The sequence below is a fragment of the Curcuma longa genome, chromosome 5, assembly GCF_044706935.1.
Source record: "Curcuma longa cultivar G26 ecotype Majalengka, Jawa Barat chromosome 5, ITB_CL_G26_1.1, whole genome shotgun sequence".
NCBI lineage: Eukaryota > Viridiplantae > Streptophyta > Magnoliopsida > Zingiberales > Zingiberaceae > Curcuma > Curcuma longa.
This window is the reverse complement of record NC_133865.1, coordinates 894,543-945,905: the sequence shown is the minus strand read 5'-3', so window position 1 is coordinate 945,905 and position 51,363 is coordinate 894,543. Positions and strand designations below refer to the sequence as shown.

Genomic DNA, 51,363 nt, shown 5'->3' with positions numbered 1-51,363 from the left:
GCTCAGTTTTCTCTCCACCTTTTTGTGCTAGATCTAGTAAGTAATTCCACGATCCCTGTGGATCGATATTTTTATTACTTGACGACAACCCGTATACTTGCGGGGAGCGCATCACATTCCGTATACTTGCGGAACACGCATCAATATATAACCATTTCTTACACTTTATTTGCACATCTTTATGCTTTTCATGCTGTATTTTATGTATGTTACACCCTTATCTGTGTATTTGGCGTTGTATTCTTTATTTCCTAGGTCGGAGGACTGCTTGTGTGTTTGTGTGTTTCAGGACAGAAAACGAAGCTAAAAAGGCGATATGGAGCATACATTGAAGATAAGGCAAGACAGGGCCGTGCCTCATAGGCACGGCCGTGTCTATCACCTCATAGAGGGGCGTGCCTTCAACAAGCCTCGGCCGTGTGACGGGGGCGTGCCTGGCCGAATTTCAGGGCATTTCTTGAGGGCCTATAAATAGACCCCCTTAAGAGCCCTAGAAAGGGGGGAGATCTTGGAGAGCCACCGGAGCGTGCTAGAGCCACCGACGCCTCATTCCGGAGCCAGATTTGACGATCCGTTCATCCGCTTGGACACTCCATCGCATCTACATCCACCTTCGCGGAGATTGCAGTCCGGAGAAGAAGAACTTCATTGATAAGTCTTATTTCCTGATTTATCTAGATTTCTTGGAATAGGATGTATTGTTTTCACTCTACTTTGCATTGTAACCTCCCCGATATGTAGTAGTCCTCCAGATTCTAGGATGTAGGAAGAATCGCGGTTATTGGATGATTGTAAACTTGGGATTTGTTAATCTACCATGTTCTATGATATTATTGTGCAATTGCTTTGTGAATTTATGCTCTATGCTTGTTTGATGATATGCTTGTGAATAGTATGAATCCATGAGGGTAGAGATTATTCAGAGTTTGAGGAATTCTTAGGATCGTATACCCGGGATGCCTCGTGACAGGAGGAGAGTCTTAACCGGACCTTCCGAGGGATTGCTTAAGCTATGGATAATGTTTATGAGGGATAACTAACGGTTGTTTAGTGTTGGGGAGAGGTCTCTAAAAGGGATACCCTGTGACAGGGGGTAGGAATCTAGTAGTATTCTGGGACGCCTACGTGACACAGGAGAGTCTTGAACCAGGCTATCTAGAATCATCTCAACCCAACCTAAGTAATATTAGAACACCATTGATTTATTCCGAGGAAGCCTGACGAGGTCTAATTGGATAATTTGGTTAGAATCCCTACAATTGTGTAATGATTGAGGAATGACAGAGGATCCAAGTCAATCAATCAATACCCTGAGGAATCCGAAGTCCTAGAGTCGTTTTCCACACATTGTCACAGTCGAACTCTATCTTCGAATTAAGGTTTAGGAACTCTAGAACACTCCTTCTCCCCTACACCAAATCAATTCCAATGAACTCTCCACTCTTATTGTGCTAGGATAGTAATTAATTCCACGGTCCCTGTGGATTCGATATCTTTTATTACTTGACGACATTCCGTATACTTGCGGAACACGCATCAAGTTTTTGGCGCCGTTGCCGAGGTACGATATACTACCATATATAACTCATGATTTATTCATAATTAATAATTAATTATGAATAACCAACATAACTAAAAACTATTGGGTCACACTCACTACGAGTATATCTTAAAGACTTAAAAATAAGTTAGAGAATAAGATTCTCAAATAAAGAGAGATTAAGTCTGATTGAATCAGATAAATGACAAATATGAAAAGTATTTACTGCACTGGAAGCACTTATGTGTCACGCCTCATGCATGCAAGTTGGGCCTATTCATGCGACTTAGGCTTGGGTTTTTGTTCACGTCTCTTGTAGGTAAGTCAGGCCTACATATGTGATATAGGCTTGGGCTTGTCCCTGAAGCTTTAATGAAAAAGTATATAAATACCTCTCCATGGAACAAAAAAAAGATTTTTATTTTTCTCCTCTTGCTTTTGTTGCCACCACCCATCAAGAGGGTCTTCCCCCTCTTATGTCGCCTACAAGCCTTTCTCCCTCTTCTCTTCTTCCTCACTTGAATCGTCCTCGAAAGGAAGAACTCCTAGAGCTGTCGATTTTCCTCCTTGGAGTTGTCAACCTCTTTCTTCTTCGTGTTGTCTCCTTGATTTGGCTAGTACCAAACGGAGAGGTAACTTGTGGCTTGCAAAGTTATCTTGAAGATATCTCGACATGGATACTAATAGAGGCAAGTCTTATGAGGCTTGCTAGGTGATTTTTTTTCATCTAACATCATCGGAAAGGTATGACTTTTAAATAACTCTTTTTTTATCTACGTTTATATCTTGCATATGTATGATCTTATTTTTCAAGATGCATAAAATTTTTAAGAAAATTTATTTCACTTCCGCTGAGTGTTTTTCGAAAACATACGTTCGTATCTTGCAAAAAAAAAACCCAACAAGATCTTGGGATTTTAGGGCTAACTTTAGTTATTGAACCAATGCTCGATCGCTAAGTTAGCAACTGAACCAAAGTTCGATCGCTAAGTTAGCAATCGGAACAAAGTTCAGACACTACATATAGTTTGGGTTAAGTGTAGTGATCGAACCAAAGTTCAATCGCTGATTTAGCGACTGACTTATAGTTCAGTCTCTAAACAACAACTGAATCATAGTTCGGTCGCTATATCAGCAGTCGAACTTTGGTTCGATCGCTAAATCAATGACCAAACATTAGTTCGATCGCTAAATTAGCGACTAAACCAAAGTTTGATCGTTGATATAGTGACCAAATTATGGTTCGATCGCTAACTATAGTTTGGTCATCGGACTTTTGGGATTTAGGGTTAAATATAACAACCAAATTATAATTTGACCTCTAAATTAGATATCAATATAATATTTTGATCATTAATTTTGTGATCGAACTATATTATGATTGTTAATTTAGCAATTGAACCATATTTCAATCACTAAATAACGACCGCATTAATGTCCATCGTTATATACCAACCGAAATAATATTTCGATCACTAATTTAACGATTGAACTATGGTCTGTCATTAATTCTGTCACTATTTCAAGATATTCTTGCAGTGAAGGATGAAGAATATATAAAGGGAGCAAAGTGGATGTTTCCATTGTATTCTCCTTAAGCTTCTTCTTAATCTCATTCTCATTGTAGGTTCATATTATAAGAGAGATTTTTTCATATTCGGAAGGTATCCATGAAGGATAAAAATTGTGACTTTTCAAGAATGACTCATAGATGAGTTATAGATCATGGAGTAGAAATGAGAATTGGTATGCAATTCTTTATATATATTTTTATTTCATTGCTAATGATTTGTGTGGCCTTATTATAGTAAGAATAGTATAAATTGATAAATACATGTACAATAATTATTCCACCCCTCTTGATCATCCATCACACTAGCCTCGATGGTAACTAGTTAAAAATGTGGCTAGCCAAGAGGATGACTTTGCCCCATAAATTCTACATTAATCCTAAACTTATCGATATACCATTCATCATTTACTTTAATATAGAGTTCTCGTATTCAACAAAACTATTAGATTAAGATGAATAGAAAACTAACATTTGATAAATAATTACAAACTTAGTTTTAAAAAAATTTAAATAGTATCCTATGATCCTTGCTTACATATAATAATATCTCATATAATCATTGATATTTTGTGACCAACATTAAGGCACCAGTAAAATTTTAAGCACATAACCATTAGAAGTGACCATGAATCCTTGGCTTCATGGGACGAAAGGTTAAACTATATGGAGATTATGGTACATGCGACAATGGTCATATATACATCTCCACAGTGAGACATAATAATAGAACATGGAGTAATGTCACTAGATTTTGGTGTCGTACATTATATCTCCTGTGGATTATGAAGTGTTTCAATTTCTAAGAAGAACATGATAAGTGTGTGATTTATATGCCAATAATGTTGAGGTACTGTACATTCTTTATGTCATAAATCTGTATATATATATTTTGTGGATTATAAAGTGTTTCAATTTCCAAAGAACATGATAGACAGAGATGTTATTCCCCAAAAGCTGAAAGAAAAAAAAAAAAGAAAGAAGAAATTATAGGATAATATGGGCAATCATTTTCAAAGATGAGAAGTTGCATTCTCATACAAGGACATGACGATTCATTGTAGATGCAGACCATTTAAGTGGCCCTTAATTACTGGTCCAGACTGCATGGGACCCTGAAAAGATGAAAAAAAATATAAAATACATTTGCATTTAATCAAACAATTCAATCGAAGCCAATAATTCATCAAAGGACAATAAGAGAAACAACAGCATGTATTTAATAATACTCATGATAAGTAACAAACCACAAATATTTTCACAAAAAAACAAAGAATAAGAAACCATTTTTTGAAAACATCAAGAAACATAAGTTATCTATTCAATCTGAAGATCATATAAAAAAGCAAGCTTACTTAATATTATAAGCATGTTTAAAAGTAAAATGTGTGTCCATAAATAATTTAGATGAGTGATATAAATGTACGGAAGCAAAAAGGTAAATTACACTGTTGGCACAATAGTTTAATGTGGTTGAAAATACTAAGTTCCTACATTTATTTATAGTCTTGTTATAAAATAAAATCACTAAATCATTGCTTAAAATGAAGCAATAAAACAAGGTTCCCCAATCCAAGAATAAGATCTCACAAGGATGAGATCTCAACACAACGATAAGATTTTCACTCTAGGATGAAACCTCAACCAAATTAAACAAACAAAATTTCCAATCAACTCTCTATACAATAAGACAAATAATAGATCTAAAAAGGAAAAAATTACACTTCACAATGTATCCTATGTGAATTAAAATTACGCTACATCTGACTATCTGGGGTCACTTGATTTTTTTTTTATATACTTAGCAGTATTAGAGGAGTATTTTAGATGTTTTCATGGAAGTTCTTATGCCAAAAGCATCACCAAATGTATCCACTAGTTGATTGGCCGATAAAAAACTTTGGTCGCTTATGATTGTTGGAAGCCAATTAGTAAATTCTCGGTTGAATTATAAGGTTTTGGTGGCCTCAGCAAAGTTAGTAGCCTAAGTGTCATAGTTTAGTGATCTTACGTGCTATATTTTACAAGTTCTAGGTGCCACAATTATGATTAGGTGCACTAATTTGAGAGTATTAAGGTTTTCACCATAAAATAGATGTCATAGTTTAGTTATACCAAATGCCATAGTTTAGTATACAAAATGCTATAGTATAATAGCATTAGGTGTCATAGTTTAGTTTCAGTGTTCCACCAAAAGGGTAGTACCTATACATTAATCAATGGTATAAAGGCTTGAGTTAGTTTATCAGGTGTCACAGTATAGTATTAATCCCTGCCTTAGTTTACTTTAGATGCTTTAATTTTGTAGTAATAGATTCTGCAGTTTATAATGAAAGATACTACGCACAATGAAAGATACCATGACTCAGACTTACTGCAAAGTAGTCAAATCAGCATATACAATGCACATCCACAGTGGATTTACCAGTGGTGGGATCCAAGGAAAAAGCAGAGATCGGTTGTGGGTGACTGAGAGGTCAGTTCATCCCACCAGCTGGAATTGTTTGCTTGTGTGAAATGTCACCCACCTTGCAATAAATCAGAGCAGTTTCCGGTGGGTCTCACACTCTTCTCCTTTTATCATTCACTAATGCTTTTCATTTTTAAGGTTCCATCTTTCTCTATAAATGCCACTATCTTCTAAGCTTCAATTCCCTTTTCACCTTCTCCTTGCCTAGCTTCCCTAAGATTCTGCTGTTCTCATTCTTCATTGGCCTTCTTGTTTTTTTTTTTTTTCACTGCTCTAGAGTTCAAAATCTGCAGGGAAACGAAGCTGTTGTATAATTATGTGTTGATTCCATTTTCGGGAGAGATCACATGCAACATTTCTACCTCTTAATGTTTCTGATTCATGCAGCATACCCTAAGTGAAGTCCTTCTGTCCTGGTTTATGATAAAGTTCACCCTTCTGCGTATGAGTCATCTTGCTCAATCCTTCTCTGTAGTCTTTCTATACTGGTTCTATGTTTTTCACGATTTCTTGTGTTGAGAAGTGAGCGCTGGAGCCTTTTCCATCTTCGCAAAGATCTTGGCTTCTTCGTATTTTCGGCAACTAAGTAGCTAAGCTGTAACCTCACCAAATTTTAGTCGACAAACGCAACTTTTTTTTTCTCTCTGCTTGTTCTGATGGCTTCTCCTAGTGGAACTTCTTCCGGATCCAGCCTGCTGCACAACTCTGGTTCAGAAGAGGACTTGCAGGCTTTGCTGGAGCAGAAGAAGCGGAAGAGGATGATATCGAACCGCGAATCGGCGAGGCGATCGAGGATGCGCAAGCAGAAGCAGTTGGATGATCTGATGGCGCAGGTGAGCCAGTTGAGGAAGGAGAGCAGCCATGCGGTGTCCGTGCTGAACCTCATCGCGCAGCGCAGATCTGGCGTGGAGGCTGAGAATTCAGTGCTGAGAGCTCAGGCGATGGAGCTGAGCAACAGACTGCAGGCCCTCAATGAGATTCTTAATAATCTCGATAGCAGCAGCACAGCAGCAGCAGTAGTTTTCATCCACGCCATGGAGTTTTTCAGGCTCAGTTCACTGATAACCCCATCAGTTCATGGAACTTCAGTTGCATGAATCAACTCATCATGGCTTCAGAAGAAATCATGTTCCAGTGATGAAAGACGAAGTCAAATTTCTAGCTTTGGTAGTGCTTCTTGTTCAAGCTTCTATGTAATAATGGCCCCTAATATGTTTAAGCAATCGGGGAAGCTTGTTTGTAAAGGGCGATTAGGCTCCTGTTAATGGTTTGTGACGAGAAAAGATCAGGTTTGCGTGAATGTTTGTTCGCTAATATTTTAAATTAAGAATGAGAGCAGCAATTATTGAGGCGACACGAGCCGACGAGCAAACAGTGCATACAGGCAATTAACAAACTGTTGGTGAATAGTTTGTTCTTGACTGCTGTGTCTGCACAATTTTTTGGCTTGTGGTCTAAAAAAAAAAAAAAAAACCACACATCGGTGGAGTAGCAGAGGCTCCGCGAATGTGTTGGAAATTCTCTGAGTTGGGCATCAGAAGAGGAGCTCGGGGTGATTTTCCAAGAGTGGGCATTTGGACTTGAGAAATAAAATTTCATTGACTTCTACTGCTCGCTCCAGTTTGGTGCTCAAAGACGATCTCAAGTGCTGCACTTCCACGGGTATGCGTGGAGTGAAGTGCAGTTTCAGCAAATATGTGCTCAATTTGAAGGGAGTGAAGTGCCGTTTTTATCATATTTACCTCTCTATGGCTGCACTCTCATCCAAAATAAAAAATATGGAGGGAAAAAAGGATAAGTGGAGCGTAAATAGCTTTTAAAAAAAGACTCAGTCAAGAAGATAACTTATTCAGCAAAATATAAATAATGAACGATAAAGAAAATGCACAAGTAAAAGAGAAGGTAATGTTTACTTGGTTTTTATATAATTTAGCTCCAATTTCAGGTCTTATGATTTTCCAATAAATCACTCTACATTAATTTTTTTTATTCTCGAACGTCTTTCAGCATGGAGAAACTCTTTATAAGTCTTGTTTATAAAGAAAGAAAGGAAAAAAAAAATCTAAAATATAAAAGAGATAGCTTGACTACAGAGATTTTGACAAAGTACAATTATTGTAGATGATAATGAATTTGTACCCAACAAGTTCTATATTTATAATTTCTTCCAAGCCCTCAAAAAATCTCTAATAGCATCCTATTTGTTTTGCATTAGTCAATTGCTCTTTTAGTATCAATGGATTAGTCACTATCGATCAATTGTTTCAATCGTCATTTCAATCAATTGTCTTCGATAGTAACTTTTGGAAATAATCATTATAATAAGCAAACCATTTCGTTATAACCATTTAACCACTTATCAATCGATTACTTTCATTAGTTGATTTAATTTATATCTTCTAGAAAACTTTTACTTAAATAAATTAATGATTTTGTTATAATAAATTAATCATGATATAAATCGACTTATATGAACCCTCTCGTCTTATGTGCTCAGGCATATAGACTTCGAAAGGTGAATCTCATATCTCATGAGAATGAAACCTTTTTTGAATTCTTTCATGCTAAATCGTTTTAGTACTTTATCGATATATGTAAACTGTAAAAGACTAAGCAATTTTCGATATATGTAAACTGTGAAAGACCAAGTAATTTTTTTATCTATCTATAGATCTTAATCCTAATAATATATATTGATTTTGTTGGTGCAGGGAGCATCAGATGATCAAACTTAAGTTTTGATAATTACAAAGGGTTCAAGTTAAGTGTGTGAAATTTATTAATGAGCTGAACTGAGTGTGCAGGTAGCATAGGAAAGTCCTAGTTACGACTAGGCACAAGAAAGCCCTATTGCGACTAGGTGATGGAAATCCTAGCTGGAAGGAGCATCAGATGATCAAACTTAAGTTTTGATAATTGCAAAGGATTCAAGTTAAGTGTGTGAAATTTACTAATGAGCTGAATTGAGTGTGCAGGTAGCACAGGAAAGCCTTAGTTACAACTAGACATAAAAAAGCCCTATTGTGACTAGGTGGTGGAAATCCTAGCTGGAAGCTAGGCAGACTTAATTTGGAGGATTAGGTGGGAAGACTTAGTTTGGAGGAATGGGCAAGGAAGTCCTAGTCAAGAGGACTAGATAGGAAGACTTGGCGAATCAAGTACACCAAGTGGAAGACTAGGCAAGTCTGGAGGACTGGATGTCTAGCGATGACAATCCTGAGGGTCGAGGATCGAGACTAAGTAAAAGTCCAACAAATCTGGAGGACTAGGTTGGCACAAGGTAAATTATCCCAAGTAGAGTGGGTGAGGATGCATCCTTGATAAGAAAAATAGTAGGCATCGGTCTGACCTAGAATTTCACTAAAAATCTGAAGTTAAGAGTAAAATAGTTTGTTAAAATTATTTCTTTCCTGTTACTTTTATGTTTTGCACTAACTTGTAACGCAGGAAAGGAGGGGCCGGAACCTTGTGTTCTGATCACCCTTATCTAGATCTAGGCGATCGGATGGTCCAGGTGTCCGGATTGGTTCCAAAGTCAAGACCTAGGGTTTTTCACTAAAAATCTGAAGTCAAGATAAAAGTAGTTTGTTAAAACTGTTTCTTTCCTGTTACTTTAGTGTTTTGCACTAACTTGTAATGCAGGAAAGGAGGGGTTGGAACCTTATATTCTAGGTGCCCTTATTTGGATTCAGGCGACCAGACCGTCCAAGCGCCCAGATTGGTTCCAAGCAATCGGACATCAGTGGAACGGGGCCAACAAAGCGATGAGGTGGCAAAGTTTTAATGGTCGGGATGTTATATTTGAGAGGTGTCCTAAAGTAATCACCTTACGATTAGACTATTTATTAGATAAATAGAAATTCATTATTTAAGTGTACATTCTTTATGTGTTTGATTAGATCTTAAACTCATTTAACTGAATACCCGTAATACGATTCATAACATGAGAGAATTTGTGATTGGACCACAATTAGTGAGCATCTCTACATGTGCAATTATGAATGTATTGAAATTATTCCTAGTCGAGGAATTGATTAGCACAAACGTCATCTATTCTGTTGAGACTAGTACGTTTTAAACTCTTTAGTTTACTAAGCATCTCGCTAGCTGGAGACATTGAATGTTGAGAGTTAAACTGGATACTAATTAAAGGTAACTAATTCATTGAAATAACCTGCCATAAGATTTCATATGATTTTATACATATGTCAATGAAGATCTCAGTGTAGCTCAAGTACGAGTTTCTTTGAACTTAAAGTATTCAAGTCATCTTGGTGATAGAGGCTTATACTTTGACATCTTAAGCAAAGATCTCCGAAGAGGTGTGGACCTGAGATAATTGGATATAAGTTGAAGTGCACGAAGGTGTTTGAATAGCTCACAGAGGATTTACCGCTCTTTGAAAAGGAGACGTATACCCTGTAGCCGCTTGTTAGGATTGTTACTGAAAGTCTTTGGCCAAACCATTACATATCAAGAGTACATTACTCTTGGACACATGTACAAGTAACTTGAATCCACGAGATAAGAAAGCAAGCTTGGACTAAGTGTGACATAGTTAACCTAGTGGGGGCTGACACATATAGACCGTGTCCTGAATCAAGCAAATATAAGATGGTTAAAGGAATGAGATAAATTTTATTATAGCTACTGAAGGGTTTAGAAATGTTGTGAAATATCAATCGTCGATTTTTTGATCAATTGGGGGATCATAATGTACTACTAGGTGTTACTCATGATCATTCTGTAATTAATGGTTAATTACAAACGACCAACATAACCGGGAACCTATTGGGTCACACGCATTACAAGTTTTCTGAAGGACTTAAAATAAGTTTAAGAATTAGATTCTTAGATCAAGAGAAATAAAGTCTGGTTGGACCGGACAAAGGTAAAATGATGGGTTTCATCTTATGAAGACGAAATAAACAAAATTAGTTTGGTTCAAATCGGAGGTCGTTTGATTATTGAATCAAACGATTCGATTTTGAACTAAATTGAACTAACTTAGTTTGGTTCATGATGGAAGATATTTTAGTAAAATAGAAGAGATAAAGGGCTTTGTCTTATGAAGACGAAGCGAACAAAATTAGTTTGGGTCAAATCGAAGGTTGTTTGGTTATTGAATTAAGCGACTTAGGTCTAAACCAAACTTGAACCCGATTTACTAAGTACGCAGTCTAGTTTGCTACAGAAATGGACCAGTTCGCTATAGTAACGAGAAAACTCAAAACCAATTCGGTCTCCTTTTCTCCTCCGCCCAATCCTGATCGGGCGGTGCCTACATCCTCTGCCCTAATCATGCGCGACTTCTTCCCTGAAATCACGCGTCCGCCGGTAGAGATCTCGAGACGAGGCTTTAAAGGCGACCGAGCAATGAGAGGAAAAACCCTAGCCTAGCCATTGCGTGTCTTTCTTTGCCCGAGCAGCGAGGAGCAGAGCCCTTCCTTCCTGCGAGCGCCACCGGCCGCGTGGGAGAGAAGCATGAGTGTCGACTCCCTTCGATTTCTTCTCGTGGCCAGAACCCTAGCTCGCCGTTGCAATCGACCTCTCTCGTACCCCTACTTCTCCCTGAGTGCAGTAGCCTCCCAATCGCAGGAACCAGACGGTTAGCGCCTCTTCGTGTGGTTGATCGAAGAATCCAAAGGCACGTTGGAACCCTAGCCACCACTGCCCCCTTCTCCCTTGTGTCGTCCGCCTGAGAAGCAACACCCTCCGCATAAAGAGAGTCACCGACACCAAAAAATCCAACGGGAAGCTCAAGTAACTGCCAGATCCAGATTCTGCTGTTGGTTTTGGTGGACACCAACTGTTGGAGCAGTCTTGTGAAGCCACCAGAGCAGCTTGGAAGTTGCCGATTTTAAGGTTGGGGTTTGTTGCCGAAGTGTCGGGTTATTGCTGGAGCTCCGAAGCGTAGGGTTGCTGTCGCAGCACTCTCCATTGTCGAAAACTATTTCTGGCCACCGGAGAGGTCATTAACTGTAGTTGTTAGTCGTTGTTAGAGTCGCTATTGGGATTTGCTGTTGGAAGCTTGTGAAGCTTCTGGAGAATTTTCCATCAATGCTAGAAAGGTTCCGATCATTTATCCTAAATCGGCGGTCAAAGGTTGACCACCGAAAATAACACCGGGAATACAATTGCCGGTGATAGTTAGAAAAATCTCAAAAATCTATCGCGATAAATGTTATTGCATCTTTTGGTTATTAGGGTTTTTCTCTCAATTCAACCGTTGTCGATCGTCGGCTAGTACTGAAAACGGTGATGTGACTCGTGACTTTGGAAGTCATCTAGATGAGAGCTTGGCGTGAATCACCAATAGAGGCGGAACTTCAACAAGAGTAGCTTGATTGATGCCAACACCGCTCTGTAGGATCTGTGGGGCACGTTAGAGGGGGGTGAATAGCGAGTCCGTTTTGTTTTTCGTTCGTTCATTCTATCAAAGACACTTGCAGAGGAATTAGTAAAATATGCAGGGACTCGGGATTTACTTGGTTCTTAGCCCCCTATAGTTAGTACGTCCAAGGTCTATATACGGGAGACGCCTGTCCACTAGTGGTATCTTTTTCAAACCTTATTCGGAGGAGAAAAAAATCTTTCTTACAGTCCAAATAATAATATAAATGAAGTATAATGTAAGATAAAGAAAAGAATAAACCAAATCGTATTGAAGCTGATCTGAAAGTCCTGAGCGTCGTGCACTCCTCTTAGAACTTTTTCGGTTGCACAAGTCTGGTCCCGTTCATGTTCAGCAGCACCACTAGATGAATAGAACGACGTAGAGAAGTTATATCCTTGTGGTGCATGTTCAGCCTCCTTATATAGCCTCTTTCGGGCGCCTGAAAACCTTATTCGGGCGCCTAGATAAGATCTGATATGATCCAATCTTCTTGATCTTATTTGGGCTAATTCTTCTAGATCGTAGCGCCTGGAAGAGATAGGGGCACCTGGACCATCTAGGCGCCTAGAAATCTTTAGGGTTCCTGGATTCAGTTGACTCAGGTTTAACCTGAGTTGACTCCGGACTTGGTTTGGCTGCCTCTGTTTGCTCCACTTATGCTTTCTCCATCTTGCTTCCAGCTCCTGGTTCCTGCAAGATAAGCATACAAACACGCAAGAAACCTAACCCTTACCTTGTATGTCTAACTTTGAATTTCAGTGAAATCTTGAGTTAAACTGACGCCTACTATTTCTACACTAGGAACACACCTTTACCTACTTCACTCAGGAGAATTTATCTGTCAACTTTCGCTTAGCCTCGATCCTCGACCACCAAGATTTGCTGCTAGACAACTGATCCACCTGACCTGCCTAGACTTTCACTCAACATCTGGTCCACCTAATCTATCTGGAGTTTCTGTCATGCATCTAATCTACTTAACCTGTCTGAACTTTCACCTAGTGCACTAGTTCCTGCTAAGACTTCTGCCTAGTTCTCCAGATCAGGACTTTCCTTTGCCTAGACTCCACACTAAGACTTTCCTTTACTTAGACTCCACACTAGGACTTTTATTTGCCTAGACTTTACACTAGGACTTTCATTGCCTAGCCTCAACTAGGACTTCTCCTTGTCTGGTCTAACTGACTAGGACTTCTTGCTAGTCTTCTTGTCAAACTGACCTGACTAAACTTTATTCACATCCAAATATTAGGTCCTGTTTGGATCAATTCTTGATCAAACTGATCAGACCTAGGTGTATTATCAAACATCGAAATTCTAGGGTCAGACCTAGTGCTCCTTGCACCAACACGCTCAATGTCATCTATCAGATATGCATAGAATATTTATTATTCTATAAAATTTTAAATTTTTAGTTATGTCATGTAATTGTTATATCCTGTATTTTTTGAGTGTATTGTAATAATTAGGTGTGATTATTAGTTTATTTTTATTGCGCACATTTATGAAATATCTAAACACATGCAATGCACCAGGATGATCCCAACACAGGGCATCTCAACTTTCAGGAGCCCGAAAAGGTTCTAGGCACCTTGATCTAGATAAGGCGTTACAGAATTATGGTTGATCTGAAACCTCCACGTCAGCATAAAGGCACCCAGAATGTCCGGAAGTGCCGAGTCAGCAACGTCGATAATGAATCGACGGACAATGTGAAGGCGCCTAGAAAGGCTTCCAAGCGCCTAGATTACTCAATAAAAGAGCCTCGAGGAAGAGCCCTTGGAGCATCATTCTACGACCTAACAACGACCATCTGCATGAAGAAAGATTATCCAAAACGTTGTTGTCACACCGAGGAGCTACATCAAAATCTATACATTCTGTCGAGATAACTGTACTTACATTTCAGTTCTTAATTTCTAAGTTGGTATTCGTATTACCAATCTTATTTTTTTTGTAAAGCACCTAATTCTTTTTTTGTAAGAGGGGAGTTACTTAGTGAATTGTCCATCAGAAATGATCTCTTGATTGTGGGCCTTAGAATAACAGTCTGTGACTATGAACCAAGTAAAATCTTTATGTACTTGTGTCTTTTCTACTGCTTTCTCTATTTCATATACGCAAAGTTTTATGAGTTCTACCAATTAGCGACGAATTCAAATTCGTCGCCAATTAGCGACGAATTTGACGATGAAAATCAAATTTCGTCGTAAATTTTTACGACGAACTTAGATTTTTCGTCGCAGAATTTGGTGACGATTTTATTACGACGAAATCAAATTCGTCGCAAACTGTTTTGCGATGAATTTTTTTAAGAAATTCATTGTAAAATTCATCGCAGATGACAGGTTTTTTTTGTAGTGATCATGAATCGCATGTATGAAATGAACTCAATTTAAATGATTCTAAAATTCCACACTTGTGTAATTCGAACATGTATTTCTTATTTATATGGCCAAGGAAACAATGCCACATGTAGGATATTAATTAATTGTCTCTTCAAGCGCATTTGTTGCTCGTTTCGATATTGAATACGTCATTGGATATATCTAATGCGTAGATACTATTGCATAATATTCTAGTTCCATAAAGAACACCATTTAAAGTTATATAACAATAATTATTATTAAAAGTTAAATTAAAGTTTTTTCTTTTTAAACAAGAAATAGAAATAATATTTTTTATTAAAGCAGAAACATAATAACAATATCCAGTTCCAAGACAAGTCCAATAGGGAGTTTCAACAAATAAGTTCCTAGGCTTTGGTTGTAACCTTTGCTCCATTATCAACTTGCAAATTTGAATCTACTTTGATCAGTCTTCTACTATTCCTTAGCTCTTTTATGTCATTACATATATGTGAGTCAACCATAGTATCTAATACCCAAGTGTTAGAGAAAATACTATGACATTCAATAATGAAGATACCTAAAGGAGATGGGGCATTAGATGTCTTCTTCTTCATGAACTCAAGATAAATCTTGCAGTTTCTTCACCAGTGTCCTATCTTGCCACAACGGTGACACGATCCCTTTGGCATCGAATCTTCTTTCTTAGTTTTTTTCTTTTTCATAGCTTGATCTTTTAACTTTCTCTTCTTAGAACCTTTCTTCGAAGTGTCAAACAACATCACAGTTTTCTATTCTTTCTTAAGCATGTTGATCAGTTCTAGAATTATGAATTCTAGATGGTTCATCTAATAGTTCATTACAAACTACGAATAGCTATCAAACAAACTGTGTAGAATTAAGTCAATACTTAATTCATAATCCATTACAAATCCAAATGATCTCAACCGCTCAATGTAGCCATTCATCTTTAGTACATACTGCACTGTAGATGAACCCTCCTACATCTTTGAGCAAAAGAGAAACTTGGTGATCTTGAACTGTTTAGATCTAACTTGCTTATCAAACAGCTCATGAAGTTGATAAACAATCGTATAAGCATTCATATGCTCATGTTGTTTTTGCAGTTTAGAAGATATTGAGGTTAACATTATGCAACTGGCAAACTAAAGATCATTCATATGTTTCTGATGGGCCAACATTTGTTCTGATGTAGCATCATCAGTTTTTGAAGTTAATCTAAGATTTCAAAGGGCATAGGTTATCTTCTCAATCTTGAGAACAATTCTCAGATTTCTAAGTCAATCTAAGAAGTTCGATCTAGTCAATTTATTGATATCTAAAATTGAGTGTAAATTTATAGAAGACATTCTGATTCTATTAACTTAGAAATATAAAATTGAGCAAATATGAGAAAGATAAATTTATTATATAATGCAAATAATTTACATACATAAAAGGGAGTTTCATTTGCTTATCAAATTCAAGAGTCCTTACTTTAAATTTGAGAGATGGTAGATTTTCTCCAAGTGGGTTGATATCTATTAAAAATAAGAATAGCCTTGGAGAAAGTCCAATAAGCTATCCTTAATTCTACTGGTAGGTATCAAGTATACCAATTATATATCACATATATATAATTATCACATTATGCTATCAATTTATTGATATTTGTATAAATATCGATTGTTAACTCATTAACATATATACATCATATGTATATCACTCAATTTCACTCATATTCATATTAATTTTGGAGAGAGTCCAACAAATCAATACTTCAAGTTAAAGCCAACTTATTAATCATGAGATCATATCTTAATAGTCTGAACATGTTTAATTTTAAGTTGAACTTGGAGAGAGTCCAATAACCTATGCTTAAAAATCAAACTATGATTCTAGACCATATTAATAGAATGTGTAAACTTTAAAATTATATAAGGAATTTTGTTATTTTATTTGGTCTCAGCAATCACATGTAAAATAGAAAAATCATCTATATTTCAGCAAAAGGTGGAATCCGTCACCCTAACGACCCCACACGGTCAACCCCACGACCATCTATGAAGAGGTAAATCGAGAAGCTGCAACTGGCCACTACGGGAGAGGGCATTGCCTCGGCTTTACCGAGATTCTACCTTTACCCACTTCAGCAAATCTGCCCTATAGTAACCAACTCAAAGAAAAAACATCTACATGCTTTTACATGATATAATCATGGTATATATATATATATATATCATTAATATATATATATATATATATATATATATGTATAAATTATATTAATTATACATATGTCAACATAAATTATGACAAGTTATGACATCATTGTCATAAATTAATTTAAAAAATAAATATGTTAAAGCATTTGATTTCATAAATCACAATTCCTTAATTAGATTTAAAAATAATTTTCAAATATAATTACATATTGAATCAAGAAATTTTAAATTTAAATTAAGAAATAAATTTTAAATTAGAAAATTTTTAATTTAAATTAGGAAATAATTTTCAAATTGGGGTTTCCTAATCATATTAGGATATAATTTTCATAATTAAATTTCCTAACAAATTAAAAATTTTTTTAAAATTGAAAACTTTCTATATCGAATTAGTAAACAATTTTCTTATCCAAAATTTCTTAAATTTTTTAAAAATAACTTTAGACAATCTATGACATACTAAACATAGATTTACGATCTATGTCAAAATACACAGTGACTTTAATACCATTGTTGGGTGTCTCTGTGCATGTTTTAAAATTTTATTTTGATAAATAAGTAGCCAAAAAATAATAATCTAAATTATTATAGCACGCACATCACATACATACAAGGATACACACATGTGTAGACATAATCGTAGAAATAAATATTATAATTAAATTATACCTGTTGGATGACGTTAAATGGAAATGATATAAACTAACAACATTTAGAAAGGTTGTCTCTACTCGTATCCATGCTAAGATCTTCGCGAGATAACTTCATTAAGTCACGTGGTATGTTTCCATTTCGATATAAGTCGAATGAGGGGGACAAAGTGATCTGAGAGAAGACCCATGGTTCGATTTGGTATCCGATAACATAAAGCAATCCAACGATATAAAATGAACTGAACGGAGGCAATGAAGTCGTTGTTCAAAGGTCGGAAGGCTCGAGACTGATGAGGGGCAATAGGGCTAATGACGTCAGAGTTCCAACAATAATAATTGCTCGTTGGAACAATAGGCAAGGTGTTAGAAGAAAACCCCTTGCGGGTGGGACTCTTGCTGTCCGACGCCGCTTAGTGTGCTACCGATTGTAACCACCAGCTAGTCTACTTCGAGAAGTGGTTGGCCGATGGAGAGGGCTTCCTCGATGATTGGTCCTATTGAACAAACAGCAGCACAAAGGGAAGAACCCCTTGTGGACGATGGTGGTGACAAGAGGGAGAGGGGTGTGAGGGAGGAGAAGAAAAGGGAATAAAACCTAACCCTTAGGTTTTTCCCAATTCGTTATTTCTCTCTTCCATCTAGATCTATTTATAGATCTCTAATAGGTTTGATTCACGAATCCAAACTTGTATTCACTAACCCAAACCTAAACTCAAACCATTAGCCTTAAGTTGGTTCAAGACCAAACCGTGTTAGTTCAAAATTAAACCATATTGTTCAAAATCAAACCACATTTTAATTAAAATCAAACTAATTTAGCTTATAATTAAACCAAAGAGGGTCTACTTCATCTTCAAAAGACGTGGTCCATTCGCACTACCGTTCCGATAAAATATCTTCCATATTTACCTTCATCTAGTCCAACCTGACTCAATCTCTCTCGATCTAAGAATTCAATTCTCAAACTTATTTTATATCTTTTGGATAAACTCATAGTGTGTGTGACCTTATAGGTTTCTGATTTATGTTGGTCACCCATAATTAACCATTAATTAAGGATTGATCATGAGTTACACCTATTAGTACATCATGACCCTTAATTAATAAAAAACTCACAGTTAATTTCAAAACCACTTCTGAACCCTTTAGCAACTATAGTGTTCCCGCGTCTATTTTTTTTACTCATCTTATACCCACTTTGTTCAGGATATGATCTATGTGTTAGTTCTCACTAGGTTGATTATGTCACACTTAACTCAAACAGTAGTTCCTTATTCTACGAATTCAAATTACTCAAACATATGCTCAAGAGGATTTTCTTCTTAACGTGTTTTTACTTTGATCAAAGACTTATAAATAACAATCTTAACAAGTGGTCATAGGGTATACATCTCCTAATAAAAGGAATGGTGAATCTTTTGTGAGCTACTTAATCACCTTTAGGTATTTTGATTTATACTCAATCATCTCGAGGTCACACCTCCAAAGAGACGTTTATTTAAGATGTTAAAGTGTAAGTCTCCATAACCAAAATGACTTGAATACCTCAAGTTTAAGGAAACTTGTACTAGAGCTGCAATGAGATCTTTATAGACATGTACAAAATCACGTGAAGTCTTATGTCAGGTTACATCTGATGAACTAGTTACCCTTAACCAACGCTCATATGTTAACTCAACATCCTAATATTTTTAGCCAGTTAGGATTGGCTGCTTTGTTAAACCATGGGGTCTTACATATGCTAGTCTTATAGAATCAAGATGTCCAGTCTCATCAATTCATCGACTAGAAAATAATTCAATACATACATAATTACACATGAAGAGATACCCTACTAATTGTGATCCAATCACAATTTCTCTCATGCTATACATTATATTGTGGACTTCACTAATTGAGTTTAAGATCTAATCAGATACATAGAGAATGCACACTCAAATAATAATTTTATTTATCCAATAAATAGTATATTATTTAAGATGATTGTCTTATGACACCTGTCAAATAATATTTAGTTATATTTTATTTCACATAACTTAGTTATGTGATCTAGTAATTATATAACCAAGATTATTTATGATAATTTTGAGCCAAACACATCCTTAATAAGTTAGGGGTTCCTTTTGCCATGTGACTTTGCATACACTTGTCATAAGTTTATCATATACATTTTCTAAGTTAATATTTTATCTCAAAATTGATTGCACCGACACTTATATAAGTTATACATTTTTAAAAAATATTATTTAAAAAAAAACTATGTATGCCCATATTTTTTTAAAAAGTAATAATAGAGAACAAAGTGATATTGATGTTATAAGTTTATGAGAAAATTATTTTAAAAAAAATATGAAAATAAAAATGTGATAATTTTGATTAAAACTATTACATAGTCATATCATAGTATCTTTTTAAAATTATTATATGGTTTTTTATTTGAATATGAATAAATGGATTCATCATAGGAGACTATTCTTTAAAAATGATAAAATGACGCAAAAAATATAACACTATTACCTGTTTATTTTCTCTTTAAATTTGAATTGTATAGATAAATGCATTTAACAAAGTCATTGAATTTTGCCCATGTTTCAAGGTGTTCAAACGATCTAAAAGTGATCATATAGTAGTTTTTACCTAATCATATAATACTTTTAGTAAAAGGAGTTATACGATTATTTTCTTATTACATTTTAAATCTGAATAGATAGATGTATTTAACGATGAAATTTAATAATTTATTAAAAGTATGCAATGGTCATATAAGAGACTAGCCAAAATTATTGCATGGTTGTGCAGTAATTTGGATAAATATGATTAGTTTGATAAAAATTATCATATTTTTAAATAATATTTTTTAAAAAGTAATTTGATTCTTAATTTATAAAATTTATATTTTTAATCCATTTTTTAAAAAATTATATATATATATATATATTAATAATTCTTTTAATTAAAAATTTAGCATAATTTTTAAAAATATATACAAAATTAATATTATTTTACTATCTATTATTTTTTGAAAGTTAAAAAATTTATTTTAAATTTATAACTCATATAATGATTTTGATTAAAATTACTATATAAATTTATTTAGGTATGGTACAAATTTTTACATTAGAAGTTATAAAAATTTTAATAAATATAAAAGACATTTATGGTAAAATATTTTGAGTGGGGTATCCTTTGAGTGTTCTAGAATATGGAGTACAATATGTTATTTTAATTTTTAGTCAATTAAATTTGAACAAATATATGGGTCTAGGATAATATTTGATGCCCGATCTAAGCCCAAATTGATGCTAAACCGGATGAACCAGTTCTGAACCGTTAGCTCATCTGAACCGCCTTGGTTTGTTTGAAATTCTAGGGTTAGGGTTAATGGGCTATGTTGTTGTGGACTGACAAAACGGCAACCACCCGTGCGATGTCCTTCCCCTCTTCCGAGTGAGCTTCTCGCCGGCAGTTGACGCCTCCTCCGGCCTTCAATCAGCAATAGAAAAAAATGAAGAGGATCTCTGAAGACCATGCTGGAGCAGCGGAGGTGACGTCTGAACCCTGCCTTTTTTTTTCCCCCTTACTCCGCCCGATCCACTCCCTCGCGTCGAGTTCACCTGTTGACGACCTCCATTGACAGATTCCATATCGTGCGTGGCCCCGGAGAGAATTTCGAGCATTTAGAGTTGAAGTCCCATCCCTTGGGCTTGGTCATCGGCGGCCGCGACTTCTTTCGTTCCCTGACAACCCCTAACAGTTGAACGGAAGCTTTGACTCCCTCTGTTCTTCGAGCTTCAGCCAAGGTTCATGGGGGAGGATCTGCGAGATCCAACGATAGTGTGATTTCCTCGTCTTCAATCTGCAGCGACTCTCCCCTTCAGTCAATCTTAGTCGTGCTTCCCTTGTCGGTTATAGCGACTGCAGCAACTGTAGAGTCACAATCGTCTACCTGTGGTAAAATCACTTCCATCATGTAGGGTGTGGCATAGGTGGCAGTTGATATGGATCTCATTGGCTCTTTGTGTTAGGACTGATCGGTGCCAGTAGAGTTCCAACGATAGTGAAGCTTCATCTTTGATAATCCTAGCTTCTGCGTTAGCACAGGCATGGGTCCTTTACTCCTATGATTGAATCCTGCTTTGATCATTACTTTTGGCATATGATCAATATGCTTTCCCAATATATGTTGATGAATTAAGTTAATCCTCTGGTGATACAGATTTAAATAAATTAGAATGAACACTTTATTCATATGTTAAGCTGAAAGAGACAAATAGGAAGCCAGCCACTTCAACCAATTGATAGAAAAAACCCACAACCCATTGGGGTTATCTTGTATATATATATATATATATATATATATACACACACACAAATGAGTCTAACAAACCTAAACCAAACTCAAATTGAGAGTTTTTCTGATCCTTCTAGAACATTGAGGGACCTGCAACAAAATACAACTTCGTGGTTAAACACTTTATTAACTAGAAGAGCTAGTACATCAACATATCAATTAGAAGAAATTATTGATATAGATAGGAACCTTGAATTATTCTTAAATGCACAACTACAGCTCACCTTTATTGCTACCTAAATTATGGGTTAAACCATTAAATCATCCTAATATACACTTGATCGTAGGCCTCAATTTCCTTATGGTCGCTGATCGAGCATTACTATTAACCAAAGACTATGCCCTTTTCTTTTCTCTCCTATTGTCTCTCCTATAGTTTCTGATTACACTTCCCGCTTTCAAAAGTGTGGTGATACCCTCCCCCTTTCTTCGGATCTTGATCCAGATCCAGATCTGGATCCTGCAAACACAAGGTGTTCGTGCTCTCCTAAAGGAGTTTGTAAATCCCAGAAACAGGGAAACTAGAACTATTTGGCTGTATAAGCCCAACTACAGACGACAACACTTATAATTTAGATTTAGAAAATATAGATGATTTGAACCTAGAAATACCAATGGACTTTATTCCTTCAGGATATCTCTTACAATTATTAGCAACACAATTTGACATAGATAATTTTATCTCAAGGCTAGAGAAAATAGAAATCATAAGAGAAGATCCTATCAAATATTGAGACAGATATACAGTTTATTGTAAATTAAACATCATTAACCCAAATTTAACAATTATAGCACAAGATTTGACTTACACAAATTGGTAAATAGACGAATGTAAAATGCATATTAAACAACTCTTGGGCCTAAAAGCCATACAAAGATCGACATCTAGTCATAGAAGCCCAACTTTTATTGTAAACAAAGGAGCCGAACAAAAAAGAGGACAATCCAGAATGATCTTCAATTATAAAAGATTAAACGATAATTGTCATGATGGATATAAGATTTCAAATAAAGACTAGTTGTTAAACAAAATCCAATACTCTAAATGGTATTCTAAATTCGATATGAAGTCAGGATTCTAACAAGTAAAGATGCATCTTGACTCAATAGAATGGACATCTTTTTCTTGTCCAGAAGGACATTTTGAGTGGTTAGTAATGCCTTTCAGGTTAAAAATAACACCACAAAATTTTCAAATAAAAATGGATGACATTTTCAGACATGTCTCTTCTTTTACATGTGTTTATATTGATGATATATTGGTCTTTTCAAGAACAAAAGAGGAACATTATGCACATTTACATATGATATTCAACTTATTTGAAAAATATGAGCTTATAATCTCTAAAAAGAAAATGAAATTAGGAAATCAACATATAAAATTTTTAGGAGCAGAAATAGGTCAAAGAACCATAACTTTAAAACCACATGTAACAATAAAAATATTAGCATTTCCTGATAAAATAGAAGAAACAAAAGAATTGAAATAATTTTTAGGATTACTTAACTATGCTAGACCATACCTTAAAGATATTGACAAAATTAGTGGACCCTTATATAATAAAACCTCTATTACAGGACAAAAGTATTTCAACCAACAAGACATTACTCTTATCCAACAAATTAAAGCAATGGTAAAAACTATACCCACCTTAACCCTTCCATTAGATACAAACTATCTGTTAATTGAAATAGACGAAAGTGAGATTGGTTGGAGAGGTGTGTTATTCAAAAAAATAAAATATGATCCTAAAATAACAGAAGTACTCTGTAGATACATATCTGGATAATATAAAGAAAAACGACATTTAATCTCCTTAGATTATGAAATTTTAGCAGTCATTTACTGTTTGACTTTTTATTTGTAATAAATCAGAAATTACAGTAATAACAGATTGTGAAGTCATTGTAAAATATAGTCAACAAACAAAAAGATTTAGGAAAGGCTAAGTACTAAACGATGGATAAAATTTTCTGACGCTATTATAAACAAAGGCTTAAGAATTCACTAGGAACATATTAAGGGAAGCAACAATTCCTTAAGAGATACATTATCAAAGTTATTTCACTAATATATTGTTATTGCAGATGGACAGACAAAGAAAGATCAGATCCTTAGCCATGCCTAATATGAGGTTTGGTTCCCAAGCATTACCACAATATCATCGGTATGATGAACAATTTCATTTTGACACTAGAAACAAGTTTGATACACAACAGTTATGTCTTATTGACAACATATGAAACATTCCTAACACTCATGGAAGTGCTGGTTATAAAATTTCTATTATCAATGCCTTACAACATTACTTCCTACAAAAATAGAATAAAGGAAGTTTACATGTTATGCAGTCTTTATAGGACCTCATGCAGGGTTTATCAAACCTAGGCTGAGGTTGCAACACCAATTCAAGAGTTAGAGAATTCTTTATATAAAGGATACTTTACAATTAAAGATACCCTGACGGCAATCAGAGCTACTGCTGGGCCAAATTTTTTCATAAGTACATCATTAAAGACATTTGGATCCTTTTCTGGACCCAAATAAACAGAGATAGAATCAGAAAGAAAAATTTATTCTCAAGACTTACTAGCTACAGAACAACAATTACTTTTACAAGATAAGAATCCTATGACAGTCTGGAATAAACCAGACAAATACACTACATTGTTGGACTTACAATAGAACAAGACTCCCACAAAGCCTACTACAGAAACAATCATGACGCCAAAAGTATTACGATTACAACAAATAATGTTTGATAATTTTTATGGTCTTTTCATTGACATACATACATACATCAACGACAGAATCAGAAATACAAGATATCAACAGTTTGCTGAATTATGTGAACTGTTAGAAATGATACATAATAAACCAAGTTCTAGAATTGGAATATTTGTTACATATGAAGCAGAATTCAGTTTTAAATTAAAATGCTAGAAGACTTCACCACAATGCCAACAGACAGAATCCCAAGGGTGTCCATGCATGCTCTCTTATTCTATCAGAAAGACCAATATAGATTATGAAAAATTCCAACCAAGAAATTTTTGGGGGCGTCTTGTAACACCTCTCACATTCATAGTTTATAGTCTTCTATACAATCTCTGGATACATGACTTAAACTCTATACAAAAGTTTCTATACAAACTACGTCAGATACTCCAATATGTATTGGAGCAAGAACATTTGTTATCTTAGCTATGGACAGTACCCCTCCTGAATGGCAGGCCTTAAAAATTGAACTTGCTAAACGTCTTATTAAAATAGATGTGAATGATATCAACGATGTCACGCCCCGGGAAGGCCGTCTGAAAAAAAATTCAGCAGCATCTCCCCAGTAACTGTGACAATCTCCCTAATACAAATATGCATACACAGCCACAGGCGGCTGGAATAAGGACTACACGTCCTTAACACATCACACATATACATATCCATGCAAAAAAAGGCCCACATGGCCATAATCACTAACATCACATGCAAAATGTCCACAATAAGCAAAATCGACGAAACGGAAAAACATCGTAAATCCGAACTATGAATACCACGAATACCAACCAACAATATAGTCCATGTCCACACTACAAGTCCATAACCAAATACACTATAACCATATCGAAATAACGAGAACTCTGAACACAAACCAACAGAAAACCTCCGAAGGTGAGATGGATACGACCAGGCAGCCTCTCCAAGCTCCAAGTGATCTATCTGCTACCTGGGGAGAAATCAATGCAACCCCAGGGTCTGGGTAGTGAGCATTAAATACTCAGTGGGTACAGGAAGAAGTGCATGTAAAGTGCAATAGCAGGAATAATATAAGAATCAACTGGAATGAGCAAGAATAGACTGAGTAAGAAATAACTACAACTAACAGATATCAGCATGAATCATGGTATATCAACAAAACAAAATAGGAGTAAATCCTACTGTACAACAGGTATAGATAATCAACAGATATCATGAATCAGGGATAGGTCATGGTATATCAGCATGGTAATCAGGAACAAGTCATGCTGTGCAACAGATAAAAGAGTCTACATGTATCATGTATGACATGGCACACAATGCAACAACCATAACATATCAATGCAACAATCGTAAGCATATGATGAGAGTAAATAAAATATATATATCAACCTACCAACGGTGCATGTAAATACGTAGCAACCATAGCAACCAAAATATCCGTCACTGTCCGCACTCGTCGTCCCAGTCACTCTCCCAGAGCTCAGTGAACTGGGGGCCAGACATGACATGCTGCCAGCTCCGACAACTGACCACTATAGATAAGTGGGGATCCACTACAAAAAAATAATCAATCTGCGACGAAATCTGGGACGAATTTTAACAAAAAATTCGTCCCAAAAAATTTGGCGACGAATTTTGCAACGAAATAAAATTAGTCGCAATCAAGTCGTCGCCAAAAATCTGCGACGAAATCCTCACAATTGTCGCCATTTTTTGCGACGAACTCAAAATTTCGTCGCCAATTGGCGACGAATTTTTGGCGTCGCCAATTGGCGACGAATGAAAATTCGTCGCCAATTGGCGACGAAAACAAATTCGTCGCCAATTGGCGACGAAAACAAATTCGTCGCCAATTGGCGACGAATTCTATAATTCGTCGCCAATTGGCGACGAATCTGTTTTCGTCGCCAATTGGCGACGAATCTGTTTTCGTCGCCAATTGGCGACGAACTCAAAAATTCGTCGCCAATTGGCGACGAATATTGGGTTTCGTCGCCAATTGGGGACGAAAATGTTTTCGTCGCCAATTGGCGACGAAACTGTTTTCGTCGCCAATTGGCGACGAATTTTAGAGTTCGTCGCCAATTGGCGATGAATTTGACAACGAATCTTGAATTCGTTGCAAATTATGATAAATAGTAAACTTACGATATATTTGTGACGAACTGGTATTCGTTGCTAATTTCGTCGCCAATTGGCGACGAATCCTATATTCGTCGCAGATTTCGTTGCAAAAATAAAAAAAATTTTCAATGCAATATTCGTTTTGGTAATTATCCTGTATATACAAACAATATCGATCCAATCGGATCGATTCATAAATACATGTAACCTGTAACAAACAAGCAAATCAAATCTAATACAAATAAAACAATAACATCCATTCATTTCATCCAAATATCCATAACATACATGAATCCATAACAAACAAATCATCCATATCCATAACATCCATATCCATAACATCCAAATATCCATAACATCTACAATCCATAAAAATCATAATACAATCCAACAAATAAGTACATTAGACATGTATGTACATGTCTATAAGTCTAACCAAGTCACAGCATCATAATACAGGAAGGCAAGAGACAAAGTACTGGTGCAAACAAATCAGAAGATATATGAAGACAAGATAGAAGAGATCATCGTAGTCCGCCAGAAACTCTGCTTGATTCTCCATCACTATCTTGTCTTCGCCTGCATAGAAAAATAAGATAAAGAGAAAGTATCATTCTTCAAATTAAAACTAATACTAAAATCTATAAATTAAATATGTAAAGACTAACCTTTTTTTTTTTGATTTGTTTATAAAAACCTGTGTAACAAAAAAACAAACAGTAATAGGAACTCCTCTGGTGTCGAAGGATGAAGGTAAAGGCACAAAAGTTTCAATTAAAGCTCTTGTCTGAGAATGGTCAAGCAACTCAAACCAGAAGTGTTGAGGTGTATAGTAGTTATCCTTGATAATCCCCTTGAATTGGTTCTCTGTGAGGGTGCCAATATATTCTGATGCATCCGTAAAATCAAATCTGACTCCAATTTCTTTAAGTTCTTCTGTGTATTTCGTTATCTTTTCACCCTCCTGTTGGACCGTTAAATCGAGAAACTACAGGAGGGTGAAAAGATAACGGAATACACAGAAGAACTTAAAGAAATTGGAGTCAGATTTGATTTTACGGATGCATCAGAATATATTGGCACCCTCACAGAGAACCAATTCAAGGGGATTATCAAGGATAACTACTATACACCTCAACACTTCTGGTTTGAGTTGCTTGACCATTCTCAGACAAGAGCTTTAATTGAAACTTTTGTGCCTTTACCTTCATCCTTCGACACCAGAGGAGTTCCTATTACTCTGTGAGGAGGTAAATCGAGAAACTGCAATCGTGGGACCGACCATGTTAGACCGTTAAGGTGGTGGATTCCATGCCTTTTGTAGAAGAAAAGAGAACTTCAAAATCTGTAACAGTTCCTGTAAAATTATCAGTGGCCAAATAAATTTCTAAAACAACTATACTTCTAAATATACCTCAAACTGATATCTCTCCAATTTGTTTCGTCCACGCAAATTATAAATCTGCACAAACAATATTAAAAAATTAATCAACAAATTATTTATTTCAATATTGCTAAGCAACAATTAAGTAACAACATTAAGTAAGATGATCATATAAAGGATATAGCATATCACTTATGGTAATTAATTTGAAATAAAAATGATCCCTTGTGAACTCGATTCTTGGTCCACGACAAATTTAAGTCCATGGACTGTGAAAATGACATGTATTCTTGATCCACGACAAATTTAACTTTAACCTGAACACGATCCACAATCTATTTTTAATAAACAGGTTGAAAGTTGTGATGCGGACATGATACAATTTTAGACAGATTGATTAATATGCTTTGTTGCATATATGTTAGTTATGCAATAAGAAATGCTAAAACAGTTACTTTTTCTGAAAAGATAAGATTAAATGACAAAACATTACTAATACTTTGTAAAATCAAATTTACATGATCTAAATTTTTAATTTCTGTAAAAAAAAATACTAGATAAATGGACTATGCCATGACACATTTCCATAATTCCATGCCATATTATGAGATTTACAAGTTTTGAATTACTCACTCATTTATATTTCAGATCATGTTGTATTATCAGACATGTAAAATATTGCTGAACCAGCACCAACATGTAGTTTAGCCAAGTTTTAGATAGCAAAAAAAATATTAGATGTAACAAAATATCCAATAATATCAGCACCAAACAAGTAATCAGCCAATATTTAGATAGTAGAAAGTATTGAAGTTACAAAATAACTTACTTTGGACAAATCCAGTCACCACTTTTCATCTGGACATTTTGTCCAGTAGATCTTGGGAATTGATCATGTCTCATAACATTATGTCCATGAACTGCTTCATTTATAAAATTGGCATGTCTTCAGAAAAATGAGCCACATTTATAATGTTCAATGGCAGAGAATCTAAATTGAAATTGGCAATGTCGTGTAGTAAATTTCAAGAGACAATCTATTTTCTGGTTCCGTCACAGTTAAACTTACCTCAGCTCCATCAACCCTTAAGAATGATTGCAATCGCCTTGTCGAATTTGCACCATTTTTAAACAGGAACGGTGAGCCCTTCTCCACTATAATCTCAATATCCTTTTTGTTAAGGAACCTAAGAACATTAGATTAAACACTAATCAAGAAGATCATTACTTAACAAGAGAAAGTGATAAAATACTAGGCCAAAATTGTAATTGCAAACTCAAATATCAACACCCAGTACCTTAGAAAATCAGACCGGTCCCTAGCAAATGAAAGGCAGGCTTCACTAACTCCTCTGTTAAATCCTCTCTCGTCACAAGCGAATCATCGTCATCCCCAATGGCCAAAGGCGCCTGCTTGCTAAAATAACCAGCGTTTCGTAGATAATCCACAAGATCGGACCACTCCCGCCACGGGTGAAAGGGATTAGAAAACGGCGGCATACGAGAAGGCGGGATGGCGGATGAGGCGGAGGGCCGGAGGGCCGGAGGGCCAGCCAGCACCGCCCGACGCCGCCCAACGTCCGGCGATCTCTCTCCAGCGGCGCCGACGGCGAAAAACATGGAAAAAAAGGAAAAAGAAGGGAGAAAGCTTACCGCGCGCGAGGAGGAAAGATTTCGGAGAGAAATCACCGAGATCCGGCGAAGGAAAGGTTCGGCGAGGGAGAAAATCGGCGTGGAACAGCTCCGGCGACGTTCGTGGGAGAGAATCGGCGAGAGGAGGAAGATTTTGTCGCGTGGGAAGAAAAGGAGAAAGTCGGGATCTAGGTTTAAGTTGTTTTTTTGCGACGAAAGCTGTTTCGTCGCAAAATTCGTCGCCGTTTTGGCGACGAATACAAGATTCGTCGCCAAGTTCGCGTGGAAAAGTGTTTGCGACGAATTCTTTATCGTTGCCAAATTCGTCGCCAAATTGGCGACGAAAAATTGGATTCGTTGCCAAATTTGCGACGAACATCGAGTTTCGTCGCTATTTGGCGACGAATTCTCTGTTCGTCGCAAAATTTCATCCATATAAACTAATATTTTAAATTATTATTTAGCGACCGAACCGGCGTTCAGTCGCTAATTTAGCGACCGAATCGGAGTTCGGTCCGTTTGGTCGCTAATTTAGCGACCGACTGGAATTCGGTCGCTAACTGCCAAATTGTGACGAATGTGGAATTCGTCCCTAATTTTTGCGACGAATTCTAGATTCGTCCCTAAATTTGTCCCAAACTTAGGGACGAATTCTGGATTCGTCACAAAATTAGGGACGAATCCAGAATTCGTCCCAAAATTTCACGACGAATTCTGGATTCGTCCCTAATTTTGGGACGAATCCAGAATTCGTCCCTAAGTTTGGGACGAATCTCGCATTTGTCGCAAAATTTAAAAGTCGTCGCCAATTTGAAAAATCCAGCATTTGGCGACAAAATTGGTCGCCAATTTGGCGACGAATAATCAAATTCGTCGCCAAAATTGGCGACGAACAAGATTTTCGTCGCCAATTTGGCGACGAAATTTTCGTCGCCAATTTGGCGACGAACAATCATTTTCGTCGCCGATTTGGCAACGATGTTCGTCGCCAAATTGGCGACGAAAATCTTGTTCGTCGCCAAATTGCGACTAATTTGGCGACGATTTATTTTTTTACAACGAACTCAGCAACGAATTGATTGAGTTGCTAAATTAGCGACTAATATTGGATTCGTCGCTAAATTTGTTGCAGATTAGCAACGAAATATGGATTTGTCCCAAATTTCGTTGCTAATTGGCGACGAAATTTATTCGTCCCAAAAGTTCGTCGCAAAATACCTATTTTTTTTGTAGTGTCAGTTTAGCGATGACAGTAGCAACGGAAATAAATATCCGTCACCATTTTATGGATGAAAATAGTAATTTTCTCGTGGAAAAAATAATTTAGCGACGAAATTTTCTATTCCGTCGCTAATTAGCGACGGAATCTAAAAGTTCATCGCTAATTAAGGCGAGATGGAATGGATGGGTCAATCAAGTTAGAAGGGGTCAACGACTCAACCCAACTAGGGTAGAGCAATCAGTTCGAGTATATTAGATAAGCCAATTAGGTTAAATGACTCGGTGATATGGTTAAATTAGGTGAGTTGATCATATCAATCAAGTCAATCATTAGGCAAGCCTACCAGATCAAACAAGTTGATTAGTAGACGAGTTTGATTTTGATATAATAGAATCAAAAACTAGTCTTAATCTGCATCCAACAAGGACTCACTTTAGCTTACTTTATTTGTTTGCCTTTGTATGAACAAAATCTTACAAGGCATTCTCTATGCCTTGGCCTATCTGATAAAATAGGCTAGCTAGATCAAGATGTTGCATAGTGTACGTAGAAACATATCATGAGAGATCATTTCGACAACACTAGAAACTATATACCTATATACGAAAGACATTTCGACATAAGAATCACAAATGTACAAAAAAAAACTAAAGGAAACTACAGATAGAACTAACTTTGATATAAGGATCACTTCAGCTTGATCGCCCTTCCGGTACAGTTTTAGTGTACTCATTAGACAGGGAAACTCCTTCCATGCAAGACTTAGACTTAGCAACGTAAATCCCAGAACGATTAGGTTGATGCAGCATGACTGAGTCACTGCTTAGCATCAAAACTACTTCTGCCATTGATGGCCTGTCTTGGCTCCCTTCTTGTACACACAATAAACCAACTTGAAAGCACCTTAATGCTTTAGACATGGTGTAAGAATCTCCACTTGATTCAACAAGAAGTTCTGAGCATCTACCTTCTTTCCATAGCTTCCATGCCTACAAGTATTTAATTTTTTACACCAAGTTCAATTTTCGATAACTTATGACAATCTTGAGAAAGATGTATAGAGGTACTCAACCTGTCCTAATAGATTTTTCGGTTGATCTGCTTGAAAAATATCAGTGCTTTTTTTACCACTCAGGATCTCCAACAGCAAGACCCCAAAGCTGTAAACATCTGATTTTTCGGAGAAGTGTCCTCCCATTGCATATTCCGGAGACATATAACCACTGTATATGTTGAAGATGTTAGCTTATTAAACTAAATCAAATGATATTTTATCATCAATAGCAATTGAATGGTGTTTACCATGTGCCAATAACTCTATTTGTGCTTCCTTCAGTTTGGCCCACACAGAAAGTCTTTGCTATCCCAAAGTCTGAAATTTTTGGGTTTAAATCGCGGTCGAGGAGAATATTACTCGCCTTCAAATCTCTATGAATGATTTTTAGTCTAGAATCTTGATGGAGGTAGAGGAGGCCTCGAGCAATTCCTAGTATGATGTCAAACCGCTTTGTCCAATTCAGTAATGCACTCTTACTTTCATCTGTTGAATGTTCAATCTGGATTAGTCATTAAGCAGAAAAAAAATCAAAATCCTCTTAAATCAACATATAGAATAGTCATAATTTCAGGACGAACCGAATATGAAAGTATCCAGGCTTTTATTTGGCATATACTCGTAAATCAACATTCTTTCCTCGTCCTCAATGCAGCAACCCAGTAGACGAACAAGGTTCCGATGCTGTAGTTTGGCGATGATTAAAACTTCAGTTTTGAACTCATCTACACCTTGTGCAGAATCTTTAGACAATCTTTTCACAGCAACCTCTTGTCCATCTTCTAGCTTACCCTGATAGTTTTGGCGAAGGTTAATGTCGCAAGAACACATATGTCAACTTACAAATACATAAATATACGAGGTATTCACCTTGTAAATAAGGCCAAATCCACCAATTCCAACTATATTGTCTCTCGATAATCCATTAGTTGCACTTCTTATTGAATGCATACCATATAAAGGCAACTCCAGCTCTGTTTCTTTCCAAGTGGAGGAGTTTACTGCTTTAACTGGTTCAAATTTTGAGAAATAAGTTCATTCTCTACATTTAGCGGTGTTGTTTGTACTTAATATCAAGTATTGAAAAATTTGGCAAACAAGTGGATTCAAAAGAGTAGTAAACATACCGAGCTTGCTTCTCTTCAACCTTAAGAATGAACCGACAGATAGAAGCAAAAGAAAACTCAGCAATGGAATTATGACTATCATTGCAATTGACTTCTTCTTTCCTGAACCACTTAGTGAATCTGCAGAGGAAGTTGATATTAGAAATCTGTCAATACTACACTCATTCTACGAAATACGATACTTTTCTAGTCGAAATGCTTAAGATAGAACTAGAAAAAGCTTGAGCATGATCAAAGAGAGTAGAGCCAGTTGTGTAACTGGAATATGTATATTGCCTTTGCTTATCTTGTAAACTGAGATTTCGTGATGCGAAGAGGAATTTACCTAATTCAGAAGCTGCAAGCCGAATGTATAGATCATTGCCTCCTTTTGTGAACACCCTAATATCCATCAGATCAGCAGGCCAAGAAACGCACGTGCTACCTCTGATCACAGCAAACGCCATGCAAGAACAGTTTCTGAAGCACAAATCTCGGCACTCATCGAGTGTCATGTTGCTCACTGCGCTGGCATTGAGAGTGTCAGGCAGCTTCACATTTTGCAGATGCAAAAAACCATCTGTTGAACAATTCAGAGGTATTTTTCTCACACAACCATCTGCATGCTCTCTGAGGTCCCAATCTTTAGGTGACTTGGGAGTGAAACCCTGCAAGCATTGGCATATAGGTGAATAGTTGGTTGTGCAATTGCCATTTGCTCCACAATGGGCGTAATCGTCGCAAGGATCTGAGGGAACCGACCAATAAAGGTCCCATCGGTTGCTCGAATTCGACCAAACGAATCTTTGCAATTGTCCACTCTCGTTGATAACTGCTCGGCCGAGGAAATTCTTGTCCAGGCCTTCAAATGTGTAGTATATCTCATCTTTGTCATCGACAAACTGAAACTTAAGAACATTGTTTGAGGCCATATCAGGGCGGCCGCTCCAACGTTGGCCATCCCATGGTCCCGTTCGAAAGATCTGAGTGGTTCCTTGCCATGTATAGGCTTCAGGTACTCCGCGAGGGTCCAAGCCATAGGTGAACTCCCCTGGAGAAGGATCAGACACACTCTTCCATGCTGTGAGATTCCTATTGAGCTTGGCTCTGATGTCCACTCCAATCTTCATGCCGGGCAAAAAAGTATTGCCAGGATGATCAAAACTTTGCCACAAGATGTTACCGGACGAGTTGTCGGTCAAGATGAGGTTCCCTGAGTCCCAGAGCCTGAGTGAAGGGTAGCTGCTGGCGTTCGATGTGCTCGTTGACCAAACAGTTGCATTTGCAGCTTGATCAAGCAGTAACAAATCTCCAGTTGCGGTGAGACTCAACAGTCCTGTGGAGGTGTTGAGAGGGATGTTTCTGTTGGCCACCCATACGACAGGGTGGTCAAAGATTTCCTTGAACCATATTCCCAAGAATTTGTTGCTCGAATTGCTCGGTGTGAAGAATCCCAGCTCAAAGATTTCTCCTGCAGAGGTTAAGGTTTGGCCGTCCGCCAAAGATTTGCCAGGATCCAGTGTGTCTGCCACAAATTGTTAGAACAAGAATTTACTCCAAGCAAATGTCTTAATCATCAGCCAAATCTTCAAGAGATCTACAGACTTCTTGATTGAGCAACATGCATGAAAAAAAAAACCTTAATACTCGGATCAGATAAGATGGAGTAGTTGACTTTCATTTGTTTTGTTACACACTGTATTGTCCTGTGCATTTTGTCAACGCAACCGGTTTTTTTTTCTTACTCAGAAATGGTGAAGAGACAAAATTCTACTGATTTCTTTCTTGCAGAAATGGCACAAATCTTATTAGTTTTAAGTTCAAGCTCTTTCGATTTGAATCTAAGCTGACTCCTAAATTGATTATCGACACAACAAAACCAATAGAACAGAAGAGGAGCAGAGAAGGTGGCAGGCTTTGATGAAAACTCTGAAAGAGTTTATATCGAAAACTCTCGAGCAAAAACTCAAACATGTTAAAGACCACAAACAAACTTCAACTGTCAAACTTGTTCAAGCAAGAAATCTCTCAAGTTACAGATTTCATCCTTACCTGTCTGACCAAGAGCTGTCCTAACTCCTGCAAAAACTGTAAGCACAATCCAAACCCTGCCGATCAACATTCTCTCTCTGATCTTTACTCCCTTCTCCACACAAATAGGAAGAGAGCTGCACTTTCAGGCTATAGAAGTAGAACAAGAACCCTCCTTTTATCCAAACTGGATCTCTTCAAGTAATCATCTTCTGACTTGGTCAGAAATCATAAACATATGAAGAAAGATGATGAAAGCCAGAAGAGGAAAAAAGCTAAACAGAACCTGCAAGGGAAATTACAGTTGATATGACTTGAAAACTAATCATGTTTAACATGAGTAGTATAGTTTAATTTAAACTAGTCAAGCACTCTAACTACCTTTTGAGAATCTCATAAACATTTAATTGTGATGCAACAAATACTGATTAGGCTCTTGATCTATAGAAACACTACTACCACATGCATGAAGACTTAGCCAAGTCTGTGTTGTGTTGTCTTGACCAATAATAAAATAGAAACTTCAAGCATCATCTCTTTGGAGAGTCATTGCATTGTCAAACAAGTGGAACAATTTCATGCTTAAATATAGATAAGAGGATTATGAACATCTCCTTTTTATGTGGAGCAGAATGATTAAGAGGACAATATTTCTGTGTGGACTTTGAAAATTGTATTGTGGACGCACATTCTATTACTTAAATCTATACCGTCACATTTATATATATATACGATCTCTAATTAAATAATTTGTTTAATGAAAATAATTAAGTAGGTCAATATAATTTTAGACGAGTTCATTATGAAATATAACTTGTTGTGCCATAGAGTTCATTTTACCCTCTATGATATTTTAAAATATTATAGTCTACGCTCGTGATTGTAAATGCATCAATGAAGTTTCCATGGGTGTAGTTCAGTAGTAAATCACTCTGGGAAATCAATGAGAAGATCAAGATTCAAATATTCTAGAGTTAGTTCGGTCTATAAATTGTGTTCTAAATTTATTTGATAGGTGAATCAGGAGATGATCGTCTACTTCTAAAATTAATTGAGCAAAATCAAAATACTGGATTATATTAAAAAATACATCAATAAATGAACGAATAATATTCAAAGTATTTGATCAAAACAAAGAATCAAAGTCTTTAAAAATGAAAAAAGACTTTTAATTTGCCATTGCTTTCTCTTCCAATCTAATAACATGTTTCGGACCTAAGACCTTTGCAATCCTTTCCAACTGTGTTCACCTTCAAAAAATAATTTTATCTTCGAGCTTTGAAATATTGTGTTTAGCAACCATGTCATTTATGTCATCAATACTCCACACAATAATATGAGTATCAATGAATTATGTCATGTTATTGATCGCAACAAGCTTGGCATGCGTTGAGCAATACCCACATGTTACATCATTTGTTTACATTTTTTTTAAAATTACTATTATTTCTTTTTAAAAAACTTACATATGCACTTCGATGCCGACCCTATAGCGATTTGAAGAGAGGTAAATCATGATGATTGAGCGACTTCTTCAGATATCTCTTGTGACAATCTACTACCTGGATATCAACTCAATTATGCCTGCAGAGTCAATTCTATCTTTTGCTTGGTCTATAATTCGCTTGATCCATTGTGTAAAGTTTAACAAGAATGTTTGGAGGGAGTCATATGGAAGAAGACACAAGAAGATGAATAGTAGGTATATATTATGTAGTATATGTAGTATTTGTTTTGAACTTAGTCAACCGTTATTATATTTGTATGTTGATTCGATTAAGATCAGGGGATGAGTTGACTTTTCGATGTAGCCAAGCTCTTTTGGTAGGTCGGATATATGTCAAGTCAGTTTCTGTCGGGTCAACAGTTGCCCGATCAAGTGACACAAGGACTTTGGGACACCTAGGAGAAACTGTTTGGCTCCAATGAAAGTTTTCGGCGACAGCAAACTAGTAAGGGAAACTGAAAGGATTGAAAAAGGGGTTAAAAGGGAGACTAAGACAGACCTTGATGAGATCCTTCGAACGCTCAAGTCCAATTCTGAAGGAGAGTTAGTAAATAGCGAATAAGTAAAACTAGTAATGTCCAATGTACCTGTCAAAAATGACGCTATTATCTTACATCAGAGTGAAGGATGGTCAGGATTCTTTAAAAAAAACATCTCTTTCTTCTTCACCAAAGGTGCACCCTTCTGTAACAAGCGTCATAATAACCGTCATGTCACATCCGAATGCGAGAGCGATTTTTTTTGAGTTCGATCCTAGATCAGACTGTTTGGACTTAAGTCGGACGTGATTCGAGCTAACTCAAGTCAAACTTGACTGACTTGATCCAAGTTTGATCATGAATTAACTGACTCGACTATTCAAGTGTGTTGACCAACTCCTGGATCTGCCACGTGACTGAAAGTTGAACACACAGAAAACTTAGTCTATTTACATTCGACCAAAAAAAGGTTCAATAACAAAAATATGCTTCTCTTTCTGTTGACTCGTGGCAGAATCTATTGTGAGTGGCCACACAATTATTTTGTCGACAAGTTCAAATTCACACCCTTCATCTTCCATCTACCATGCTCATGGTCAATTGAGGGGGAGTTGAGAGTGTCGACCAAGTTCTTGTATCTTCTGAGGTAAATGCAGGTTGCCGGGGTGCCTGCAAAACTGGTGGGTTCTTGTTCACCAACACGGCAATGATAGAATCCATTGTTGGCCGATCATTCGGAACATCTTGGACGCATAACAGCCCCACTTGAATGCATTTAGCCACTTCAGCAACCGGGAACGATTCTTTGAGGGCGGGATCTACCAGCTCGCAGCATCTTCCTTCGGCCCAAAGTTTCCATGCCTGTAGTGAATCAAGGATGAATGTATTTGATCACAAACGACAACGGGAATGGAGGTACTTACAAATCCAAGAAGATTCAATGAACCATTCAATGGGTAAGACCCTTTGTTTCTTCTTCCGGAAATTATCTCCAGTATAATTACGCCAAAGCTAAATACATCTGATTTTTCTGAAAAACGGCCATACAAACCATATTCTGGTGCTATGTAACCACTGCCATTCATCATCAAACGAACAAGTTTAAGAGATGACATACTAAAAATAAATTGACATGGTAGTAGTTTACTTACTATGTTCCAACTATTCTTGTAGTATTTTCTTCCTTTTGTTTCCCACCAAATATCCTCGCCAAGCCAAAGTCTGAAATTTTGGGATTCATGTCGTAATCTAACAATATGTTGTCAGTCTTCAAATCTCTATGTATAACCCGAAGTCTGGAGTAGCGATGGAGGTAAAGAAGTCCTTGTGCAACGCCTTCAATTATTTGGAACCTCGTATCCCAATCTAATTTCAACGACTGATTTGAATCTGGAACCATTTATATATTCATAGAATTAGTTGAAATAGTATGTAGATATACCCAGATCCCTTTAATAAAATCTGACTCAATATGTGTAGGAAATCAGACTAACCGAATAGGTATTTGTCCAAACTATGATTAGGCAGATACTCATAGATAAGTATCTTCTCATCTTGATGACTGCACCAACCTAAAAGCTTCACTAGATTAGTGTGTTGTAGTCTGGCTATCAGCTCAACTTCATTTCTGAATTCGACAAAGCCTTGTTTTGAAGTCTTGGATAGCCTTTTCACCGCTATATCCTGACCATCCTGTAACTTTCCCTGAGATACAATGAAATGGTATTAATTCAAAAAGCCATCATACATGTAAGCTTAAGTTTGTTTCAATTTATAAGTAGCATGAACTAATCTACTATCATCGTCGTCGTCGTCATCATCAAGCTGTGTTTATCCAACTATCTAAGCTTGGTTACATGGTACAAAAATAACACAAATGTTTATAGACCAACATGCTATGCTATAACGTTTAGATCGGTAAGTTCTCACCTTGTAGACAGAACCAAACCCACCTTCTCCAAGCTTGTTCGTAAGGGCAAAGCCATCTGTCGCTTTAAGTATACTAAAAAAATCAAGTAAGGGTACATCAATGATACTGCCCCCATCAAGACTTCTCAACTCTTCCAATCTTGTTGCATTTTCCTTGTGCTTCGCTGCATTCAAGAAGAGTATTTGATGATCACAATTCGATTAATCATAAGAATTCCTAAATTGATTGCTCATATATTGAGATTGCTACATGATCGTCTGTGAATTGTCCTCCAGAAATAGAATGCAGTTCCTGAGAGTAGTATCAGAATAAACCCTACTGTTAGCATAATAGCAAGTAAAAGCATCGACTTATTTGACGATCCTTCATTTTGACTGTCCGAATCTGCATAAGATAAAAGCAATTTTCAGAACATGATCTTTCCATTAGATCCTTAGCCTTCTGCACTTCCAAACTTCTAAAATGGATGAGAGTAAACAAAAATAAGAAACAGCAATTTTCAATTACACTTAATTTCCTCAAGAAAACAAGGAACTTTGAGACAACCAACAGGTAAAAATACTAGCGAGATACCGAGGCCATCACTGCAATTATCACCCTAACCAAAGAACTAGATGCTTACCTAAATCGGATGCAGTAACACGCACAAAGAGTTCATCCCTACTCAAATTCTGCACAAGATCAGCTAAATCTCCAAACCAAACCAGGCATCTAGTGCTGCTGCCGATGCTTATCGTTCCGGAGAAGGAGTAGGCTGTGCAGTTGCAAGTCGCGGAGCAATTGGCTCTACACTCATTCTCACTAGCATCTCTCAGTAGTATCATACGATCAGGCAATTTCATGTTATTATAAGGAACATAATCTGCTCCCCTGTTGCAATCCCCAGCAGCAGCTCTCATGCAGCCCCCTGAGTAATTTCCAGCATCCCACTGATTGAAATTTCTGGGCACAAACCCGTTGAGGCATTTACACGAAAGGGTAGTAGGCTGACTGCCATCGCACACGCCGTTAGGCCCGCACTGGTTGTAGAACTCGCAGGGCTTGCTCGGGAGGTTGGGGACGGATCCTTCTATGACCCAACTACCGGAGCTCGCGTTCCAACTCAAGAGCTGGGAGAAGCCCGATTCCTGGATCACGACTCTGGAGACCGCCGAGCCCTCCGTGACGGTGAACCACCAGGAGACCCTATCTCCGTCGACGGCGATCGAGTGGACGTACGCGTTGGTGCTGTTCGCGGTGATGATGCGAGTGGAGTTGATCTCCAGCCCCGGCGCGCTCCGCAGGTTAGATCTCCAGTAGGGCTCCGATCCGCGCCAGATGAACCCCTGCATCGACGTCCTCGGATCGATCCCCAAGGTAAAACTACCCGACGAGAGATCGTCCTCGGATCGCCGCGACACGCATCTCGTCGGCGAGGCTATGCCGGGGCGGAGGTACGACGTCAGCCTCATTTCCGGGAGCAGGGTGTCGGTTGGGTGATCGAAGCTCTGCCAGATGAATCTATCCTTATCGCCTGCTGCTACTCTCAAGACGAGGTTGCCGGAATCCAAGAGCACTGCTTCATCGGCGGTGCCACTGGAAGCCGCTGAGGTATCGGAAGACCAGATTTTGCTTCCGCTGCTGCTGTATGCCACTAGATTGCCGTCGATTTCCAGGGTTAGGTTCCCGTAGGCGTCGCGGAGGGGGCTGTCTCGGTTGGCGACCCACACCACTGCTCCGTCGGCGACGTTGTGGTAGCGAATTCCGAGGTAGTAGCGGGCAGGGACGGAGGCTCCTAGGCGGAAGAAACCGAGGGCGAAGCTTCCGGCGGAAGAGACGATAGTTCGATTGAGGGAGATGGAGTCGCCGGGTCGGAGTGTGTACTCCTCCGCATGAACTGTTTGGCGGTGGGAAGAGGAGAGGAGGAAGAAGAAGAGGACGAGAAATGGAAGGGCCATGATCGAGCTCGAGTCCTCTCTGCAAGGAGGAGAGAGATAAGAAGGGACGAAGACGACGAAGCGCGGGTTGCCATTTCCGTGCTTCTCGTGACGTCCTGGTTTGAAAAAAGCGCCGGTTTGACCAGCCGCAATTCTTATCAGAATCAAATTGAACTGCATCAGAAAGAGTTTAATTTGTATTTAATTTTTTATAAATATTTTATATTGTATTTGTTCGAATTTAAACTCCGAATTAGACGGCGTTTAAATTTCTTAATATTTAAATTTTTTATTTTATATTATTTTATTATGGAACAAATATAAATAAATTAGTGTTGAATTAAAAAAGGGAAATAAATAGAGTGAAGGGGTGAAACAATTCCAAACTTTTTGCTAGTGGCCTTCTCATCCAACTCAACCGGGTTTAATTTCATTGGACCTCCTCGTCTTGGACCTCCTCGTCTTTTCAACTAAGCGTAGTTGGGATTGCTTTGTCCCCATGGGATAATGATGCCACGATAGGATATTTAGGTTATCACTCAGACACTTATAATTTGATTCCCAACTACCACGTATTTATAAGAATTTTCCTCCAAATAAGAAATAGGAAGCGCAATCAAAGGATGCTGGATGTATCCGGGCTACGACGTATTTGTAAGAATTTTTCTCCAAATAGGAAGCGCAATCAAAGAATACTGGACGTCTGAGCTGATTACTGCGTGCACTTTCCGATTTACCTTGGTGATCGATGAAAAATTTTTATGAAATCAGACCAATCATTTTCAGAAGTAGTCAATGAGAGTAAGTAACATTTATCTATTTTTTTAAGTTGAGATTACTTTAGCCGAGCTAAAATCGCACAGCACCTCAGTCAACAAATATATGTTGCTAATTCATAACTCAAAACCTCAAGCAACAGGTGTCTCCATGTTTACCACTTGGGATAAGACACTTCAACAGTAATGATTCCTATAGATGATAGAAATAATTGTTAATTAAATTGTTAGATAAAAAAATCAATAATGAAGAGGGTGCTCTTAGTTATCTTTAAAAAAAAAGACACATCTTTTTTAAAAAATAAAATTTCACCTTAGTATTTTTGTTATCTCAAAAATACTTTTATTCTACCGTTATTAAAATAACTACGTGTAACTGCTATAACAAGTTTAGCTCAATCAAAATTACTATATAAAGTATTGTTATATTAAAATATTTTTTATTAATTTAATCAAAATTACTTCAATTTAGCTAAATTGATTTATAATACGTATTAATTTAATTTTGATTAAGTTAAAATAATTTTGATAAGTTTAGATAATTTTGATAAATTGATAAAGATTATTTTGATATAATTACATTATATATATAATAATTTTGATAAATTAAATAATTTTATTTTATATTATAGTAACTACTATTTAATATGTTGTAACAGTTGTAATATAATTGTCACAACAACATGAAATAAAAATATACATATGTAAAATATTAGTGTAACTTTTTTTTATATATAAAAGGGGCTAATAAAATAAAATTACAAAGTCAAAGATAGTGAAACGGTCTAGTCTCTATTGTTGGGTGGGAAGGAAACTGACTTTGATTACAATTATCAAGTATTGTCGTTGTTGACTTGTTCAAAGACTTTGACTAATGATGGCTTAGTGATCGTTCCGTGGATTACATAATTTTCCCGCATAATTAATTTGTTTGAAGAACAAAATCTCTAAGTCAGAACAAAATCTCTCAATCTCAAGTTTGGCAGTGTTTGAAAGTTGTTTCCCACATATTATATTATATTATATTAATTATATTATATATATAGCAATATTAATATATTAAATTCAAATTTAAAAAATTAAAATAGTTCAGTTGAACCGTATTAATTTAATCCAGGTCAATTAAAAATTTTGACTATGTCATTGTCTACAAAGAAAATCATATAATGATATTCTCTTTGATCATTACACTAATCTCTACAAGCATTATTGTAGATTAAAGGTATAGAAAAGATTGGTAAAGGATTGAGAATTCCACCTATACAACTGTATGAAATTATTGAATCGAATGTGATTCCTTTAAGCTAGTATTACAAGGTTTTTGAAGAAGATAATTCATCTCCCTTCGATGATACTCATGGCTAGTTCTTGTGCCAGGGAATACGGCATTGGCAGCGGTGTTGGTGAATTTGTAGCTGAGGCGATGGTAAAATTGAGTTCTTGCTCACCAATATGATGGCGATAGCATCCAATGTTGGTCGGTCGATGGACCTATCTTGAACGCATAACAAGTCGAGTTGAATGCATTTCTCCACTTCAACAATTGGGAATGAATCGATCAATTGGGGATCTACCAAATCACAATATCTCTCTCTTCCACCCAAAGATGTCATCCCCATGAGATATCAAGGCCAGAATGAAATCACTGTGCTCTTAAACCACTGAGCTAATATAATCTTTCAAGCTATTTAGGTCGGGTTGGTTCCTCGTAGACTAGAGGAAGCCAACCAAGAATAATATTTATGACAAAATAGTTCTGAGATAGAATTATTTAATATGTTCTTTTTAGCAATGGTGGCCCATCTTTGACTATAACTTTATATATAACTTTATAATAACTATGATTCACACCATACAATTAATGTTGAATAAGATCTCACATGTGCATACCGTAGTGGATATGTGGAATCATAATTATTATACATTATAATAATTATGATTTATAATTATTATTACACCGTACAAGTGTTTATGTAAACGATAGATCAATTTCTATACATTTAGACCTACTAAATAAGAAAGAATAATTTAAAATAATAAAAATAGGATAAGATACTATTTTGATAATTAATTAATGAAAATAACAAAACACTCTTTTGATTTTTACACTTTAGCAAAAGATGAAGTCCGCCACCTCAGCGCACGGCTTCACATGGTTTATCTTATGATCCTTAATTATTTTAGCAAGTTTGTTCTGTAATAAGTAACTCAACCATGTCCGAGGACTATCTTTTGATTTTTACACGGATCATAATCATAAGAGGATTGATCAATATCTAACATAGTTGAATAATTTAATAAAGGCAGACAAACTAATCAATTTGAGCTATTCCTTTGAGTAATCCAATCAAGCCAAGCAATCAAATCAAACAAACAAAGAGATCTAAGCATGCCACGTGGGCCAACTGATTTAATCAATTCAATAGATGCAATCGACTAAATCAAGTTGAATAAATAAGGTGGGTTGATTGGTTGATAGAGGAAGAAATTCTAGGGAAGAGAGTTACAAGTCTTTCTTTGACTCCAATAGTAGAGAGTGATGTTAGAGAGAAATTAAATTAATTAAATATCTATGAAATCTTGCAATCAATAGACAAGAAGCATGATCGATCTTATTAGGAATCTAGTGATACTTCAACTTGAAGGAAAGGGAGAAGAGAGGAAGAAATTTAGCTTCAAAACTTAAATAGTTGTTAATGATGGAATTGAGAAAATGCCCTCATGAGAAGTTGTGTAACAAACAACAAAAGGCACAAACACCATTCAAAAGACACAAACAACTACTACGATAGAGTTTGAAGAAGATTATTCATCTCCCTTCAATGGTACTCATGGTCAATTCTGTCGGGGAATATGCGATTGGCACCAGTGTTGGTGAATCTGTTGTGGAGGTATATGCAGGTTGCTGAGGTGATGGTAAAACTGGGTTCTTGTTCACCAGCATGATGGCGATAGCGTCCATTGTTGGTCGGTCGGTGGACCTATCTTGAACACATAACAAGCCGAGTTGAATGTATTTCTCCACTTCAGAAACTGGGAATGAATCAATCAATTGTGGATCTACCAGTTCGCGACATCTTCCTTCAGCCCAAAGATGCCATGCCTATGAGATGTCAAAACCAGAATGATATCAATACCATTGAGCTTAGATGTAATCTTTCGAGTAATTAAGGTTGGTTGGCTCCTTGTAGATCAAAGGAAGCCAACCAAGAAAAATATTATGACAAAATTGAGATAGAACAATTCTTTTTGAAAGATATTTTCTCCATTTCTTGTAAATAAATCTTTACTTTCTAAAAAAGATTGAGAAACCATATCTCCGTATTAGGACTTATAAAGAAGACACAAATAACAAATAATTTATAAATATATTTGGAATGGTTCTTTAATCGTCTAACCAATCATTTCAATCAAGTTAAAGAATATGAACAGGTGAGATGATCTACTTACATATCCAAGAAGACTGAATGAATCGTTCATTGAGTATGAGCCGGTGTTTTTTTTACCAGAAACGATCTCAAGCAGAATCACCCCAAAACTATATACATCAGACTTTTCAGAAAAACGACCATGCAAGCCATATTCTGGTGCCATGTAACCACTGTCATATAACAAAAGTTATCAAGAAACATACAAAACATACAATGTCTTTTTGTCATTGTAGTGTTACACAAAAAAATGCCAATTAAGTTGATTAAAGATAATACTTGTCGATTAAGTTGATAAAAGATAATACTTACTATGTGCCTACTACTCTCCTTGTGTTTAGTTCCATATGACTTTCTCCAAATATCCTTGCCAAACCAAAATCAGAAATTTTGGGAATCATATTTTCATCCAGTAGAATGTTGCTTGTCTTCAAATCTCTATGAATGATGCGTAGTCTTGAATAGCGATGGAGGTAAAGAAGTCCTTGAGCAATGCCTTGTATTATACAAAATCTCGTATGCCAGTCTAATTGAGCTGAAAGGTTTGAATCTGAAAATATATATGTCTTAATTACTCAAGAAAATCATATTTACCTACCTAAAATAAATGGAACTCATGAAATTGAATCAAATGAGTGAGAAATATAGTAAGATGACTAACCAAATAAGTATTTATCCAAACTTCTGTTGGGCATATATTCATAGATGAGCATTTTTTCATTTTCATGAATGCACCAACCTAAAAGCCTGACAAGGTTAGTATGTTGAAGTTTGGCAATTAGCTTAACTTCATTTTTCAACTCCTCAAAGCCTTGTTTTGAGTTCTCAGATAGCCTTTTTACAGCAATATACTGACCATCTTCTAATCTTCCCTGAAATAGATAGTTTTATGTCAAATAAGATCCCATAAAGCTTAACAAAGAAGAATTCGTTTGTTCTTACCTTGTAGACAGAACCAAAACCACCTTCACCGAGCTTGTTTGTAACCGCAAAGTCATCTGTTGCCTTAAGAATACTGAAATAATCAACCAGGGGGTCATCAATGGCTCCCTCAATAGTATCAGGAGCTCTTAACTCACACAATCTTCTTGCTTTTTCTGCATTCGAGTAGTCAACCTTATTCCTAGTGATGATTGATTTTGTGAAGTTCTATAAAATATAGCATGACTATTAGAACCTCACCCAATCGCATGTGCCTCACCCATATAAAATAGCATGTTGTTCCGAAGAGAAGCATTGCAGCAGTGCCTGCTGTAAGTATAATAACAAGTAAACGTTTTCTCTTATGCGAATGTCCATCATATTGAGGATTATTATCTGCATGAGCCAAAGCAATTTTTAGTCAAATTATTAACAACAGCTCCTTATACACATATATACAACCATAATAAAATAGCATCGAAGTGTATCAAAATCATGTTTTCTTTAGATAACTGTTATGTTAAAAGTGGTTTACTTCTATAAGCAAACATAATTTGACACCTGAAAGAATGTAACTAGACCAAGTATAAGCAACCAACAATATCCTACATGGTAATAAATACTACAGTTTTACTTTCTCAAGCAAAAGAAAAAGACTGTATAGTAGTGTTAGTTCTTTAATGCAATCATATCTACTCCATAAGTAGAAGAATTAAAACTCTACCAAGATCTGCCGCAGAGACACGCACACGAAGTTCACCAATTCCAGTCAAATTTTGCACGAGATCAATCATGTCTCCAAACCAAACCAGACATCTAGTTGTGCTGCCAATGCTCCTAGTGCTGTCGAAAGAGTAGGCTGTGCAATTGCAGGTAGCCGAACAATTGGCTTCGCACTCACTTTCGCTAGCATCTTTTACTAGCAGCATGCCATCGGGTAACTTCATGTTGCTATAAGCCGTGTAGAATCCTCCCTTGCTGCAATCCCATCTAGTCTGTTTCACACAACCACCTGAGTAATTCCCAGCAGCCCACTCTGTGGAGTTGTTTGGTGAAAACTCAGCGAAGCATTTGCACGAGCGTGTGATGCTCCTGCCATCGCACACGCCATTTGGACCGCACTGATTGTAGAGAACACAAGCCCCCAATTCCATGTTCGGATACGAAGATCGAGTAACCCAGCTCCTGCTGGCCGCTTGCCAAGTCAACAGCTTGAGGAGCCCTGTATCCTCGATCATGAATCTCATCTCCGGCGAACCCTCCGACGCCGTGTACCACCAGGACAAATTCTGCTCGCCGGCGGAGATCGACATAATGTAGATGGATTCGTTGTCCACGTTCTGCGTTAAAATAACCGACCCGTTCCCGTTCCACGCATTGCTTCTGGCGTAAGGCTCCGATCCGCGCCATATGAAAGCTTGCATGGAAGTTATCGAATCCATGCCGAAGCTAAAAGTACCTGTGGCCGGGTCGCTCGATGTTTTCCACGACACGATCCTCGTGGCGCCGCCGATCCCGTAGGAAACGACTCTCATGCTGGGAAGCACGGTATCGGTGGGATGATCGAAGCTCTCCCAAATAATGGTATCGCCGCCGCGCGATCGCAAGACGAGGTTGCCAGAATCCAAGAGCACGGCCTCCGTGCCATTCGAAGTCGACGAGGTATTGGAAGACCAAATCTTGCTGCCGTCGCTGTCGGATATCACAAGATTCCCATCCAACTGCAAGGCCAGGACCGCAGCGGAGTCGGCGACGGGGCTGTCTCTGTTGGCCATCCACACCGGCCAGTCGGATCCGGCGTCGTTGTACCAAATAGCAAGGTATGAGGAGGTCGAGGGAGACTGGTCGGGGGTGATGAATCCAAGGGCAAACGTTCCGGCGGCAGAGACGATGGTCCGGTTGATGCCGATGCTGTCGCCAGGGCGGAGAATTTCCCCGGCGGCAGTTGCCGTGTGGATTTGGGAAGACAAGGGGAAGAAGAGGAGGAGGAGGAGAAGCTGATGAAGGCTGAATACCATGTTTGCTTAGTGATTGGACAGAGGAGGAGAAGCGCGCCAGTATATGGAGGCCAGAGACGACGGACATGGTCGACGGAAAAGTCAGTTTGTTTTCAAAATAAATAATTTATTTTAGTAAAATATTTATTTATAAATGGCCGGTGAGAGTTTGAATTGAGTATTTTTAAAATTTATTTAATATGTAAAATATGAGATTAACTCGTATATTAATTAGTTCGTAAAATCTAAGTACCTTATAAATAAATAAAAAATAGAAACAACTTAAAAGAATGCAAGTCGGGCATCGATTATTTATATAAATAATACTCACATTTCTTAATCTCCTCAAAGTACGTACGTATGTGGAATCAATCAAGGTCATTCATGAAGGCCATTTAATATTATTATATATACACTTTGAATTAATGAATAACGTGATGCTATCGGTGATCATTTTAGTGTGTCTTTGATTTGATTATATAATAGGTGGCATTTTTTTCCACCATGCAAGATTAGGGTTGGTTGGTTCAACAACAACAAAAGAAAGATTTGAGAGAGAGAGAGAGAGAGAGAGAGAGAGCTGTCACTTTCTTTGATTTCATGATTGATTTCTTTGATTCTTGTTGATAAAGGGAGTGTTAGTTAGACCCGACCACGGTTCGAAACCGACGGTTCGACGGTTCGGAACCGTCGGTTCGACGGTTCGTGGCAGGTCGACCCTTAACCTTAACCGCCCAAGACGGGTACGGTTCACGGTTCGGAACCGCCGGTTCACGGTTCGGTTCACGGTTCGCCACGGTTCGCGACGGTTCGAGATTATTATATTAAAAATTTTAAATTTTAAAATTTAAAATTTATTAAAAAAAGGACTTGCACTTATTAAGTTGCCTACGTATCCCCTTAGGGTATAGGGGAATCAAAGCCCACGTAGTTCTTTTACATTTTACCCTTTTACATCACTCACTTCCATTCCCTCCCGTTCCTCCCGTTGTATTCGTTCCTTCCGTATCAAATTCTTCGGCTTCGTCTTCTGAAAGTTGCATTCCTTGGATTCTTTTCTCGGCTCTGGTCCAATCGTCGAGTAATGCTTGGGCTTCCAATGAGTCGGGAGACATAGTTGATCGTCGTTCATCTAGTATGTTGCCGCCGGCACTGAATGTCTGCTCCACAGCAACAGTTGACACTGGACATGCTAAAATTTCTTTGGCAATTACAGAGAGAACGGGAAAGCTTTGAGCCTTCTGTGACCACCACTTTAAAATATCGAAATCTTCACTATCTGCTTCATTAAAATCAAAAGAAGTGGTAAAATAATTCTCAAGTTCCTGTGTGGAACTTGAGGATCCTCGTGGACGTTTCGTCCGTTCTTTTAATAAAAGTTGTGCTTTTGAAAGTTTTAAATTAGTACTAATAGTTTGTTGTTGTGTTTCAGAAATATTAGTTTGTATTCCATATTTCACATAATATTGATTATAAATATCATTTAAATAATTTCTAATAATATATATAATACTAGCTGGATCAGGAGAAGAAGGATCTTTAATAGGAATTAAAGCGTCATAGTATAAAGTTAGCATTTCTTGTAAAACTTCTAATTTAAATCTATGATCTAAAGCAAATGCAACTAAATAAATTTCAGGAATTAAATAAAAATATTTTTTCCATTTAGTTTTCATAGCTAATATACAAGAAGTTAAAGCTTCATTATTGATATGTTCATTTAAAATTAATACTATACTACAAAAATTTACTAAAACTAAATGAGCAGTGGGATAATAAACACCGGAAAGTTGTTCGGTTGCATCATTAAATACTTTTAAAATTTCACAAATAATACTACAAATATTCCATTGTTGTGAAAATAAATAAATATTAGTATTACTATTTTCTGCAAAAAATAAACATAATAAATCTTTATATTGAAATGAATCTTGTAATAATTGATATGTGGAATTCCAACGTATTGGAACATCACGTGAAAATTTTTTAGGTCTCATTCCATTAGCTCTACAAAATCTACCCCATTGTTTCATCATAGATGGATGAGACCATAAATATGAAATTGCAATTCTAATTGGTTTAATATAATTTTCTAAAAGTCTTAATCCATCTTGAACACATAAATTTAAAACATGGCATACACAACGAATATGAAAAAATAAACCACCAATAACAGGTTGACAAATAAATTTTAATTCATCTATAGAAGCGGTATTAGAACTAGCATTATCTAATGATATTGAAAATATTTTATGAGTTAATCCATATTCTTCTAAAATTAAACATAATAATTGTGCAATATTATGGGCAGTATGTGATTCATCAAAAACTCTATAAGCTATTAACCTTTTTTGGAGGATCCAAGAGTTATCAATCCAATGACAAGTTACACCCATGTAAGAATGAGTTTGCCAATGATCACTCCAAATATCGGCACATAAAGAAACTTTATTATTTAATTTACTAAATTCATCAATTAAATTTTTTTTCCTTGTTTTACTAATTTTTTAATTGTACGAGTAAGTGTAGTCCTAGGAACACGTTTAGCAGATGGATTAAGAGATTCTTTACAAAAATTTTCAAATGTGCATTTAGATCCAAAACTAAAAGAAAGATGTTCTACGGAAATAAATTTAGCTAATGACTCTCTTAATTTATTATCATGAATATAAAAATAAATCAGAATCAGTACTACTACCGCTAGAAAATCTAGATAATTGTGTTTGAGAAAGGTCGAGTCCATATTCCGTCGGGTGCTTCGTTTCTACATGTCGTTTTAACGATCCATAGCCGCCGCCGGCTTGAAATTTTCTAGGAAGCATTGCAATGCTTGCATTTTGCACGCATTTCTTCAGATGGAAGAGTGACTTTCTCAAAATGTTTAGTAAAAATAGAAGATTTTAGAGGAGGATTATCCCGAACCTTAGAAGTAATTGCTTCAGTACTTCCTTGTGTTTCGGGCGTCGGAAGGTGTTGGGCCTCGATCTCATCATCGGTGGATTGAATGTTGGGAATGGGATCCTCGTGCGCTATTTCTTTTCCCCTTCCGAGATCGATGTGAAGAACTTCCACCGCGGTCTCCTTCCATTGTAGTCGAAAGATGGAGTCGGAACTCGGAAACGCGAACTTACGAAGTTGAGAATGAGAGATTGAGAGTTAGAGAGTAGAGAAGTGTGTGAAAATGATGAAATGAACTCCCTATTTATAGAATTCGGATCATAACGGACACTAAATCATAGCCATTGATCAAAAAACGGTCAAATGATCCTAACCGTTGAAAAAAAAAATAAAAAAATCAAAAAAAACCCCCTCCAACGGCTCTGGCCGGTTAACCGCCGGTTCAGAGCCGTTGGAACCGGCCCCCCCCCCCGTTGGAACCCCCCCCCCAAAAAAAAGGCTTAACCGCCGGTTAACCGACGGTTCGCCGGTTCCAAATGGGCTGAACCTTAACCGGCCCGGCAGGATGCCGGGCCGGTTACGGTTTGGCCCGGCTAACCGGGTCAACGGGTAACCTGGTCCGTCCACCCGGGCCGATTCCGAGCTG

The 51,363-nt window shown here is 36.9% G+C and overlaps 1 protein-coding gene and 1 pseudogene across 1 annotated transcript; one reads left to right on the top strand and one right to left on the bottom strand.

Annotated features, from left to right (window-relative positions):
* The first annotated feature begins 5,738 nt into the window (after nucleotides 1-5,738).
* LOC141829303 (bZIP transcription factor 44-like) lies at nucleotides 5,739-6,880 on the top strand (annotated as a pseudogene).
* A 24,485-nt stretch (nucleotides 6,881-31,365) lies between these two features.
* On the bottom strand, nucleotides 31,366-47,840 carry LOC141829113 (uncharacterized). The gene is given in 16 exon segments (XM_074716528.1): nucleotides 31,366-31,663; nucleotides 31,747-31,897; nucleotides 31,977-32,214; nucleotides 32,310-32,520; nucleotides 32,599-32,738; nucleotides 32,856-32,975; nucleotides 33,181-34,359; nucleotides 34,887-35,024; nucleotides 35,027-35,081; nucleotides 37,425-37,712; nucleotides 37,775-37,925; nucleotides 38,003-38,240; nucleotides 45,563-45,773; nucleotides 45,844-46,050; nucleotides 46,103-46,218; nucleotides 46,547-47,840. Coding segments are annotated over 16 exon segments (5,034 nt in total). The 3' UTR covers nucleotide 31,366.
* Between the last annotated feature and the right edge of the window lie 3,523 nt (nucleotides 47,841-51,363).